The sequence below is a fragment of the Cervus canadensis genome, chromosome 3 (genome assembly GCF_019320065.1).
Source record: "Cervus canadensis isolate Bull #8, Minnesota chromosome 3, ASM1932006v1, whole genome shotgun sequence".
Classification (NCBI taxonomy): domain Eukaryota; kingdom Metazoa; phylum Chordata; class Mammalia; order Artiodactyla; family Cervidae; genus Cervus; species Cervus canadensis.
The window spans coordinates 111,524,778-111,596,866 of NC_057388.1; the positions used below are offsets into that span (position 1 = coordinate 111,524,778).

Genomic DNA, 72,089 nt, shown 5'->3' on the forward strand with positions numbered 1-72,089 from the left:
CGTGGCCTGAGCAGTGGGCGCTGCAGGCCAGCCCTCGGGGGCACTGCAGAGTGGGCAGCGAGCTCGCCTGCCTGCCTACATGTAGACTACGCCACCTCCTCAGATGGAGCAGCGTTGCACTCAGGTGCTGACGTCACCCATTCACCGTGACGTCCTCCTTGGTCAGAGCCTGCTCACTGCCACCTGCCTTTCCCTTTTAATCTCTTCAGAATGTGCAGACGTGGCGATCAGACACGACCTCCCGAGTGTTGACAGGAAACGGTGCCGCACACGGGCAGAACTGCCCGGGTGAGCATCCGCCATCAGACCCACCGATTGAGCTCCCTTTGTGCCGGGAATGGGTCGTCTCCACAATGCAGAGGAGAGTCTGTGTCACACAGACCGATGGTGAGAAGTTCACAGGAGTCTTGGCTCCTGGACGCTGCCTGGGTCTGGTTAGTCGAGGCTCCAGGAGTGAAGCGGCCGATCACAGGAGCGGCGGCAGCAAACTGCCGCACAGCTCGCTGCCGAGGGTTCCTGGAGGACGCAACGGTGACAGAGCTGGGTTTTCAGTGGCAACAATGGCATGAGCTGCCGACAGAAGTTTCTCCCATGTTCTCCTCGGATTCCTAATGTAGACGGCCTCACTTTTCCTTCTGTAGATGTCCTGCTCCACTGGGAAGTAAAGGTTGGTGCCACCTAAGTGGGCTCCTGCTGCAAGGAACGTGATGATGTCCCCCTTCATTTGCCGGACATCAAAGACCCAGAATAGTGTAAAAGATTCACTTCAAGGTATGACGAGAATCCAGACAGTGCCATATGGACCACTGTCTGGGTAGTGTGGAAAAAGCCTGAGAAGATGTTTTAGAGAAGCCAGGTAATCTTTCTGATAAAACAAACTTGACTTTCATTCAGTTGTTAGAAATAACACTGTGAGCTTTACTCTTTAGAGCTTTAACATTTTTTATAATGTTTTGACATTTATGAGAAATTTATAATACATGTACAAGGTTCAAGAACCTAAAAATATAAAATATTTTATATTACATTGTTCCTCCTACCCCCTCCCTTCTTGTGAAAGCTCTGCTGCTTTCACAGTCAGTCATGGTGTTTCATTCCCCAGGAATCTTTCCAGAGATTTGAATTTTTTACAAATTATTTATTTGGCTGTGCCAGGTCTTAGTTGTGGCCTGCAGGACCTTTTCCATGGGAACTGTTAGCTGTGGCATGTGGGGCCTAGTTTCCTGACAAGGGACTGAACTCAGGCCCCTACAATGAGAGTGCAGAGTCTTAGCCACTGGACCAGGAGAGATGTCCCAGAATGTCATTTATGCAGACACAAGCAACTATGAATATCATTTCTTCTTCATTCTACATGGTGGTGCTAGTGGTAAAGAACCCACCTGCCAATGCAGGAGACAGAAGAGACTCAGGTTCAATCCCTGGGTCTGGAAGATCCTCTGGTGAAGGAAATGGCAATCCACTCTAGTATTCTTGCCAGGAGAATCTCCACGGGGCAGAGAAGCCTGTGGGCCTACAGTCCACAGAGTCACAAACTGTCAGACATGACTGAGTGTCTTAGCACACAACCACATTTAAAGGCATAAATGGTAGTATACTGTGCACAATGTTTTATTATATCGTGCTTATATTCAGCTGACAATATCTTGGGGAAAACTCTCTCTTGAGACACTATTTCCTGCAATTCAGTCCACTGAATGAATGAGGTACTATAACATACTTTACTGGTCCACATTGGAATAAACATTAATATTCAATTACATCTTGACATCACAAAAAACAATGTAATGCATAACCTTAGCCTATGTTATTTCACTGCAGGAAAATGTATAAATTTCTAATGCATTGAATAATGTCCAATGTTCATGTGGGACTGAGAATCCTCACCAGCTAGAGTGAAGAAACCTCCTTGAATATGTGGGGCATTCAACCAAGGCACAAAAAATGCATGTATTAGAGCTGAAACTAAAAAAAAAAAAAAGAAAGAAAAGAAAGAGGGGGAGAGAGAGAGATATGAAACTAATCACAAGCCTTAAAATAAAGGGAACATAGACTTGTACTAGCAAACCTTAGCAATAATCCTGAAAAGTGTGTGTTATGCAAGTAACCATTGCCTACCAGGAAAAAAAATAAATTAACACTTTCAGAAAACATATAAATAAAAGAAAACAAAAGCATTTCTATCACCCAGGAAACTTTAAGACATTTAGGAGTTCTGTGTCAGACAGCAGGTCTGATGTATACTTCATATTCTCTTCTACCCACCTATAAAAAATGAATGTAAACCCCTTTATATACACTTCAAATATTTTAGAATATTCAAGAAATTGACTACTTTTCTGAAAAATATGAACTGTCAAGACCATTAATTAAAGCAACTAAAGCAAAAGAAAAATAAGCAAGGAAGGCTATCAAATAAGAATTTTCCAGAATTACTTCTGAAAATCATGTAAAAGCTATGCAAGCAAAGAACAACTGGCTACAAAAGTACCACATAGTTTTAGAGAATCAAGAATAGAAGAACAGAAGACATCTGTATTTTGTGAATATAATTTAACCCTGCTGTCAGAACTTGACGTAAGTGACCTAAAACAAAAGCACACACCAATTTCACCTACTATTCTTGGCCTCAAAATCCTAATCTATTAAATACTAATAAATGATATATGAACATTTGCAGAGAAATTCTCCATCTCTAAAAAACTTAGGTCTACTCACAGTTTTTGTTCTTTTAAAGTAAGTCAAGTTGTATATTCTAAGAAGTGCTTGCTCCAGAAGACGTGGAATATATGTACAGTGGAAAACTACTCAGCCATAAAAGTGAATGAAATAATGCCATTCGAAGCAACATGGATGAACATGGTGATTTCATATTAAGCGAAGTAAGTCAGATAGAAAAAGACAAACATCGTATGATATCACATATGTGGAATATTGAAAAATGATACAAATGAACTTATTTACAAGACAGAAGTAGAGTCACAGACATAGAAAACAAGCTTATGGATACCAAAGAGGATCACGGGGGATGTGGGGAGAGGTAAATTGGGAGTTTGGGATCAATATGCACACACTACTGTATATAAACTAGGTGGACAACAAAGACCTACTGTATAGTGCAGGGAGCTATACTCAATATCTTTCAATGATCTATAATGGGAAAGAACCTGAAAGAATATATAGTCTCTCAAAGAGTCATGTCCAACTCTTTGGGACCCCAGCGTCTGTAGCCTGCCAGGCTTCTCTCAAAGGAGGGGTCACAAAGAGCTGGACACAGCAGAGGGACTAACATTACATCCCTACTACTATGCTCGTTCTTAGCCAACTTGGAGAAAGACATGAACTCCTTATAAGTTTTGCTCTAAGATGCCTGCCATATAGGGAACAATTTGAATATATTCTGAATTTCAGTTGTGCTTGCAAGTAACTTTGTGAGGACAAACAGCTGGTGGATGAAAGCACAGCTGACCAAGAAGAACCTAACCAGGCAGGAAAACACAAAACACACTTAACACACAATCAAATAGTAAACTGACCGAGGACATGGCATCAAGTCATACTCCTTCGTTCTCCACCTGTCCACAAGTAATTGTCTACAGTCTGCTGTGATTCTTGGCTACTTTAAAATAGAGTGTATTAATAGGAAATTTGAGACATAATAAGGCAAACAGATCAGGAGACAACTGTCATTGAAAAGAGAGTTAATGGCTTACAGCTCCCAAGTAGATGGACAGGCCACGCCATTGGGCCACACGGGAAAGGACAGGACTTGTCCAGAGAGAGAGGGAGGGATATTCATACAGGGTCATTTACTGTGACTCCTCAGGAGGCAACAGTGAGCTGGGTGTTCAGGTTCAGGACTGACTAGTGCATGTGGTCCTAGACGCCATCATAGCTGCCTGGCTCTGATGACATGGGAAGGGTGAAAGATGTCCGGAGCCCAGCTTTAAATGTCAACTCTTCAGAGACAGGCCATAGTGCTGGAAGGCAAGCATAATGTCCAAGACGGGAGAGCAAACAAACTTACCTATCACACACCAAGAAGGAAACCAACAGACATCCTCCTCCAGGAGGGAAATCTGATTATATCTTAAGTTATAGTGCGTCTTGAGCCCCTAAATTGGAAAGTAGACTCTAGAAGTCAACTAGTGTAATTAAAGTAGCAAAAGAGAATGAAAACAACCAAAAACAAAAAAAAGAACAGAAAATACAAAAAAAAATTGAAATATGAACGAAATGCAAAAACAAAACAAAACAAAACAAAACAAAAAAAAACACCAGAAAAAGAAGAAGAAGAAGAAAGAAAGAAAAAGACATCTAAGATTGAAGAGGAGCTGAAGAAATGAATCCAAAGTTGCAGCAAGCCTATGGCTTTCTGAAGGAGTTTGCTTTGGACCATTACCAACGACCCTCGCTGTTCACCTGGAGCATGCTGAGCGGCCGAGCTCTCAAGTGCTCGATCTGCTGGGAAGTTACTGGAGAGGATGGGGTGCGTCACTGGGTCTGAGCACGGTCCGAGGTCCTCGCACTTCTGCGGGGGTGGGAGAGTCCTCTCTGGACGGGACTTTGGGTGTGGCTTTGCCTTTCTTCCCCCGTCTGCATTCTCTGGCCGCACCGCTGGCCTCTGGTGAGTGACGCTGAAGGGAGACGCCTCGCAGTACGCCCACAGCCAGCGGAGCAAGGAGACGATCTCCTGAGCCCTCCGGGGGGCAGGGAGGAGCGGGTGCAGGTCCGTGAATCTTCTCCTTCTGGCCGGTCAGGCTCTCGAAAACGCCCCACACGTCGAGCAGGGTCCGGGGAGAAGATGGGCGACCAGGCTCTATATGTGGAATGTCCTTGGGAGGCGTCGTGCTACTTGGGAAAGGGACCTCCGGCAGGAATGACGCAGGGATGTGTTCGTCACCGGCAGGACGCTCGTGCCAGAGTTGCCTGGGCTCCATTTCCAGTGCAAGGAGTCTGCTGCAGAACCTCCAAGTGCCAAACGGGATAAGTGATTCACCGTGCCACGAGCACCACCACCAGCACCACTGGCACCAACACGAAGGCCAAGGGGAGAAAGGCGACCCATGGAGTCCCAAAGAAACTTCTCCACCAGCATGGCACAGGGGCCTAAGTGGAGATGGGTCATGCAACCATTGCTTTCTGAAAGCAAAGGTCCTCCCCGCACTGAGGAAAGACCCAAGCCCGCCCTAGATTGTGAGAGCAAGACAACTGGACATCCGACTCTGCCCATCCTACCTGTCAGTCAGTTGTCTCGTCCAGCTTGGCCCCGGACAAAAGCGGGTGGACGCCATGAGACGCGGCCGGCCTCTGAAGTGTCTGGGGCGGTGGGGAAACTGTCCTGTCCTAGCTGCTTTCCCGCCTGCCTCGTGATCCCGTGACCTGGTGGAGGGGCGCCCGAGGACCCTTATCAATCCCCTCTTGCGGTTTCTTTCTTTCTCTTGGTTGCCGGCTTCAAACCCAAAACCGTCCATCAAACGGTGGACCTGGAACTAGCGATTTAGCATCTCGGACCTTGAGGGACAAGTGTGGCTCCTGACCGCGCTAGTCGGCTTGGCAAGGAACAGAGAATGTTCCGCTGGCTTTTTCCCCCCGCACGGTTACCTACAAAGCACCGTGCCCACCACACGCAGAGAGGAGAAAGAATGATGAGCATTATCTTCACCGAAGAACATGAACAAGCGTGCCCTGGACGAGGAAGTCGAGCCACCCACAGGCCGCCTTCAGTATCACCACCAGTCTTCCTCTGCCCCGTCGCCTCAAATGGACTTACTGCTTGCCCCATCTACACCCTCTGAAGAAGAAGAAGAAGACGAAGAAGAAGGAGCAGAAGAAGGAGAAGGAGAAGGAGGTGAAGAAGTTGAAGAAGGGGAAGGAGAAGAACGGTGATTGGAATGGCGTGGCAGTGGGAAGGGGAATGTCTCCTGATGCCGGGGGAAATCCGTGCAAAAGAGAGACAGATACTGGCTGATCTGGCTTCTCTGTGCCATAGGAAGGAGGCAAAAGGACAGCAAGTGTGTGAGCACGTGCGTCATAAAGCACAAAGCAGTAGGGTCCTGGGATGGGATGGGGCAGCGGGAGGTGGGAGGGGTGCAATAGGCTAAGGAAGAAAGCGGGGTCAGAACCGCCTTTTCCTAGTAAGGATCAACGGAATCACCACATCAGCTATGGGAAACTCATGGACTGTGGAACGCCCATAGTGTTGGAAGGCAAGCACAATATCCAGGTCGGCAGAGCAAACAAACATACATGTCACACACCAAGAAGGAAAGCAACAGTCATCCTCCTCCAGGAGGGAAATCTCTTTATACCTTAAGTTATAGTGCATTTTGAGCCCCTACTTTGGAAAGATGACGCTAGAAGTCAACTAGTGTAATCAAAGTAGAAACAGAGAATAATAACAAGCAAAAAAGAAAAAAAAAATGACCAGAAAATACAAAAGAAATAAAAAATAAAAAATGAACGAATACCCCCCCCCCAAAAAAAAGAAAAGAAATAATAAAGAAGACAACTAAGAATGAATAGGAGCTGAAGAAATGAATCCAAAGTTTCAGCGAGCCTGTGGCTTTCTGAAGGAGCTCGCTTTGGACCACGACCAACGGCCCTGAAGGGAGAAAAGCATATGTGCCACAGTCGCGGCATGTTTTGGTGGCAGGACCCTGATCGCTAGAAGAGTGGCTCATGAGAAAGCACAGAAATTGGAGTGGACCTCAGTCAAGAGCAAAGTTGAGGCAAGGGTTTCTTGTTATCCAGGGAGGGGTTGTCCTCAGGCAGGGGACTGGGGTGGGGAGAGCTCTCAAGGGGAGAGGGTAGGTGGGCAGACATGTGTTTCCACAAGTGTGTTAGGATCTGAAGGGCGAGCCCACGGAATTCCTCCCCAGCCCGCATGTGTGTGCTGAACTTGGAAGCCCTGCAGTGACTGTCTAGCAGGCAAGTCTGGAAGGCCAAAGGCCCCCGGAATCATTTGCATCCTGAGCCCTTTGGTCCAGGGCCAGATCGGAAGTGCGTGCGGGGCTTCGTCATGGGGAATTCCCGGAGAAAAGTGTCGGTGGTGGGATGTCGGGAGTGGGAGTGAGCACGCCCTGGGACGCCTCAGCCAATGAGGAGCTTGCGCGTGCGGGGGTGGGGCTGTGGGAAAGCCATGAAAGGCCCGAGGGGGCGGGGCCCAGGCCCTTTCTCAGAGAAGCACCCTCTGAGGGAAGGAGGCTTCGTTGTGCAGAGGCAGGTAGGAGATGAAAAGACTCGTGGGCCTTGAAGGAGTCTTTTGGGCCTAGAAAAGAGAACAACAGTCTCAAAGGCCCCTTGCTGAATCATCTAACTTTGGAGAAAACAAAGCATAACTTTAGTTCCATCCTGATGCTCCAGGCCAGCTGCATCTATCTGGGACTTATCACCCCCTGTCCGGAAACCTACCACCCCCTACACCCGCCCAGAAGACTTATCACCCCCTGCCCAACTACAAGTGTCATCTCAACAAAAGAATACTCAAAATATCCCACCTGATTGACGTTTCCCTTATCGCTTCCACAAACCTCCCTATAAGTATGAAGCCTCCCTGATCCCTTTCGGCGCTCAGCCTGGTCATTAGGCCGACTGTCGCCCCTCCTTGCCTGAATAAAGGTAACCTACTTCTGTTGAGGTCGTCTTTCCTTTTCTGCCTCGCCGGAACCATGCCTTACAGGCCTTGTTTGCAGAGACCCAGGGGCTGCTTCTGCGCACGGGGGAGCTGCATGTCCGTCTCCCTTCAACGTCTTCCCCGGAGGGCAAGGTTGTCGGCCCAGCGCCGCTAGTGCGGATGCCCTTTGGGGACCCTGTGTCCCTGAGGGGCCGTCGCCGGTGGTCGGGCGGCCCCAGCGGGGTGACTTGGCTCCTGGGTCAGCAGGGCTGGCGCCTGGCCACCAAGACACCCTGAATTGGAGGGGGCCCCTATTTTTTCTAGTGGTGAAAAAAGCCATCTTATTGTGTCTCCTGATATTTCATTTTACCATTTTCAGGAGCGAAACAAAGAATATGAAATAATAGTAACCTTCAAGCATATGTGTTAGGTGATTTTTAATTATTTTTTCAAAGGTATATTTTCTCTTAATGAAATATGATTTCTGCTTGTAAAATGCAAGAAGGTGTTTCTGGACTTCCTCACCTACTACTGGTCATAGAAAGCTGAACAAAGTGCATGAAATGACCCTTGAGTCAGATTGTTTGGCCAGAGACAACCTGGAAACTAACCCCATCACCATAAAACCCAGACTGCAAGTCACGTTGCAGAGACATCCCCTTGGGTTTCCTTACTCTGCTTCTGTCCTCCTGAGTACCTCTTCCCAACCAAGTCTCTTGCTTTGTCAGCATGTGTGAGCCCAGTGTAGGGCCCTGGAAAGGGTTCCCCTTCCTGCAACGCTGAGAGGAACACTGTCTAGACTTTCATCTACCATTGCGAATGAGAAAGCTGAACAAAATACATGAAACAACTTTTCTCAGACCCTGAACAGCAGGCAGATAGGGTTCCAGGGCTAGGTTCCTCGACTGAAAGTGAACACACATATCAACCTGATGACTCCACAGCCTCCTGCCTTCAGGCGGTTTTCACGCTGCAGCTGCAGGTAGTAGGCTCCATAAACAATCTGGCAACAATCTGAATTGAGAACACTGGTGAGTTGGGATGCCAGGGAGGCTATAATCTGTGTGGCAGCACAGCAGAAAAGAGAAAGCAACTCAGAAACTTCCACAGCTGCCTGATGATTCTTTTAGCCTTTATTGAATATCAGTCTAAGGACACACATGTGATTCCATAGTGAACAAAAACACAAAAACAAAACACTGGTCTCACAAGCAAGAAATAAACCAATTCCTTCTACATTAATTTTTTTTTCAAAATGTGGCAATTAAGGCTAATGAGCATGACACACATACATTGGGTACATTTCTAGAGAGCAATTTTTAAAAGATATCAATAACCCCATTCTTGTCATTATAATTCTACTAAGAAAGTGAGAAAAGTAATACTGAACTGTATCTTTGTGAAAAAAGTAATGTGAAAATATGTCTTTGCATACAAAAGGTATTCAAATAGCTTTAGTATTCTTTCTTAAACAATTTTTTTTTAAATTCGTGGCAAATTGTTTTACCATTGGTGGGAAATTGTTTTACCATTTTGTGTTGGTTTCTGCCCTACAACAGAGCAAATTAGCCATATTTATTTATGTGATATTTGTATATATCACTTTCTTCTTGAGCCTCTTCCCCCTCCTTGAATAGCTTCAGTTTTAGGATGGAAAAGTTATAAGGAGCCCTGTATTTATTGTCTAAATAGTAAGGAAATCCGTTAATAATGTCACATATTCCTGACTCAATATTATGCTTCTATTATCATGTCTAGGAAGATTTTAAAATACAGATCAGTAAGTGCATTTAGTAGCTACTCTTTGCATTGCAAGGGGTCAGCCAGCACCACTTGCATCAGGCTGAGACTAAGGGTACACATAGGAGTGATAGCAAAATAGGAAGGGCATGTCCTTCTCAGGGCTTGTGATGTAGGGAAGCTGGAGGCAGGCTGAGGGGAAGAGGGGGATCCATGGGATTGCTGAGAGGAACGTATTTCTCCCCCCGCCCCCGCCTCCGCCCACCTTCTAATTGGGAAGGATACAGGAGGAAACAGTCCCCCACCGACACCTGGCCTTGGGGCCTATTGCTGCAGAGTTTGGGGGTCTGGAGTTCCACAATGGTTGCTGCCGGGCATGGGGCAGGGCCTTGTGGGTTGTAGAGAGAGTTTTCTTTGCGTTTAAAAAATATTTAAACACACCAAAACTCCTCTTTCGTCATTTCAACAAATCAGCTCGCTATTCTGTGGGTAAACGTTATCATTAATTACAGACAATGGTAATAAGTAACGCTGAGTAATAATAGTAATGTTAATAATTATACTTTCAATATTTTTGAACAACTGCAATTCTTCATACAGCAAATTTCAAAGCCACAAGCTATCTGGTCGACCTTTCAGCGCTGATGGCCTGGTTACAGCCAAATAGCTTAAATGCCACCAGGATAAAGCCAATGCAAGGATGCAAAGGCACAGTACACCCGCTCCTCACTCATTTCCTCGGAGTCCCCTGCAGATTGCGTTGTTTCCCGCGTCCTCCCGTCAACGCGAGTTCAGAAGTTCTTCAAGCACTAAAGACTCCGCCAGGCTCGCGTCTCTTTGGTACCTCAGCGGACGGCACAGGTCCCTTTCTGGGCCTCAGATACTTGGCGCCTCTGACCACCGCGACCGGGCAGGACTGGAGCCGTGCTTTGGGCGATCGCCCTATTCACCCGTTGTTGACATTCCGTGTTGTCACCTGGAGTGAGAAAACCGTGTGTGTTCACACAACTTCCGGGCCGTCAAGGGGAACGGAAGGGGCCACAGGCTCCCCGGGAAAGCGCAGCCCGGCCTAGGACTATCACAGAGCTCGGTAACACGATAGTGGCCGACGTGGAGCAGCTTCCCCGCCGCCCGGCCCTGGGACGAACCTGGGACCCCAGGGGGCGAGGACGCGCAGCTTGGAGAAGCGAGCCCAGGGACCGCGGTGCTGGCCGAGCACACAGCCCAGCGCCGCTTTGTTCCGCGCATCTGGCTTTACCAAACTCCGGGATAGGACGCCCGGAATCCAGGAACGGGTGGCGGAACCCAGCCCCGTCCGCAAATAGAGACACATGGCTACTTCTAACCGAGACGGGAAAACTGGAAAATGTGACAAACTCCACACTAGGCACGATCACTCACTCCTGGCCACAAGCAGTAGCCCAGGCGGGCCCCGCGGGCGGAGGTAACACCCGGACCGCCTTCCCGCTGTGAGGGTCACGGCCCGTCCTCGCCATGCAAATCTGCGCGTTCAAAGCCAGCGGGAGTAGGACGCGTCCAGGCCGCGGAGACGAAGCCCCAGCGCACCCGCTAACGAGCTCTCCGAGCACGGACCCGGCCGTGCTTGCCCAGTGCCGGAGCCTGGAGCGGGGTGATCGCCGAGGCGAAATGAACGCGCCTAACAGCGACACAGGTGGCCGGCCACCCAGCCACAGGAGCTCCGGCGTGAAGACCCTCTCCCAGTCCTCTCCTGAGCCCCAACGGACGAAATAGCGCGGAGAAATACTGGTCGACCAGAGCAACTGCCATCCCACCCCCTAAGCCCGTAGCGTCAGGGCACCTCACACAGACCTGCAGAAGCAATCTTCAGCAGGAGCAGATCTACTCAGGCCTCTGCGTCACCGGGGTTACCGCCGCCAGTGCTGCCGGCATCTGGAGCTCTGCTCCATATCTGCCAGCTGAATAGCAGCCCTTGTGAAGGTCGCCGAAGGGAAGGGACAATCTGAAAGCCGCCACCAGGGGCGCCCGACAAACGGTTCGAGCGTCCACGAAACGAGTCGCGTCGCCGGCAGGCCGCAGCGGCATCGGCCGCCCGAACACCCGAGCTCACCCAGGGCCTCTGCCTCGGAGGGGGCGCCCGGCTCGAACAGCGCAATGCGGCGACGCGCAGCTGCCCCGGCAACAGACGAGGGCGGGCGAGAGCGGGAGACTGCGGTGGAGAGGCCCTCCCCGCGAGGTTGCAGGGCCGCAGGCCAACCTGAACAAGGGAGATTCTGCAGGGGATTGGGCTGTGGGAACTGTAAGCTGAAACAGTGAAAGTAAAACAGAAAGAAAGCAAGCGCCGAAGACATTTGACTGTAATTTCAGAGTTCAGATGTTACTGAAGTATAAAAAAAAGCAAGGCTCAAAAACCATAAGGTAAACCATTGAAAATCCGACCACGTAATTGGTCTTTACATAATTGGTCTTTACCAAGCAAAACCAGATGACAAGAAAGGTGCTTGCGGGAACATTTGTGCTACTACCTGTATAATAAGAATGTTGATATCAGCATTACTTTATAACAGATTATTTACTAAACATAGAAAAGAAGCAGTTAAATTTTCCTTGCACTTACATAGCACAAGACAATCAATTTGCTTTTTGGTTTATTGCTTTTTTTTTAAAAAAATATATATAATGAGTTACATCTATAGGTATTGACTTGAAAAGATGCAGATGGCAAACTGTTAAGTGAAAATAGAAAGTTTTAGCGCTTCCAGTGGTGCAGATATATGCACTTGTGTTTTTGAAAAATGAAGTGGAAAAGTAAAGAGAACAGCTAAAGCAATTTTAAAAAGCAAGAATCAAGGCTTCCGTATAGACTAGAGTCTAGACAGAAAGATAAGTGTGCTAGAAACAAAGATGGGCCACACTATGTGCTTTTCTGCTCCCTCTTACTATTGTCTTGGGACAGGCAGTTGGCATCTCAGCCCCTCCACCTCTCTGCTCCACTAACACCCAGAGCCACTGCCGGCAATCAGAACTCTGACTCTGCAGGCCTGGGATCCCTATGTCCACAGTCTCTTCCTTCATATCAGGAGCCTGTAGCAATTCACTTGGTTTGCCCATCATCCAGGCTCAGAGATGCTGGCTCTAACATACACCGTGTAGTCCTTCCCTCCATAAGCTTTGAGCTGATATCCGAAGGGAAAACCATTCCCCTCGCAAAACAGGTATGAACCATGGGGACAAATGGGAAGTTTGCACCTGGACTCATTATACTAACTGTGTGCACTCAACTCCCAAAGACACGAGAGCAACAGAGTCCACGGTGCTGCTTGCATGACACGGCCGTTGCTTACTTGAAGTATCCAGGCTCACTTCTGTGGCAGGAAGAATATGAAGTACACACACATACAAACATAGAGACGCACACATACCCAGGAGCTAATCTGTACTCCTGCTAGGGCTGGCAATGGTGGGAGCAGAAAAGAGATCACTGTTGCTACTTCTCGGGTCCTCTGCACTGACAGAGCCTGTTTTACCGATTTCACTGTGGAGAGTGCGGGCTTGGAGCTCCCTAGTCTGTGGTTTGCTGTCCAGCGCCCCTTGCTTTATTCATTCCACTCTACCCTTTCTCCTCAATACACAGTCACCATTAAGAAATAAGAATCTGCACACCTTGCATTCAATTTTCAAATCTGAACAAAGTTAAAGAACACAGAATGAAACTGAGTTATTGTGGAAAAGTTAGTGAGGAAAATTTATTTATCTTTTCCTGTAGCTACCGATATGTTCAAATATAGTATAAAAGCTTACTATTTTTAAAAATCAGGAAAACTAAATGATTCCTCATGACTCTTTTTTGCCTATCACCCACCTCTGCCCCAGCTTCTGTCACATGGGGCTCACCCGACGACATGCCTGTTCTCCTGGTTTGGAGACTTCTTTCACACTCATCACTGTCATCTATGCTCACTACACACCTGAGGCCATGGTAGCCCTTCACATGGTAAATCAGGGGATTTTTCTCCAGTGAGCCTGAGGGATGCATTTTTTTTTTCCTTTTAATAGAAACTTCTCCCATCTGTCCTCTAAAGTCACAGCCTTTACGGATGCTGTAGCAAGTGGGTGTGAATGATAGAAAGAGGCTGTTTCCATATCAGTCCCTGAGCTGCCATATGCCTAACAGAGTGGTGGATGGTACTGGCATTAATATTTCCTGGGTGGTGTTAGAAGATCCAGGCTGAAAGGAGAAGCTGAACAATTTGGCAAGACACAGATCAAACCAGGAATGACAGCAAGTGTCTCATTGTTTCAATGTCAAGACTCAGCCACCACCATCCTCCTCTGCATCCTCATGCAGGACGGTTGAAATACTGACCAGATAAAGTGAGAAGACAGGAAACAGTCATGAGAGCCAAGCCTCCAGAGCCCTGCTAGATACCCCAGGCATGAGTCCCCAACCACTCACCTGGGGGGGGGGTGGCCTCCTACCAAACCACAGGCATGCAGAGATATGCTGAACCCTCCTCTCTCTGGGGTCAAAGGTAAAACACTATGGACTACTCCCCACATAAACAGGGTAGTAATGTTTCCATTTCGAACAGAAAAAAATGAAAACCACGAGCTGTTATCCTCTGATTAGACCTATTTGTTCAGAGTTATTTAATTAATATTCAATTCCTGATACTTACACCAAATCCCAGGAAACCGTCATGGTGATCACTTGGGGAATCTTGACTCCACAGAACAAACACCAGTCTCAAACATTTCCATAACTAATTCTTGATCAAATGCATCAAACTTTGTTCTCCAATACCCACCGAAGTGGTTTAGAGTCCCCCGTCCTTCCTGCTGTGCCCTCCCCTGACCCTCTGGATGCAACTGCCTTCAGTCATCTTGACTCCTCCGATGTGGGAATCAGGCAACTTTGGAACCCTAACCTTAGGTCCATCATCCTTGGCCTCAGATATGTTGCCAAGCCACTCTCAACCTTTTCATTGGTGGGTGAAACAATCCAAGGGGTCATGTCTTGGTGGACGTTCAGGCACTCTGGTCACACAGATACACTCTCAAAGCCCCTTGCACAGGAAATAAGCAGGAGCATGTACACCATAAGGCCCCTGGTGGGTGTCATAGTCCCACAGGGCCGGCAGACTCATCAAATGCAGAAGAAGTTTAATTTGGGGTGAAATTTAGTTGACAGCTTCAGAGGCATTGGTGAAATACTACATGGATTTCTGCCCAACTAAATATTATTGGCAGAAACATTCTTCATTTCATAATTTTTGTATAGGAAAGTATTTGTCTCCAAGGAAGAAAAATTAAGCTAATTACTTTCTTCATTGAACAAATTTGTGTGCTCACTCAAAACGTATTCTGACATTTAGTTGACATTCTCCATCTTCTTAAAGATAACAAATATAATCATTTGTTTCATTTCACCCTGCTCATCTCCAGGTTTCCCATTGTCCCAGAAGGGTGTGTTTCCTCTGAGTGCAAGTCCCACCTACTCTCTTGTCTTCGTAAGAGAGCTCAGGCCTCAACCACAAGTTCAGCCCTTGAAATAAATACCTCAGATGATCTAGTGACCCCAGGAGAATGAGAAACTCTCCCCAATGTGGTGAGAAACCTTGGGTTCCCTCCCCAACTAATCTCCTGCCAAGCCTCCCTCCCCTCAGGGTTATTGTCCTAAATGATGTCTGTGGGCAGCAGCTGATGTGAAAGAGAAGAGGGTGTCCAGAGGCCCAGCACCGCCCCATCCTCTCCCCCAGCAGCTCTAATTCTGGGCCTGGCTTCTTTTTTTGTTTGTTTTACCATGAGTACTGTTTCCAGCCATCCTAGGACTTCCTTTAGAGTAGTTCTTGAAAGGTTCCCCAACCACCATTGGCCTCATTTGCCACTGCTATACTTCCCTTCTGAAACAAAATTCAGTTCTTTCAGAAAGATTGAGTCCAGGGACTTCCCTGGTGGTGCAGTGGTTAAGAATCCACCGGCCAATGCAGGGGACACAGGTTTCATCTCTGGTCTGGGAAGACCCCCACATGCCACAGAGCAACGAAGCCTGTGCACCCCAACTACTGAAGTGTGCACACCCTGGAGCAGGTGCTCCACACCGAGAGAAGCCACCACAGAGAGAAGCCCAGGCAGCGCAGTGAAGAGGCACCTCTGCAGGCATGAAGGCCACACTGCCGAAAGCTGGTGTGCAGCAGTGAAGTTCCGGAGCAGACAAAAGAAACTAGTTAACTTTTAAAAGACTGAGTCCAGAAAAAAAAAAAAAAAAAAGAATGACATTTCTCTTTATTTTCATTCTTCTTCTGACATTTTGTACCTGATTCTGTTAGATATTTAGAGTGCTTACAAAACTCCAGGTCACAGAAAAGGAGGAATTCCTAGTTAGTGTTCAGCGTCTCAGGGAACAGGTATGCATCACTTCTGCTGAACAGTCCAAGGAGATGTGAAGGTATCAATGAACCAAAACCATCAGCAAACCCCAAGAGGAGAGCAACCCATGGAGCCTGGAGCAGCTGTCTGTGGGCTCACCCTGGGGGCAGCAGAGGGCCCGCAGGCTGGCTGGGCTTCCTGAGCCCCAGACTGTGGGGAAGGCTGTGGTCTTTCAGTGATGGTTCAGACTCCCCATCAGAAAAACCAGGCCTGACCTTGGCATCTCTGACTCAGTACATACCTTCAGGACCCACCCCAAGTCTGCCCTCTCCTCCTCTCAGGCAGAAAGAATCGACTGTATGCAGTGTGGGGTAGGTCACTGATCATCCTGGAGTGCTAAGGCCAGGGATGGGCACATAGCTCACCACTTGTGATTCTCAGGATCATAAGAACTTATCTACTTCCTCATTCAGGGTGAGGAACAGAAGTGGCAGTGACAGGCAGGACTTCCCAGTAAGGCAGAGGGACAGGCTGAGTCAAGGAGAAACGACAGGAGGCTGTCTGTGCGGGAATCTGACCAGGGCGGCGTGGCCAGCCCCTCTATTCAGGGGCAGGCAGACGCCCTTGTCACCAGAAGCAAACATGAATCAGCTGGGGTCCCAGGGCTCTGACTCACAGCAGATAATGACTCCAGGTTCTTGGTCCTTGTACCAGGCGGGCACTTGTGAATCTGGGATGGCCAGGGACAGCCAAGCCAGGTGGACAGGTCAGCCCATGGAGCCTGCAGACCTTGACACCCACTGGGGGGAACACAGAGAGAAGGGCTGACCGGTGACCAACTCTCACTGAGGGGAGGTGGCAGGAAGCTTTGGCCTGAGTCTCACTCCTAGGACCTACCTACAAGGTTAAAGACTGACCTGACCATTACTAGATTATTCTTAACAGAAGCCCAGGGTTCCTACTATACCCAGTTTCTCATGGGCCAAGGTGAAGATGGAAGAAGATGTTAGCATCATTCCTTCTTGGATTCATTTGTAAATTCATCCAATATTTATTGGACATTTTTATCATTAGTGATAAAAAACAAAATCTCTCTTAGAGAAACTCATTCTTTGCTGGTAATACAGAAAGTAACCCTCACCACAGGGCAGTGGAGAGTCCACTTGCTCTGCCCAGGAGTCTGGAAGCCCTGACAGTCTCATAGGGGAGGGGAGGTTCAGGCGAGTCTTTAAAAGTGAGACTTTTTTTTCCTGGAGGCGGAGGCAGCTAGTGTGAAGAGCAAGAACATTTGTAAAAATGAACCTCATTTCCCCCTTTCTCCTCTCAGGTGCTCAGATAACATGGCACCCTGGGCTATTCTTTGAAATCTCCATGCACTCTCCAGGCACAGAGCATTTCCCTTTTCTCTGTGATTCCCCTGAAACATGCTTCTCTTCCAGCGATAAATAGCTCATTCCTTCACTGGCTTAGGCCTTTACTTAAAAGCTCCCTCCTTGGGGAGAGTTTCCACACCACACATGGAAAGCATCAGCTCCATCTTTCTCTGTCCACTTGTCCGCTCTCTCATTTTCTCTTTAATTTTTTGTATCTCTGACAGCCTCTAGGGATGGGGCTGTGGGTGAAGGGAGATGTGGGGAGAGGGTAGGGTGCTATCTTCTCCCCCCAGGCTTTGCTGGAAAAGAAGCTGTTTTTCTTCAGAGACAAGGCACGAATATATACTGCAGGTAAATTGAAACTTAATTTGAACGTATTGATAAATTAAACATTAAGTGTGAAAGACAACAAAAAACATGAAACCTTCTGAAGCATACATAACAGAATGCTATTATGATCTCTAGAGGATTAAGGACTTCTTTAAAAAGCCGAACAAATGGGTGAACAAAAGATGGATAAATATGACCATGTTACAAGTAACAACAGCTGCTCATCAAAAGACATCATAAAATGAGTAAACAAAAGCCAGGGAGTGGGAAGTGACATGTGCAACAAGTGTAAAGATCTTTGACCAATAAATATTTTTAAAAAGTAGATGTCAAAAACACATTAACAGGCATTGCATGGAAGGTGAAACATGGAATTCCAATGAACATTTAAAATGTGATCAATTTCATTTGTGATAAATTAAATACTAATTAAAATTGCAACAAAACACCATCTCATACCTCACAGTTGAGTGAACATTTATGAGTGACTATGAAAAGGTTGGCTCAGATGTGGAACAGGAGAAGCTGTCATTCCTTGTTAATCAGAATGTCAACTGTTGTAACATAGCTCAGCTGGACAAGTTCACACCCTCAGTTTCATTAATTCCCATCCAGCTCATAAAGTAGATGCATGTGAATGATATTCCTAACAGCAAAGAGCTGTAAACAGTTCCAACATCCAGCAACAATAGAATGGATAGATTTTGGTACATTTAAAGTATGGACTACTATATAGCAGCAAAAGTAATTCAATGGCATGCATACGAACAAATGAACCTCAGAAACCAATACCACACACAAAATAAATATTATTTCACAAAAGGATAATCACTGTGATTCTACTTACATAAAGGGACAAAAGAGGAAAATCCTGTGTACTGTTTAGGAACTCATATGCATGTGCAAATCTCAAATAAAAGGCAGGGAATGATATAGAATTGAGATATACAGAAAAATTAGAATCTTTTTAAGTGAGAGTGGGTGTTGAGAACATGAGAATTTGCTTTACTATTATTCTGCAAATTATGAACTTATGTTACCTACAAGCTTTTCTTTGTATACTTTATTTCTGAGTAAGATTTGTGCCACACATCAAAATAAATTCCAAGTGGTATTTAATATAAAATTTGATATCATAAACCTTAAGAATAAAGTATAAATATGTATGCAATCTTGAGATGGGGAAGACCTTGATAATAAAATATAAATATATATGCAAGCTTGAGATGGGGAAGACCTTGATAAACTCTGATGGACTGGGTTTGTCCACCCGGGTAGATGTGTTGAAGTTCTAACCTGCAGAGACTCAGAATGTGGCTGTATCTACAGACAGAGTTTTTAAAGAGGTAAATAAATTGAGGCCTTTAAGTTGTGTGCTAATCGAATATGACTCTTGTCCCTGTAAGAAAAGGAAATTGAACACAGAAAGAAACCCCAGGGATGGGTGTACACAGAGGAAGGGGCAAGTGAGGACCCAGAGAAAGTGATCATCTGCAAGTCAAGGAGCCAGTCCTCGAGAGACTCAAGCCCAACCACACTATGATGATCTTGGATGTCCAGCCTCTGGAGCTGTAAGAAAACAAATGTCTGTTGTTCAAGCTTCTGGGGATATGCTATTTTGTTATGGCAGCCCCAGAAAACTAATACATAAGCATTACATTGAATGCCAAACTACATAGAAAAGTCTTCATGGGTTTTACTACAACATTGCTAAACACTTACACATCAAAACATAAAAGGAAAATTACAAACTCAGAAAACTAGAACACATTTGACAAAAGTCTGACTTTACCAATAAATAACTCCTACAAGTGTGTAATAAAACAAGTAATCTAGTAAAAAGTTTGGCAAGATACATAAGCTGAAATGTTCATATAAAGAAATACAAATGCTTGTTAGAAAATAGAATAAAAAAGTAACTTCCATCAACAAATTAAGGCTGACATATTATTTTGTCTTCTATTAAGAGACAAAAGCCTCATAAAATTACAGCCCACAAATTTAACAAAGATTGTAGCTATCATCCTTAGCAGATCTAAGTATTCAGCATTCCTTCTTGTTTGGTCCTTTGACTGTACATACAGATCAAAAAGCTGTAAAAATGATTTCTATTTGGCATGGAAACTGTAAGTCTCACCTCTGGGAATTTATACCAAGTAATTAGGTAAATATTTTGACTATTTGGTCATAATAGGATTTGGTTAAACAAAGTATAGCAACTTTCACACCATGGAAATGTTTAAATTGGAAATATTTACTCTCAACATAAGGATTTGGTTAAACAAAGTATAGCAACTTTCACACCATGGAAATGTTTAAATTGGAAATATTTACTCTCAACATAAGGATTTGGTTAAACAAAGTATAACAACTTTCACACCATGGAAATGTTTAAATTGGAAATAACATAAACCAAAATATGGAGGGAGATCATCTCTGATAGTAGATTTTCTGAGCTGTATGCAGGTAAATTTAAATGTCATCTTTCATAGTTACCAATATTTTTCAAAGTTTGCTACAATAAAATATAGATTGCTTTGATAATAATGTGGTGGTGGTTTAGTCGCTGAGTCGTGTCTGACTCTTTGTGAACCCATGGACTGTAGCCCTCCAGGCTCCTCTGTCCATAGATTTCCCAGGCAAGAACACTGGAGTGGGTTGCCATCTCCTTCTCCAGGGGATCTTCCTGACTCGGGGATGGAACCCATATCTCCTGCACTGCAGGCAGATTTATTACAGCTGAGCCTCCAGGGAAGCCCAAGAAGTCTATAAAGTCACTTCAAAAGCAACACGAAAGCAACTGCTGAGGGGTCTGAGTAGACTGGGAAGTGGACCTCCAGGGGGTCTGAGGCCCAGGACAGGGCCATCTGCATCTGAACCGTGGGCACTCTCATTTGCTCTGCAACCTTGGCTGGGTTTCTGAAAATACTGAAGTCTGAGTTCTGTCAGCTGCCTCAGAACCTTGTTTCTGGAATTCAAAGGGCGCAGAGTGGGCACAGAGAAAGGCTGCTTCTCACCAACTCCTCCAACCTTGTACAGTGAGAAAGATGTAGATTTTTAAAGTTGAGAGTAATAAGGTCTTTTTGAATCAGGGGGGATGCAGAAGTAGAAACAGGCCAGAGAGCTGGAAAGAATCCAAAGCAGGACCAGAATCCAAAGGAGGCTAAGCATGATCACCCTGTGCTCAGTATCACGAGTCATTCCCTGGGATTTGGGGGGTTGCTAGCTACCCTCACTATGCGAGGAAACCCTCACTCTGCTAGCTACCCTCACAGATGTGACGAACAGACTCATTGGAAAAGACCCCAATGCTGGGAAAGACTGAAGGCAGGAGAAGGGGATGACAGCCAATGAGGTGGTTCAATGGCATCACCGACTTGATGGACAAGAGTTTGAGTAAGCTCCAGGAGCTGGTGATAAACAGGGAGGCCTGGTGTCCATGGGGTCACAGAGAGTTGGACATGACTGAGTGACTGAACGAAACTGAGCTACCCTCATATAAGTGCCAATATATGTCTTACCTCATGCAATTTCCCACACAGCTCTATGATGCAATAGGATTGTCAATTCTGCTCTAGAAGTAAAGAAACAGGTGATTAAAGACAGTAGGTGTCCTGTCCAAAATCACAGAAGTAGACAGGGTAGCGATAGGATGTGGAAGTTTGTTAACTCAGAGCCAGCTTGTGTCCATCCACCCAGCATCCTTGTTTCTAAATGCATTTGCCCCGACTCACACAAGCACAGTTTACTTCAGGCTTGGGGGCTGAAAATGACTGGCTTCTTACCTCAGCATTTGACAACGTTTTGCTGTCACTTTCAACTAGGTATCAGAAGGAAGAGAAAGATGGAAAACTAAGTTTACATGGGACACGTTGCGATATCAGGTCATTTTTCCCCTGGTTAATGTTGTCTTCTTCCAGTGGTGATCCCCCTGGTTCTGCATGCTCATCTTTGCGGGACAGTGCTCAGCTGGCAGTCAAGATGCAGGTGCAAGGCCCCAGGAGCCCCCTTGGGCCTCACCCTCTCAGCTCAGCTGTCTCCAGAGCATCTCCAGATCTAAGTGAGATAGTCAGCACACAGCCCTCCCACTGTTTCCCTGAGGTGCCTCTGCCTGCAGTCCCTTCCTGCCCACCGGGAGGGCCTTTCGTATCTACCCACATCTTCCCTTCCCTCTCTCTCAGGAGAGTGGCTTGTGAATTGCTTTTCAGAGGATACATATTATCGAATTACCTTTCCTCATTCTAACTCCCTGATACAAAGAAATTCTTCCTACCACTAGGGGGGCCATGTATCTTTTAAAAAGATACATTTTTTAAAGAAAAGATGTTAAATTTTGAAGAAATTCTTCCTACCAGTAGGGGCCCATGTATCTTCAAAAAGATACATTTCCCTGCCTGCTCATTTCTTATTGCTGGTATAACAAACCAGCACAAGCTCATTTTCTCATCCCTATGAAGAGGTCCAATATGGATCTCGCTGTGTGCGCATCGAGGTGTCGGCGGGGTTGCGTTCCTTCTGGAGGATCGGAGTCTGTTCTTTTTAGGGGTCACCGCACTGCTCACTTGTGGGCCCAGCAACCACTTCAGGCCCGCTGTGGCTCGTGTCCGCACGTCTCCTTGACCAGCTGTGACCCTCCTGACTCCCGCTCTGACTTCTGAGGACCCTTGGGGCCACACTGCACCCACACCAGTAACCCAGAAGGGCCTCCCCAGGTGTAGGTCCTTTCTGTAACCACACCCACACACGTCCCTTTTGCCATGTGAGCTAACACAGTCACAGGTTCTGGGGATTAGGACCCGGACATCTTTTGGGGGGAGGGGAGCTGTTGATCACACTACTCATTCTGCACAACTTGAAAGAAAATTGCTTTAAATAATTACAAAGTAACTTCACAACAGCTCAGAGTATAATCAACTACTAAAATATGATATACAGATAATAAAACAATTGGGTCATAATGCGGGTCAGAATAAACAGACCTAGAAGAATGCTTTCCTAATTTTTCACCAGCAAGAAACAATGATCAGACTGTATTTGGATGACACCTGTCAGGGCCGTGTCCTGAAACATGAGGTCGGGGAGGGTGTGTGGGGTGCGCACAGACAGGGCTGAGCCCCGAGGGTCCCAGTGACCGCAGGCCCAGAATCCACTGGACAGCGAGGCCTTCTGAGGGTTCAGGCAGGAGGACCCCAGACACTAGGGCGGGAGCTGGGTGGGCAGGATGTGGCTGCGGGTGTGGGGGTCCCTGAGATGCTGAAGCTTCTCACCACCTATTTGTGCAAGTGTCCCATCGTCTTTAACTCTCAGTTACCGCGGGATATCCTGATCTGTAGCGTCCATTCAACACAAAAGCACAACGTTTTAACAGCAGCCTGGCAGGGACTGCAGAGGGCGGTCCGGGCCGCTGAGATCAAGAAGCTCCTGAGAAAAGGAGCACCGGCGCTGAGCCCGGAGCCCGGGGGACTCCTCCCGCCCCGCCCCTCGGTGATCCCCAGCCCCGGAGCTTCCCGCTGGGGTCCTCTGCGGGGGAGGCCCGGGCGCCCGCACGTCTGAGCCCTGGGCCCCGCGACCGAGCTCGGGGACAGGCCGCGCACCGGTTCTCCCGGTCCTCCTCCCGCACGTTCCCGCGGAGGCGGCCGAGGCCCCAGGTCGGGCCCAGGGAGGCGAGCGGGCCGGGGACGCGCGGCCCCGTCGGTGGCCGCGTGCGGGGAGCGGGTGCAGTTTCTCTCCGCGGTGCCCAGCCCGTTTGATCGTAAGTCCTTAGCCCGGCAGAGGAGCCGCTGTGCCGCCGGCGGGGCCGCCGGGTCATCCTCCTTCCCGGTCCGCGGGGAATTGGGACCCGTCTCCGCGGCCCGGAGGCCGCCCGGCTCTCTCCTCGCCTCCTCCCGGCTTCTCGGGGCGCAGCCGGCTGCCGGGTTCCCGCGCCCGCCGAGGCGGCCAGGGGCCCAGAGTTCCTGCGGGGACAAGACTCCGGATCCCGCCCGGCCCCGTGCTCTCAGTGCGAGTCGCCTGGCTCGCGGGCGCGGCTTCCCGGAGCGGCCGGCCGAGCGGCAGCCCCAGTCGGGGAGACGCGGCCGCCGGATGCGCCGTCGGGCGGGGACACGGGGCCGCCTCCGCTCCTGGCCTCGCCGGCCGCCCCGTCTGCAGCCCGAGAGCCGGGGTACACCGCGCGAGGCCGCTTCACCGTCTGCCCGCAGAGCGCAGGGGCGGCCCCGAAACTACGACTTGGGGTCAATTGCAGGCCCCACCTGCAATTCTTTGATCTGGATGCTTTGATCCATGTCTCTGATGTGAAAGGGCCCAGATCTCCCACCCTGGGCCGAAGAAATGTTCTTTATAAATGTTTTGTAGAAGGCGTTCTTTCCGCTGCCAAAATAAGATGGTGGGTGATTTGAAACACCACCGTCACCCACACTGTTGGCGATGAGCCTGAAGGGCAGGTCTCAGTCCCGACTCCCTTTGGGTGCGCGGCGCACAGAACACTGCCGACAGGGCTGGTCATCAGCCGTCAGAGAGTCAGCTCCAGGGCTGGGGCTGGAAAGGCGGCTTCTGTCCCTCTAGGAGCCTCACTAGGTACTGCTGACTTGATGGATGAGGAACTGTGCCCAGAGAATAACTGCTGCTCAGAACTCGATGGGCGCCCAGGAAAGGGGGTACCAGCCAGGGCAGCTTCACCCCCTGCTGGAGGCTGGGGAGGCACAGATGAGGTTGTTGCAGCAAAAATAGAAATGAAGCTTTTCCTCTCCTGAGAACAAGGAAAGTAAACAGCGAAGAGACTAGAGAAGAAACATGACTGGTCGTCAAAGAGTTAATCACTCCTAGTTTTAAGTGTTACTAATCTGTAGTGTCTGTAACCAGAAGTCCCCTAATTCTATGTAATTTTCATCCTGTCCCACATTTTTGCTCTCCCTGCACCCTCTTGTAGCAAGTCACCCCTTAGAGCTGTTTGTATTTTGGAAGGAAAGTGGCAGGCTGACGGACCCAGGAGACCCAGATTGTATACAGTCTCTCAGTTACCCCAGGTGGGGACAGAGCCCTGTTCCTGGGGTGCTAGCCCACTGTGTCCCCCTTGGCCAGCTGAGAAGTAAAGCCATCTACTTCCTCCAAAATTCCGTCTCCATATTTTTTAATGTGGTGGGTAGAAAAAGGCGAGATTTTGGCAGTGACAAGGTGGCCACGCATGAGCAGGGGAGGGGGCGGTGGACGGAGCATCCCTGGGGAAGGACTTTGCCCGCTCACACCTCAGGCAGCTTTTGGTAGTATGGTGTTTGATTTTTGATAATAAGTTTCATAGTTTCAGCACATGGCTAGCACAATCACTCTGTTTTGGAATGATGATCTCTCTGGGTGGGAGATTCCACTATAACTGGATAGAATAGGCCATGCATCTTACATCGCATGGACCAAATTCTGCTCCCAGATTGTGCTGGTAGGACCTGGAAGCTAAAACTGGTTTTTATATCTTTAAATGGTTGAAAATAATTCTTAAAAGTAATATTTGCAGCATGAAAATTATTTTCATTCAGGTTTCCTTGTCTATAAGGAATGCTTTATTGAGACAGGCTCTTTTATGTACCTTTTATCTGTGGTGCTTCTTGGATACAATGACTGAACTGAGAAGATGGAACAGATGTCATATGGCAAAGCTAAAATATTTACTTTCTGGATCTTTACAGAAGTTTGCCAACCTCCGCTCTAAAAATATGGTAGTTTTTTTTTTTTTTTTTTTTTTAAACACATATGTTGAGAGCTATACTTTAGAAACAGTTACACTGTGAATTTTGTCCTTTGAGACAAATCTCCTCTAGGTAGATGTAAAACTGGTTACGTCACTCTCAGTAATCTCAGTTAGAACAAACACGGAGCCTGTGCACTCAGTTGCTACTCAGTTGCTAAGTTGTGTCTCTTTGTGACTCTATGGACTGTATCCCTCCAGGCACCTCTGTCCATGGAATTTTCCAGGCAAGAATACTGGAGTGGGTTATCACTTCCTCCTCCAGGAGATCTTCCCAACCCAGGGATCAAACCCAGGTCTCCCTCATTCTTTACCATCTAAGCCACCAGGAAAACCTCTCAGGAGAATGGTCAAGTTGAATCAAGTTCTCAGAATGATGTTTACTCTACTTTCTGTCTCAACTGTCACTCCTTAATTGAATCTCCCATCCTTTTCTAGCTTGATTTGTCAAATTTTCCACCTCTGCCTGTCGCCTGCCCCCAAAGGGTCTTTCTGCATTCCTTCTAATCTATCCTTCCTACAGCAGAATATGTTACTTTAAAAAAAGAAAAGAAAAGAAAGAAAACACCACATTCTCCTTAAAACATTTCAATAATTTCTTACTACCACCAGGCCCAAGATTCCAGGAACTTCCATAACGGTCCCCTATGTTTCTCCTCACCGTAATCTTCCAGCCATTCTGGACTTTTAGTGCCTGACACTATACATTTCCCCCCGATTCAAGACTTTATCTATGCTGTTCCTCCTGCCTGGGGAGCTCTTCTCCCTACCCCTTGTTCCACCAGCTCCCCATCATTTCACATTCATGTCTAATACCCCTTGTTTAGGGGAGTCTTCCCTAAACCATCAGCTCCCAGAGCACCTGCATTCACCCTCTGCAACATTTATCAGATTGTCGGTTCTTATGTGATTTCCTGCTGGACCAAAAACTTCATGAAAGCAGGGCTGTGTCTTGCTCATGGTCCTTTCTTGGCCCCTGACATGAGTTGATTCTCAGTCACTATTGAATGGATGATTGAAGGATGGCTGCCAAGGGTGTGCTAGAAAGGGCCTGGCTCTGCGATGATCTGGAGGTGCCACACATCTTCAGAGGATTTGGAGATTGACCTAGGTAATCTCTAACATTCATCAGCTCTGACATGTATTAATCTTTGGGCTTACCCCCAAGCCTGTTCCATTTGCTCCTGGATATTTGGTTGAACATTGGTTGTACTCAGTGACTTGAGATTCAAGATTAGGCTGTGGAAAAAAAGTTAAAAGGGACAGCAGTTTGGTTGCAGATAAGTACACACATAAAATAATCTACATAATTTCTGTGATCTTCTTTAAGTTACACAATTCAGAGAATAGCCACCAAAATCACATAGTCATGCACTTGGCCAGATAGTTTCCTGGGTACTAAATTACTATAGCCAAAGAACCAAGTGTTATCTCTGAAGGTCTGGGAACTAGCCACATTTGGCCAATGGAGAACTTAACTTATGGCAGTTTTTATCTTTTGCTAAGTATAGACACTGGAAAGGGATAGATGACCCTCCAAGGGGACTAATCAAGCAGGTTAAAACTTGTACTCTAGAAACACAAGGGATCCTCTCCATGGGAATGTCACTTTATTCAAAGCTTTCAACATCCTCTGAAATGGGGAATATACAGGGCAAAACTCTGCCAGCTATACTTGCAATTAAAATTTGCTTGTGGCTTTTTATATGAGTGGATTCTCATTCATATCTCTCCGTAGATTTTAAGATCACAATTAATGTTTCCTGAATTACAGAAGTCAGTTCTGCATCACCTAGGATTAGGGCAGATTCAAACCCACTCTTGTGGTTTAATGTGAAAACAACCTTCTGTAAAGTGCTATAGAACACATGGTCAGCTGAGTCTGTGGCTAAAATCTGGGGAAAGTCTCTTAGGGAGTTGTTTTCCTGCCAGATGTTTGATACTACAAGGGGAGAGGTTCAAGTCTGGATTTGTGTTTCCAAACAGTTGCTCTAATTAATGCAGTACTTATCAAAGGTAATGTCCATTATCACCATTGTTGGAAACAGAGTCATTACTGAATGACCACACCCTTTTCTGATGTGGAGTGGAAATGCCCCAGAGCCACACACTAGGGCTGGGAGAATCTGCCCCATGACAGGTGGTGGGAGGAGATCACATTCCTATCTCAGCGAGTTTACCATCCACTGAATGATCATTCTCACAGGCAGCCCCAAGACTCCACATGGAATGTTGGGAGGGTAACTGATCCAGGACCTCCTAAGACCTGCACTAGTCCTGCAGGCCGACAGAAAAAGGGTGATCTAACTTACACGTGGCATCTTAAAATAAATAAATAAGTAAAAAACAGAGCACCAAGGTCATCAATGCAGGACACAGATTGGTGGTTTCAAAGGGTGGGCTGTGGGGGTGTGAGGAGTGGGCAGAGGTGGTCAGAGGAACAGACTCACAATTATAGAAAAGTAACTCATGGGATCATCATGTGTAGCATGGCAACTATAGCTAATAATACTATTTATTTTGTGCACTTAAAAGTTCCTAAAAGAGTGGATCTAAAATGTCTTCATCACACACACGAAGGTTGTAGGTATGTAAGATGATGGACATGAGATGGACTTATCATGAATATATATAGATAAGGAATCATTATGTTGCACACAGAAAGCTAATATAAAGTAAAAGTCAACTATGCGTCAATTAATAAAAACTCGAAAATGGTGGAAGGATGATATGCGCTCTCACAATTGCTGAGAAAGATAAAGCATTGAGCTTTGCATCAGAGTCTGCAGTCTTCCTTCCTCTCATCAATGGAAAGGGTACGTACAGCCTTGGATACAGCAGATGGGATAGGCCTGGGGTTCTGCATTTCTCATAAGCTCCCAGGAAATGCCAATTCCTGCAGATTCCTGGCTGCACTTTGACTAGCAAGGTGTTAAAGCTCCTGAGGGTGGAGATTAACTGGGCTGGTTTCTAAGGGATCCCGTTACAATTATGATGAGTACAGCACAGGGGCTTTTTTGGCCTTCATTCCTGGCAGTGTGAACAGTTGCGGGGTGAGCTGAGGTGGCGATTCCTTGTGCAGAGAAGAGGAAGATGGCAAGTTTCATCAGACTAGAAATGATGTGGTTTCATGTTCATATACTGACCTCTGCAGACACATGGAGCCCACCAGAAAGAGCTTCAGAAATAAAGGCTAAAATAACACTATGATTCTTTAATTATTATTTTGGAATGCTATCCACAATAAATAAACTAGATTAAAACAAAATGATTTTATGCCACAGCTCAAGTGGTTCAATTACCTGGGAGTTTTTTTTTCAAGTTTTATCCTTTTTTTTTTTTTAATTGGATTGAGTCTAATCTTTTATTTAATTATTTTCAAGTTTTATCTTGAATTAATCTTGGAGGGCTCAGCAGGAACCCTTCTTAGAAGTGTCTGCAATTACATGAGGGCTTGACTGAGTGTGTCACTGCTTGTCCAAAACTCTGGTGGCAAATAAAACATAAATGACATAGGAAGGACCCTTTACTACACTTGTTAAAATATGGCAGGGACTTCCCTGGAAAGCTCTAAGTTCTTGGTCCCCGTGAGGAGTAGAAAGTGAGTCTGCAGAAGATGCAGATGGGCCACAGGAGAGGAGCCAGCCGAGTTCCTCGCCCTCTCAGCTCCTCTGATAAAGGCTCTGTCTGACCCCCAAGACCCTCAGACACGCCTCCCGAGGGAAGCGGGTCCTGAGAGGCCTGGTGTGGGCCCCGGTGCTCTTCTCTGACCTGGGGGAGGAAGCGGTGGGCTCAGGAGAGACCCTGGGCGTGGAGTGAGGGCCCCGGGCTTGGGCTGGGCCACGCGCCGAGGGACAGCATCCCCGCGCTCCGCTGGGGTCAGCGTCCACGGGGGTAAGATGAGCAGCCCGGCCGCTCTGGGGTGTTTCTCACGGTCCCTTGATGCTTCAACAGTCCTTGGGCCCAACAAAGCTGGCAGATGTCGGAAGTGTGTGCTCTCGGGCAGGACTCAGCGGTAAAGAATCTGCCTGCCAACGCAGGAGACAGGTCCGACCCAGGAAGCCCCCACACGCCGGAGCAGCTGAGGCCGCGCACCGCGACTGTCGCCGGTAGAGCGCGGAGCCGCGACTCCTGCGGCCCGTGCCTCCCGGAGCCTGTCTCTGCAGCAGGAGAAGCCGCGCGAAGAGAAGCCCGAGCCCCACCGCTGGAGAAAAGCCCCCACGGTAGTGAAGGCTCGGCACAGCCAAAATAAATGAACAAAAAAAACTATTTAAAGAGAAGAGGTGTGTGGCCTCTGGGCCCTGAGCAGCCCCCTGGAGCCCGTGGGGAGGTTCTGGCCGAGGCCGTCTCCACAGACGAAGGTGCCGTGGGGCTCGGGGCGCAGCTGGCCAGTGACACCCCGAGAGGACTGCCCTCTTCCTGCCCACCTTCTCCGCCAGCAGGCTGGCAGGGGGGCAAGTCCTGGAGCCTGTCCTCACTCCGAAGTCTGGGCGGCCTGTACACGGGGTCTGTGTGAAGCGGCACAGGGCATTTCCGTCTGTCGGTCCCTTCTCTGTCCCTCCCTGGCTTGGAAGCCCCTGGAAGGCAAGGCTGGTGAGCTCTGCACACGGTGATCCTGGGCCCCCGAAGCCCCAGCTGCAGCAGACCCTGGGGAGTGACCGGGAGAGGGAGCCGGGGTGGGTGCACCGGAGAGCGAGGGGCTCTGCTGGGAGATGGAGAGACGGGGAGGGGGGCTTCCTAGAGTGAAAGCTGCTCCCCCACCGCATGGACAGGGCCTGAGATGAGACCCAGATGGCCCTGCAAGCCTGATGGGGGAGCCGCAGGCCTCAGTCTCTGAGCAGGTGAGCAGTGAGCACCTCTGGGCCTGAGCGAGTCGTGGAGACTGGATTCCGGCCCTCAGGAAGCCCTGGGCCTCAGAGGGGCGTCAGGCAAGACATAAGTGCCCCAGCTTGTGCCAGGTGCTCGCCGAGAAAAGCCACACAGGACCAGAGGAAAGGCAAGGAGTGACAGCACAGCCTGAGGGAGTCACAGGGAATCAGCATAAAGGGAACCTTGTCCCAGGCTACAGCGTGGATGAACTTTGAGGACATCATGCTAAATGAAATAAGCCAGACACAAAAGGGTAAACACATGAACTTATATAAGGTACCCAGGGAGTGAAATTCTCTCAGTCATGTCCGACTCTTTGAGACCCCATGGCCTGAATTCTCCAGGCCAGAATACTGGAGTGGGTAGCCTTTCGTTTCTCCAGGGGAGCTTCCTAACCCAGGGTCGAACCCACGTCGGCCACATTGCAGGGGGATTCTTTACTAGCTGAGCCACATGGGAAGCCCATGAGGTACCCAGAGTACTTAATGTCTCAAAGTAGTCAAATTCATAGACACAGAAAGTGGAATAGTGGTGGGCAGAGGCTGGGAATAGGGAAATGGGGACTGGTTCAGTGGGTGCAGAGTTTGAGTTTTGCATTAAGAGTTCTGGAGCTGGGTTACACATTAATGTGAATGTATATGTCACAGCTGAAGTGACCACTTAAAGTGGCTAACAGGCTAAATTTTAGGTTATGTGTATTTTATCTCAATCTTAATATATAAATAATTACTCATCTTTCAGTTATTCAAAAGCCCGGGATTTTGCATGATGCATTCACCAAAAAAAAAAAAAAAAGTATATTTACAAAGAAATAATTATTTACTCATCTTTAAGTTATGCAAAAGCCCTGCACTTTGCATGATGTACTCTGCATATAAGTTACATAAGCATGGTGACAATATACAGACTTGATGTACTCCTTTCCCAATTTGGAGCCAGTCTGTTGTTCCATGTCCAGTTCTAATGGTTGCTTCCTGACCTGCATACAGATTTCTCGGGAGGAAGTAATGTGATCTGATATTCCCATCTCTTGAAGAATTTTCCAGTTTTTTGTGATCCACACAGTCAAAGGCTTCAGCATAGCCAATAAGGCAGAAACAGGTGTTTTTCTGGAACTCTCTTGCTTTTTTGATAATCCAACAGATGTCGGCAAGTTGATCTCTGGTTCCTCTGCCTTTTCTAAATCCAGCTTGACTGTCTGGAAGTTCATGGTTCATGTACTATTGAAACCTGGCTTGGAGAATTTTGAGCATTACTTTGCTAGTGAGTGACATGGGTGCAATTGTGTGGCAGTTTGAGCATTCTTTGGCATTGCCCTTTTTTGGGATTGGAATGAAAATGGACCTTTTCCAGTCCTGTGGTCACTGCTGAGTTTTCCAAATTTGCTGGCATGTTGAGTGCAGCACTTTCACAGCATCATCTTTTAGGATTTGAAATGGCTCAACTGGAATTCCATCACCTTCACTAGCTTTTTTCATAGTGATGCTTCCTAAGGCCCACTTGACTTCACATTTCAGAATATCTGGCTCTAGGTGAGTGATCACACCATTGTGATTATCTGGGTCATGAAGGTCTTTTTGTGCAATTCTTCTTTGTACTCTTGCCACCTCTTCTTAATATCTTCTGCTTCTGTTAGGTCCATACCATTTCTGTCCTTTATTGAGCCCATCTTTGCATGAAATGTTCCCTTGGTATCTCTAATTTTCTTGAAGAGATCTCTAGTCTTTCCCATTCTATTGCACCAACGGCAGCTCATATTTAAATATTTCTAAACACCATTCATCATACCTTTAAAAATCTTTTGGATAGCTTTAATCTTGGACATTTTCCAGCTTTACTCTTGGGAATCAGTGTGACTTTTCCTTTCAGAGAGCATTGTTTGATATGCTTGGTCTTTTCCCACAGATCTTTTCCCCAGGGTTAATTAGTAGAATCAGATAGTGAGTCACCTTTTTCATCAGATGAAATGTGGATAAGAAAGAAATTTGTTTTACAATTAATATTTGTACACAGTGTAGAGTCCTAGTCACCAAGCTTCTCACTTCTCTCCAACTCAACATGCAATAGACTCTTGTTGTAGCCACCCAGCTCCCAGGGACAGCCATGCCCATGAGTTCTGGCCAAGCTAAATTGAGTAGAAGTTCCATTGGCTCTGAACAGGCCTGGCCTCTGAAAATGTCCCACAAGGCATCCTTTCCCATTTCTAGCTGAGCGGAATAGATCCAGTGCCAGGGCCAGATTTGAAACCACCGGTTGTTGATGACAAACCTATAACTCAAAGGTACCATGGCCCCTGAATCCTTTTGTTGAAAGGAAATCAACAAGCAGAGTCACTTGACATTTGAAAGCCTATGTTCAAGTAAAGGTAAGATTTTATGATGTTCATGCAGCTGATATTTTCTTGTTTATATGCTACAGTGAGTAACTTTAACTTACAGGATTATGGATTAAAAAATCAACTAAAAATTCTTTCAAATTCTGAAATAGAAAATAGTTTTTTGAATATTTGAAAAGATAAAAAATACATTTATTTAAGAAACATTCAGCATGCTCTCTCAAGCATTGTTTTAGAATTTCAAGATGTACATTTGTGCCCGCATGCTAAGTCACTTCAGTCATGTCCGATTATGTGTGACCCTATGGACTGTAGCCTGCCAGGTTCCTCTGTCCATGGGATTCTCCAGGCAAGAATACTGGAATGGGTTACTGTGCCCTCTTCCAGAGGATCTTCCTGACCTAGGAATCAAACCCGTATATCTTACAACTCCTGCATTGGCAGGTGGGTTCTTTTACCACTAGAGTCACCAAGATGTACATACACCAAGATGTATATACATTAAATATAATCCCATAATTTTGCTTTCAGACATTTTATAGTCAGTATAAAAATACAAAAGTGGCCACCACGCCTGCTTTGGATAATTGAAGCTGACGTGTGGTGGATATGGGTGGAGAGGCAGCAGGTGTGGATCATCTTTGTTTCTGGGAACACTCTTAGTTCTGGCTTTTGACAACAGTTTCAATATAGAGAATTTTCTCAATCCACCTGGAGCCAAGGAACTTCTCAGCCCAATCTGTGAAGCCTTAATCCATAATCTGTAGCAAGCAACCCAGAAAGCCCAGTCATAACCCCTGCAGTATTAAACCTCAATTCTTCTTCTTCTTCTTGAAGTTGCTCAATAGTGTCTGACTCTTTGCGATGCCATGGACTGTAGCCTACCAGGCTCCTCTGTCCATGGGATTCTCCAGGCAAGAATGCTGGAGTGAGTTGCCATTTCCTTCTCCAGGGGATCTTCCAGACCCAGGGATAGTCAGACTTTAATACTGACAGCTTCCTTATTTTTAATCATCCTTCCTATTAGAAGCAAAAGGGAGAAACCAAATATGTCCCTCAAACACACATAGAGGAGGCGCGTCTTCTATCCAGTCCTCCCCCAGCTTTCCTGCATCACAATCTCTGATCACAATATGCTTCCTTTTTTCTACCAGAAAACTTTCCCATGCCTATGCCTGACTCTGGGAGATAGCAAAAAATAGAAAGGTTTGGTGACCTGCAGTCCATGGGATCACAAAGAGCTGGACCCAACTTAGTGACTGAACAACAGCAGCCACAATGCCCAAGTCTCTGCCGAACAAAAGGGGTGGTAACTGAGTCCTTCACATTATGGAGCAAGAGTGCAATAAACAGTGCTCATTCTCTTTAGGTAATTTTTGTTTGCCTACAGATGTCAGAAGAGTGAGAACCAAATAAAAGTCAGGACAATATGTGCTGCTTCTGTTAAATCTTAAAAAAAAAAATCCTTTATCACAATATTTAAGTTGAAATCTAATTCACATAAAGTTTATTCTGTAAAATGTACAACTGAATGATCTATCATCTGTTTACAAAGTTGTGCAACTATCATCACTACCTAAATCAGAGCATTTCATCTCCTCACAAAGAAAGCCACTATCCATTCAACAGTCACTTCCCCTCCCACCTTCCCCCAACTTCCGACAATCTGTGTGCTTTTTGTCCCTAATGATTTGCCTATTCTGCATATTTAAAGTGCATGGATTTGTACAACAGTGGCCATGTATGCTGGTTTCTTACACGTGGTGCTATGTCTTTGAGACTCATCTATGATTTAGCACATGATTCATTCCTCTGTTTGACTTGAGAATTTTCCTTTCTAGGCAATTATAATACACACACACACACACACACACAACCAAGTTCTTTTCTTTTTAATTGTGAAAAACTCACAGGATATAAAATTTCCATTATGGCAATGTTACGTGCTCAGTCCACGTCACTAAGAACTGTCTTTGTGCAGGGACCCTCTTTGCTGCACCGGCCCTGAGCCACCAGCTAGCACAGCACACCAGCCCAGCCATGACACCCCGTCTCGGGACCCTCCGTACCACCCACCTGAGTAGGACTCCACACAGGCCTCCCCACGGCGGCCTAAAGAGAGAACTCCATGGGGGGGTGGGCAGTGGTGGTGAGGGGGGAGAGACAGGACAGGAGAGGCGGGTGGAAGAGCCTCCCATGCTGAGCTCGAAGTCTCAGTCGCATGCTCGCCAGACCAGCCCTGCTTAACTATTGGGATCAGAAATGGTCAGACGGGTGGGGGAAGTGTGACCGTGGACAGCAGCAGCTTCAGCCAGACACCCGACAGTCTACACTGCAAACCTGCCAGGCCAGCTTCAGTCCCCGGGCCAGTTGCAGAGCCCCAGAGCCCCAGCCTCATGTGGGGGCTATGCCAGCCACACCCTCCAGAGCTCCACATCCCCAGCTCACAGGAGAATGCTCTGAGCTCCCAGGAGGTCGTGTCCACTCAGGGTGTATGACAAGCGGCGTTAGGCTGGGGCCAGTTGGACGTGGTCGCAGTGAGACCAAGTTTCTCTGTATCTCTTCTGCTCCTGAAGCGCCCACTTTCTGTTACTCGCTCAAGCCTTGCTTTGTCCAGGCATCCCCCCAAATACAGCCAGGCTGCAGGGAGGGGTTTCAGGGCAGAGCAAGAGCTGCAGTGTCTCATGGTGAGCAGGGCTGGCCACAACTCACCCTCGACTCTGAGAGAGCATCACTGTGGGTCAGAAACTGACCCTCTGAAGGCACAGGTGACTGCTCCTGGATCACACAGGGGCCTTAGAACTTAGGTTTGTCTTGTGACCTCTACAGCTGTCTCTAAAGGATGGACCATGTAGCGAGGAGACAAACTGATCCCTGGTAATCACAGTCAGATTGGTTAAGGACCAAGTGGGTGTGGTGGGGCTGTGGGAATGGGGATGGGACCTGCCTGCTTCCGTTGGTTTCCCACCCCCCACTCCCCTGACCTTCTCCTCCTCAATATCATAACTTGTATTGGGCTTTCTTGGCCCAGACACAACAGAAGTGATCATTCAGTTACTCAATATTCAGTGGAATAGTCATGAAGTGACATCAAGTGTAAAAAGAAATAAAACTGAAAATAAAATTCATCCAGACAGGTAATGTTTTAGATGAGGTTAGTGTCAGAGAAGATCCTTGGGCTCTGTGTAAAGGTCCCCCTGAAACTCTGGCCCTGGAAGGAGGGAGAAGATGACACCTTTGGTGAATGTGACCTAAACCTGGTTTGTGTTTAACCAGCTCATTGATTTGGTCATTCATCATCGTCACATTTTCTGAGCCCCATTCTGCATCTTCGAGGTCGTCACAGGGCTTACAAGCTGGAGAGTTCATTGAAGTGTAAAGACTTGAGGGGTCCTTAGTGAGGCAGAAAATTGTGCAGGCAGAGCAGGTGATGGAGAAAGGCATTGTGGACCAGGTGAGATCTGAGCTGGGTCTCCAAGGGTGAGTGATCAGTTAGCTAGGGCCTGGCTCTGAGCAGGACTCAAATACATGATGAATGACTAAATGAATGAAAATGGAATCTTCCTGAGAGAGCAAGAGTGCCAGCTCTTCTGTAACTGAGTCCAAGCTTGTACTGCTCACCTCACGACAGGCCAATTAATTGAGAGATGAGTTGTTGGTGCAAGGACAGCGGCTTTATTCAGAAACCCGGGACTCTTGCACCAAGGACCCATCTTACCTGAGTTAGAATTCAGGCTTCTTTTCTATTTATACAAAAAGGTGAGGGGGTGGGGGGGAGGAAAGTCAAATATTTCTTCATTCCAATCATCCTCCAGAGGGGATGTGTTCATTTCTGCCTCCCTGCTGTGACTCACAGGAGAGTCTGGTCAGGAGGTTTCCTGTGAACTGAACAAAGCTATTTTAGCTTGGTGCTCATTACCTGGGATGCAGGGTTCCCAGAGATGGAACTTTATGTATAAGCATATAGGCAACATTCCTTTAGCTGTTACCTCATAATAGGTAGACTACGAAGGGTCCTTGTCTATGACGAATTCAGGCCAAAGCTCGGAACTGCAGTCACACAGGGGCGATGTGGAGAGGCCCCGCGGGGTGCCCACTCCACCCCCTCAAAGTCTTCCTGACTAAGCAGCCTGTGTCTTGACTCCCCAGGGCACCTGTCTGGGCTGTTCTCTCAGACCGGGCTGTCAGAAGCAACAGTCAGCTGGGCTCCTCCCTGATCAGGCCTGAGGACACCAGCTGCCTCACCTGAAATGGGTCAGTCTCTCAGTCATGTTTGAAGCTTTGTGACCCCATGGACTATAGCCCGCCAGGCTCCTCTGTCCATGGGATTCTCCAGGCAAGGATATTGGAGTGGGTTTTCATTTCCTTCTCCAGGGGATCTTCTCCACTCAGAGATCAAACCCAGGTCTCCTACATTACAGGCATATTCTTTACCATCTGAGTTACCAGAGACATGCATAAGAAACTGCTACTTGCAAAACTGGGCTCAGAAGCCTGGGTGTGTGGTTCAGGCTCTATGAGGCATTTCACATCCTCCTAGTATCTCCTCTCTTCTCCCTAAGAAACTCTCATGTCTCAGGACACCTCTAACCAAAACTCTGCTTTTGGTGGGATCTAGTGCTCAGAGGTTAATATTTTCAGCCCAGAGAGACACAGCCTGTGCTTTAGACATGAGAAACCCTCCCATCTAGCCCCAATCCATCCAAATCTCTCCCGTTCCCCAGATTCGACAGCCAGCAGACAGTCCCTGAGACTGTTCAGCAGACAAGCTCCCACAGTGTCTGGCGCTGAGGCTCCTCCCGCCCCCGTGTCCCATCAGCCCTGCACGATGAGCCCCAGTCCTGGGAATGGAGGGGCCCCTCTGCGCTTCTTCTGGGGCTGCTGTTGGGCCTTCTTCCTCCTTCAACCAGAGCAGGGAGCTGGGCTCATCCAAGCCCGGGAGTGGGGGGGTAGGAGGGGACGAGCAGTCAGTCTCTCTGTCTCCCGCGGCCCTGGGGGAGGAGGCGCTGGGGGGATGGCGGACGGGGCTTGGCCTGCTCAGCGGTCAGGACTCAGGACGCATTCGGGGGAGGCTGAACCTACTGGGGAATGTTGATGGTGACAAGCTCTTTCCATCTCTGTAGGAGCTGGTCCAGCTCACCAAGCTCTCTCAAAACTAGCACCCTTCATCTGGCAACAGGGGGTGGGCTGAGTATTTTCCAGGAAACTCCTCTCTAACCTCTGGGAAACATTCTGACAGGGTCTCTGATGATGCAACAGAGGTCCACTTTGGTTAAGAATCAACGAGGACTCACTGTTTGGCCCATGGATCCCCATGCTATGTAGCAGCCTTGATGGGAGGGGAGTTTGAGGGAGAAAGGACACATGGATGTGAATGGCTGAATTGTTCCCTTTGCTGTTCACTTGAAACTATCACAGCACTGTTTGCTAAAGGGCTATACCTCAAATAAAAAACAAATGTTAAAAGTTAAAAGGCAACAACACATGACCAAACACTCAGGAAAAGAAGACACTGGATGATTTGGACATTGGCTTCAAAAGTACATTTTGGTAACACAGAAAACTACAGTGCTTTAAAATCCTAGTTTATGATTTAGAATCTATGATATGTAGATGAGTGCTCAATTGTTTAATACAGGCACCAATAAAAATACAAGCTGAAGACTAACTGGTTTTAATATCATTTTCTGTTTTCATAAATTTTGCACTATAGACTAAAGTCAGGGCACATGATAATCTGTTTATGTGTCTCCCTCCCTCCATCTCCCTCCTGCTGTTGTTTTAAATTTATGTCACTAGTGAGTGCACTCCAGCTCTCCTGCAACACACACCTTCATTCTGTAGGAGAAGTGATAACACTCGCTTGCACTCGTGTAAGTGAGGAGGTGATGTACGGTGATGGAAGGAAGGAGACTGGCGGGAGACCCGGCCTGGCCTCAGCCAGGGGCTTTGCCCTGACACTCGCTACCCGGTTCCCTGTTGACCTGTAACAGGGCCTGGAAAATCCTGTGAGGAGCCCTGGCTAAGAACCTTCATGCACGTCTCGCCATTTACATCGTGGGAATGGAGTTCCCAAAGATCTTCAGATTTCTGATTTCTTTTGTCTTCATTAGTCTTCTCACCAGGGGTGTTGTTAATTAAATCAGCCTATATATTATTAATATTAACATATATTGTTGATTTATAGATATTATTATAATATAATAAATTTATATTTATTATATTAAAATAATTATGATAAATATAATTATATTATAATAATATTATAATAAAATAATAATAAATAATAATATTATTATAATAAAATAATAATAATACATCACATTTAACATTTACTTGCATTATATATACATATGTTTATATAGCATTATGTTAAAATAAATTAAATTAATAAATATAAATATATATTATATATATTTATTTATAAATTTATTATATATATATTTATTAATAAATATAAATATTTATTAATTTAATTTATATAAATATATATTTATTATATATAATATATAAATTTATTATATTTATTTATATATTTATTAATAAATATAAATATTTATTAATTTAATTTATATAAATATATAAAATTATATAAATATAAATTTATAAAAATAGTATGTATTTATATATATTTACAATATATAATTATATATATTATATATAGAATTATATATAATTTATAAATATATATATTATATATAAATAAATAAATTTTATAAATATAATATATATAAATTATATAAATATATATAAATAAATATATATATAAATATATAAATGTAAAAATATATACATTAATATATTTATATATAGAAATTTATATATATAAATTTATATAAATAGAAATAATAATAAATAATAAATAAAATAATAATAATACATCACATTTAATATTTACTTGCATTATATATACATATGTTTATATAGCATTATGATAAAATAAATTAAATTAATAAATATAAATAAACTAGCATAACAATATGAGTATATATGACTCCTCAGAGGCAGGCCTTTGCCTTTTGTATGGTCAGCTCTTCCTACTGACCATATTTTGTTTGCCAGAAAACAATGAAGACTGAGGCCAGAGTGAAAGTGAGGGGAAGGCAGGCAGAGAAGACCCAGCCTGAAATTACAGGGGAGACACAATGAGTCACTCAAGTGAGAGAAGTGTGCTCCCAAGACCAACCTGAACTGCAGTCTTAGTGAGGGGAGCGGTTGTGACCCCTCACCCGGCCCATCGGCCCCTTCTGGGGAGGCTGAGCAGGAGGAAGCCTCCTCCAGGTGTCTCCTCCGGCTCCTCCCGGGGACCCTCTCATCCTCCCCAGTCTCTGCTGCGACCTTTGTCCTTTGCTGCCAGCAGGCCGTTCACTGCCCTCCGCTGTTCTCCTACCGGCTCTCTTTCCTTCCCTTCCTGATTCTCTGGGCTGCTACCGGCCAGGCTGGAGACACAGGCATCACAAGACCTCCCTCCAGCCAGTGAGCTGTCCTCGCCCCGCCCTCCTCCTTGAGAGCTGGGTTAATGGGGTGCCTGGGGTTTATTACTGAGGCTTTCCTTGCTCTCAGATTCTTCCCTTCCAGATGCTGAGATGTGCAGGGCAACTAAAGACATTTCTGCATTTCCCTGAATGTGGATGCTAGATGAACCTAGTTTCCTTAGAGCAGAATCATATTGTTTGAAACAAAGATTTTTGTATTCCCCCAAACAGGAAATGGTGACACCTCAGAGTCATACTGTTACTTGACAAAAGCAAGTTGTAAAACAACACACATTATTTGTCTAACTGAACTAAAAAATGATACTATATTATCTGTGTAAATATATATATATATATATTTGAAAATGTTTTTTAAAAAGCTGGAGAAATATATACAAATGAACCACAGGCACCTTGATAGGGATGAAAGAGAAATTTTACTTTTACTCTAAATTATCCAGTTTTTTTGTGTGTACTTTTAATTCAGGATGAACTTGAACAAGAGTGTATACTGTTTGTATTAAATAAACACTTTACATATGATTGTACAGAACTAGCTTATCATAAAAACTGAACCAATGTATTTCAGAGTCAAACAAATGATAAGCTGTGTAGAAGAGACTGAATATTTGCTGAAGGGTTAAAGATAGAATGAGCACACGAGCAGCCCAATCAATGAAATGCGGGCTGCACACTGCTGTCTCCTCCAGTCACTAGAACATCCCTTGAACACTTGCTGGATTTAAGTCAGCCTGGAAATCAGTTACCTGTCCAAGGCAAGTCAGAATTTATGCCAGGCCCATAGGAAAGACATGTCTTAACTAATTTGGCTGCCAATATCTCTGAGGGGAAGAATATGTACACTTTATTCTCAAAACTTATTTTGGCCTGTCCTACAATGGATTATTTCATTAAAAACAAAACACTCAAACTAACATTGAAAACCACCGTTTTGGTGTACCTTAAACCTTTTGCCATTTTACAGCTTTCTCCTTTTCTGTCATCTCTTAAACACATGCAAAATAAATACAGTGGAGTCCCCAGCAGGAGCTGCTACTCAAGGAGCTCTGGGCCTCAGTCCTTACTAGGAGTTAAAGTGGCAAAGAGAATTTTTGCTCCAGAATTCTAAAGGCATTTTGGTGTTGGATAATCTGGACCTGTGGAAAGCATATGATAGCCTGATGCTGTTTCTTACAACTGCCGCAGTTCAAAGATTTTCAATATCTTACTTTCTGTAAGCAAATATTGAGAATGCTCAGGAGAGAGCATAAATATAATAACATAACTCGTTATAAATAGCATGTAAGTAGAAAGTGTAGTTAGATGTGAGTCTAACTTACCTTAAATTCCTAGTTCCTGTGACTCTCAGTCCATAAGGCTCAGACTACATTCTTTGGGCATTTCTACGGAGTGGACAGTAGGTGGCACTTTCAGCCTGTTTAAAAAACAGTTCACCGGCTTTGGCTTGTTTGCTTGCTTTTTAACTGTTTTACCACCATTGCACAGAAAACAGTCATTTTGTACATAAGTGTATGAAGTCCAGATCAATGTCTTGGGAGCAATTTCAGAACACAAAGCCATTTAACTGAATCTGTAGGAAGCATTTACAAATAACCACAGAAAAGACTTTACCTTTTTGTAGATCCAAACTGCAAAAAGAAAGTGAAAGTCACTCAGTCATGTCCGACTCTTTGTGACCCCTTGGACTGTAATCCCGCCAGGCTCCTCTGCCCATGGAATTCTCCAGGCAAGAATGCTGGAGTGAGTTGCCATTCCCTTCTCTAGGTGTCGGGAGCCACCGGGGTGTGCCCAAACCGTGACAAGGTCACGGGATGAGAGAGGAACCTGCAAGGCAGCTCTTTCTCACACGGGGCTGCCCCGGGGGCCCAATATGTCCCCTCAGGAGCCGCCAGGATGAGAACGGAATCTGCAAGCAGCTCTTCCCCTTGAGATTGTCCCGGGGGCCCGGTACATCCCTTTCTTCCTTCTGTCTTACTGTTGTTGGGCTTTCTATTAATTTTTGGAAATATAATATATAGTAATAAGGCCTCCCTGGAAAAGTCCAAGCCTTTTTTGGAAATGCTCATGATTGCTCTGACTCAGGACATGACCATAAACATCAAGTCAGCAAAGAAAAGGTCACAGGTATAGTCTGGCTGCTTGCTTAAAAGATTATAATGTTCTAGAATAGAAAACAGTAGAGGCATTTAGATTTAGAAGTAGATGCACTGCATCAGTTTACTTGCTCCTTGGTTGACAGGGTTTTCTTTATTGCTATTTCCTTGCTGCTATTTGTTCATTGTTTCCCTTTCTTTAAACAACATGATATTATGGGCATTTTTGTAGAGTTAGCAAATGGGGTACATAGATTTCAAGAGATTTATACTAACCAGCTTCACTGCCATTATCTCACTATTAATAGAGGTGTTTTGCTGCTTTAGAGGTGTTTTTGCTGTTTGATAGTTAATCATTGTACATTGAAACTTTGTGGTTTCAGGTAAAGAAAAATATCAGGTTTTTCTCATGGTACTATTCTCAGAAATGTCAAACATGTTACTGTGACCCTTTCCATGTATTGTTTTGTTGTCCAAAGAATTTACACTGTACCTGAGATTTGTAGGACATTGTTTTTGTTAGAGTGAAAATGTTAGGCCATTGAGGCAAGAAGACTATGTACGGGATTTTTAAAAATAAACCCTGTAATCAGAAACGTTCTAGATGAATGCATATGGGAAAAACATGGGAAAGAAAAATATTGACAGATGCATGAAACTATATCGGATGTAATATGTGGTGATTTAGGGGGGAGGAAATGTTCATTCTGTACAAACTGAGCTATCCTAAAAATAAAAAAAAGCTACCTCTTCTACTCAACCTTCTGTGTGTGTCTGTCTTCTTCCTAGCCGACGCCACTCATCCCTTGGGTATTCCTGGTTCTGCCAGGGCTGGACCTCGGCATCTAGGGAATCTTCCCAATCCAAATTATCCAGTAATAAAATGCTTTTGGTGTTTGTGTTGCAAATACTCGTTGCTACTTTAATTTCTGATAATGACAGAATCTCAGGTCGACCTAGGCCCTGTTCTAAACTAGTTTGTGCCCTGTAACCCTGGTCAGATACATAGACTTTATAAAGTTTGGTTTTTCTTGTTTGGAAACAATTTGACCCAGCTCAAAAGTGAAAAGCAAACTACTAGACCTTAAAATGTTCCAGTAGAGTACAACCAAATGCTGTTGATTCTAGGTACTTCATAGGATGTTTTTAAGCCTTGTCAGCCACCAGATTCTCTTGATTCTGAAAGCTGGGTTTACTAGGGCCTGGTAGCAATGGAAGTGTGATGAAATCACTGCAGCAGTGTTCTGCTCCAATGCACAGGATCTGGACAGACTGGGAACAATGATAAAATATTTTGAAGGGGTGAATCCAGGGCATGTAATCTTATCTGAACAAAAGCTTGTGCACCGACGCATTTTATGCATCACTTCAGGGCGCCCACAGGCTCCCTGGGCTCTCCAAATCCCTCAGCTTAAGAGCTCCTGGCCCGGGAGTGAAAGAAAACAAAGGCAGCCCTTCCATCTTGCCCATTCCGACCTCTGGTCCCATCACAGCCTCACCCCTGAGAGGGACGGTGGACGCTCAGCTCGCTGTCCCAGCCGCACGGCTGCCAGCCGAGTTACAGGCGCAGCCCTGCCCAACGGCCTGCTGCTTCCTGCCTGCTGCCGGGCGTTGTGAGAAGGCCCCAAAGAGATCTAGGAAAAGCAAAGGGGAGTCCAACTCAGCAGAGCGGCCCCGAAGCTCGAGGGAGCTAAAGAGACAGGAAGCACGAGTCAGGTCAAGGAAGGACCCACTTCCGGCTGTGCGGATAACGGACGTGGCCGAAGCGTCCTGCTCCCTGCGCGCGCGTCTCTGCGTCTGCAGGCACTTCCGGTTTGCCCCACCGTGAGAGGCGACTGCTTGTCAGAAGGCAGATCTTTTCTGTCATCAATAAACTGTCTTTTCCTTGCTGTCAGCCCTGTAATCTGGCACTATATGCTCCTTGTTCTATTGGCTGCTAACATTTCTGTAAAAGGAGATCTGTCAAGAGTTCAAGATTCCAGTGGTCTGTGAAGTCCCACCACCAATACACTCTCCAGAGTTGTGTTTGAATCAGGTAAAAATGCTCATTACAGACTTAGGATTGAACATACTAATGTGAGAACATGAATGAATTTAGAACTTTTAGAAAGTCTAATTTTAAAGGTATTTGTTTATCTTTAAAGCCCAATGAGAAAATTTTACTCTTGCTTATCTTGTCTGAGGAATAACCATGGACAGATACTGAAAAAAAGCTACAAAATTTGAGGCTTTGAAGAATGGAATTAAAAGAGAATGGGTCTCATGTAGAGTAACTCCTTTGGGATGGAGAAGCTGAGAGGGGAAACAAATTGATTCAAGAAAAGATCTTATTATTAGAGCTGAGGTCATCTGCCATTTAGTCAAATTTACTTTTCTGCATGCCAGATCACCTTATACAGACTTGTACAGACACACAATACAACTACCATCTCCACTGATACACAGAGGGGTGCCCTGGCCACCACTTCAGACCACCTTGTGGGGCACTCAAGATGCTCAGGACTCCATCCCATGTGTCCTGGGGAAGTGATTCCCATGAGGTCCAACCACTGAGCCTAGTTTTACTCTGTTTTCAAACAGCCCTTTAAATCCCCGAGGACAGCGCTCCACTCTCTCACCGCATAAAATGTCCCCCCATGTGTCACTGCTCCTCATCAACATGGCTGCTGGTTTGATAATCAGTCTTAAGATATGGTCACCTGATCTAATATTCTTTATTGTGCTGAAGTCAGTCAAGTGTTTTATATCTTACTAGCATATTAATACGTCAGATTCAGAGAAATGATTCAAGTATGAAGTCAAATGATTATCCTATCCATATGAAGTATATAAATATAGTCTCTGAGAGATGGTGAAGGACAGGGAAGCCTGGTGTGCTGCAGTCCATGGGGTCAGGAAGAGTTGGTCATGACTGAGTGACTGAGCAATGGTAAAATATTATCTCAGTTCATAATGAATGTACAGTGCATAGGGGAAAGTGGGAGAAAAGTATTTTAAAAATTGGATCGAGCTTAGCTAGTAAAATTAGCAGTGGTAAATGTTGTTTGAGGGAAGAACATAATGAATTATGAATTAGGAAATTTTCCTCTTTTGTGAAAAGAAAAAATCAACGGTCACAGAACATTCTCAAGAGTAGACATATTTATTTATTTATAAACTGTATATTTTCTGTCATCCTACTTCCATTTTACGAGTTTGTGGGGTTTCCATGATGGCTCATGGTAAAGATTCCTGTCAATGCAGGAGACATGAGTTCAATTCCTGGTCCAGGAGAATCCCACATGCGTCAGAGGAACTAAGCCCTTGCACCACAATCATTGAGCCTATGCTCTAGAGCCTGGGGTCCTCAGATGCTGAGCCCACGCTCTGCCACTACTGCAGCCCATGACAGGAGAAGCCGCTGTGAGGAGAAGGCCGTGCCGCAACTAGAGAGTGCGCCCCGCTCACCGCAACCAGAGCAAAGCCCGTGCAGCAGCAAGGACCCAGCACAGCCCCACCCAAGGAAAGAGCCTGTGCAAGACCAGCCGAAGCCCACTCCGTCTTGTCCCTCCCCACCCCGTGGCCTGAGCAGTGGGCGCTGCAGGCCAGCCCTCGGGGGCACTGCGGAGTGGGCATCGAGCTCGCCTGCCCGCCTGTGGACTAGGCCACCACCTCAGATGGAGCAGCGTTGCACTCAGGTGCTGACGTCACCCATTCACCGTGACGTCCTCCTTGGTCAGAGCCTGCTCACTGCCACCTGCCTTTCCCTTTTAATCTCTTCAGAATGTGCAGACGTGGCGATCAGACACGACCTCCCGAGTGTTCACAGGAAACGGTGCCGCGCACGGGCAGAACTGCCCGGGTGAGCACCCGCCATCAGACCCACCGACTGAGCTCCCTTTGTGCCGGGAATGGGTCGTCTCCACAATGCAGAGGAGAGTCTGTGTCACGCAGACCGATGGTGAGAAGTTCACAGGAGTCTTGGCTCCTGGACGCTGCCTGGGTCTGGTTAGTGGAGGCTCCAGGAGTGAAGCGGCCGACCACAGGAGCGGCGGCAGCAAACTGCCGCACAGCTCGCTGCCGAGGGTTCGTGGAGGACGCAACGGTGACAGAGCTGGGTTTTCAATGGCAACAATGGCATGAGCTGCCGACAGAAGTTTCTCCCAGGTTCTCTTCGGATTCCTAATGTAGACGGCCTCACTTTTCCTTCTGTAGATGTCCTGCTCCACTGGGAAGTAAAGGCTGGTGCCACCTAAGTGGGCTCCTGCTGCAAGGAACGTGATGATGTCCCCCTGCATTTGCCGGACATCAAGGACCCAGAATAGTGTAAAAGATTCACTTCAAGGTATGACAAGAGTCCAGACAGTGCCATGTGGACCACTGTCTGGGTAGTGTGGGAAAAGCCTGAGAAGATGTTTTAGAGAAGCCAGGTAATCTTTCTGATAAAACAAACTTGACTTTCATTCAGTTGGTAGAAATAACACTGTGAGCTTTATTCTTTAGAGGTTTAACATTTTTTTATAATGTTTTGACATTTATGAGAAATTTATAATACATGTACAAGGTTCAAGAACCTAAAAATATAAAATATTTTATATTACGTTTTTCCTCCTACCCCCTCCCTTCTTGTGAAAGCTCTGCTGCTTTCACAGTCAGTCATGGTGTTTCATTTCCCAGGAATCTTTCCAGAGATTTGAATTTTTAAGAAATTATTTATTTGGCTGTGCCAGGTGTTAGTTGTGGCCTGTGGGACATTTTCCATGGGAACTCTTAGCTGTGGCATGTGGGGTCTAGTTTCCTGACAAGAGATTGAGCTCAGGCCCCTACAATGAGAGTGCAGAGTCTTAGCCACTGGACCAGGAGAGATGTCCCAGAATGTCATTTATGCAGACACAAGCAACTATGAATATCTGTTTCTTCTTCATTCTATATGGTGGTGCTAGTGGTAAAGAACCCACCTGCCAATGCAGGAGACAGAAGAGACTCGGGTTCAATCCCTGGGTCTGGAAGATCCTCTGGTGAAGGAAATGGCAATCCACTCTAGTATTCTTGCCTGGAGAATCTCCATGGGGCAGAGAAGCCTGTGGGCCTACAGTCCACAGAGTCACAAAGTGTCAGATATGACTGAATGACTTAGCACACAACCACATTTAAAGACATAAATGGTAGTATACTGTGCACAATGTTTTATTATATCGTGCTTATATTCAGCTGACAATATCTTGGGGAAAACTCTCTCTTGGGACACTATTTTCTGCAATTCAGTCCACTGAATGGATGAGGTACTATAACACACTTTACTGGTCCACATTGGAATAAACACTAATATTCAGTTACATCTTGACATCACAAAAAACAATGTAATGCATAACCTTAGCCTATGTTATTCCACTGCAGGAAAATGTATAAATTTCTAATGCATTGAATAATGTCTAACGTTCATGTGGGACTGAGAATCCCCACCAGCTAGAGTGAAGAAACCTCCTTGAATATGTGGGGCATTCAACCAAGGCACAAAAAATGCATATATTAGAGCTGAAACTAAAAAAAAAAAAAAAGAAAGAGGGAGAGAGAGAGAGATATGAAACTAATCAGAAGCCTTAAAATAAAGGGAACACAGACTTGTACTAACAAACCTTAGCAATAATCCTGAAAAGTGTGTGTTATGCAAGTAACCATTGCCTACCAGGAAAAAAATAAATTAACACTTTCAGACAACATATAAATAAAAGAAAACAAAAGCATTTCTATCACCCAGGAAACTTTAAGACATTTAGGAGTTCTGTGTCAGACAGCAGGTCTGATGTATATTTCATTTTATCTTATACCCACTCATAAAAAATGAATGTAAACCCCTTTATATACACTTCAAATATTTTAGAATATTCAAGAAATTGACTACTTTTTGGAGAAATATGACTTGTCAAGACCATTAATTAAAGCAACTAAAGCAAAAGAAAAATGAGCAAGGAAGGCTATAAAGTAAAAATTTTCCAGAATTACTTCTGAAAATCATGTAAAAGCTATGCAAGCAAAGAACAACTGGCTACAAAAGTACCACATAGTTTCAGAGAATCAAGAATAGAAGAACAGAAGACATCTGTATTTTGTGAATATAATTTAACCCTGCTGTCAGAACTTGATGTAAGTGACCTAAAACAAAAGCACACACCAATTTCACCTACTATTCTTGGCCTCAAAATCCTAATCTATTAAATACTAATAAATGCTATATGAACATTTACAGAGAAATTCTCCATCTCTAAAAAAATTAGGTTTACTCACAAGTTTTGTTCTTTTAAAGTAAGTCAAGTTGTATATTCTAAGAAGTGCTTGCTCCAGAAGACGTGGAATATATGTGCAATGGAAAACTACTCAGCCATGAAAGTGAATGAAATAATGCCATTCGAAGCAACATGGATGAACATGGTGATTTCATATTAAGCGAAGTAAGTCAGATAGAAAAAGACAAACATCGTGTGATATCACATTTGTGGAATATTGAAAAATGATGCAAATGAACTTATTTACAAGACAGAAGTAGAGTCACAGACATAGAAAACAAGCTTATGGTTATCAAAGAGGATCACGGGGGATGTGGGGAGAGGTAAATTAGGAGTTTGGGATCAATATGCACACACTACTGTATATAAACTAGGTGGACAACAAAGACCTACTGTATAGTGCAGGGAGCTATACTCAATATCTTGCAATGATCTATAATGGGAAAGAACCTGAAAGAATATATAGTCTCTCAAAGAGTCATGTCCAACTCTTTGGGACCCCAGGGTCTGTAGCCTGCCAGGCTTCTCTCAAAGGAGGGGTCACAAAGAGCTGCACACAGCAGAGGGACTAACATTACATCCCTACTACTATGCTCGTTCTTAGCCAACTTGGAGAAAGACATGAACTCCTTATCAGTGCCGCATTAAGTTTTGCTCTAAGATGCCTGCCATATAGGGAACAATTTGAACATATTCTGAATTTCAGTTGTGCTTGCAAGTAACTTTGTGAGGACAAACAGCTGGTGGATGAAAGCACAGCTGATCCAGAGGATCCTAACCAGGCAGGAAAACGCAAAACACACTTAACACACAATCAAATAGTAAACTGACCGAGGACATTGCAGCAAGTCATACTCCTTTTTTCTCCACTTGTCCACACGTAATTGTCTACAGTCTGCTGTGATTCTTGGCTACTTTAAAATAGAGTGTATTAATAGGAAATTTGAGACATAATAAGGCAAACAGATCAGGAGACATCTGTCATTGAAAAGAGAGTCGATGGATTACAGCTCCCAAGAGGAGGGACAGGCCACGCCATTGGGTCACACAGGAAAGGACCGGAATTGTCCGGAGAGGGAGGGAGAGGAATTCAGTACAGGGGCCTTTACTGTGACTCCTCAGGAGGCAACAGTGAGCTGGGTGTGCAGGTTCATGACTGACTAGTGTGTGTGGTTCTAGCAGCCATCCTTGGTGTCTGGCTCTGGTGACAAGGGAAGGGGGACTGAGGCCCGGAGCACAGCTAAAATGTCACCTCCTCAGAGATACGCCCATAGTGCTGGAAGACAAGCATAATGATCAAGACAGGAGAGCAAACAAACATACCTGTCACACACCAAGAAGGAAAAAACAGTCATCCTCCTCCAGGAGGGAAATCTCTTTATACCTTAAGTTATAGTGAATTTTGAGACTTAAATTAGAAAGATGACTCTAGAAGTCAACTAGTGTAATCAAATGGAAAAATAGAATGAAAACAAGCAAATAAAATAAAATAAAATAAAATGAACAGAAAATACAAAAAAAATTAAAAATAAGTGAAATAGCAAAAGAAAAAAAAAAGAAAGAGAAGAAGAAGAAAGAAAGATAAAGACAACTAAGATTGAAAAGGAGTTGAAGAAATGAATCCAAAGTTGGAGCGAGCCTATGGCTTTCTGAAGGAGCTCGCTTTGGACCATGACTAATGACCTGGAATGGAGAAAAGCTCATAAGCCACACTCCCAGCATCTATTGGTGCTAGGACCCTGAACGCCAGCAGAATGGCTAGTGAGAAACCATAGAAATTGGAGTGGACCTCGGTCGAGAGCAAAGTTGAGGCAAGGGTTTCTTGTTGTCCGGGGAGGGGTTGTCCTCAGGCAGGGGTCTGGGGTGGGGAGACCCCTCAAGGGGAGAGGGTAGGTGGGCAGACATGTGTTTCCACAAGTGTGTTAGGATCTGAAGGGTGAGCCCACGGAATTCCTCCCCAGCCCGCATGTGTGTGCTGAACTTGGAAGCCCTGCAGTGACTGTCTAGCAGGCAAGTCTGGAAGGCCAAAGGCCCCCGGAATCATTTGCATCCTGAGCCCTTTGGTCCAGGGCCAGATCGGAAGTGCGTGCGGGGCTTCGTCATGGGGAATTCCCCGAGAAAAGTGTCGGTGGTGGGATGTCGGGAGTGGGAGTGAGCACCCTCTCGGATGCCTCAGACAATGGGGAGCTTGCACGTCCAGGGGTGGGGCTGTGGGAAAGCCATGAAAGGCCCGAGGGGGCGGGGCCCAGGCCCTTTTTCAGAAAAGCACCCTCTGAGGGAAGGAGGCGTCGTCATGCAGAGGCAGGTAGGAGATGGAAAGACTCGTGGGCCTTGTTTGCAGAGACCCGGGGGCTGCTTCGCGCACGGGGGAGAGGTGCATGTCCGTCTCCCTTCAACGTCTTCCCCAGAGGGCAAGGTTGTCGGCCCAGCGCCACTGGTGCGGATGCCCTTTGGGGACCCTCTGTCCGTGAGGGGCCGTCGCCGGTGGTCGGGCGGCCCCAGCGGGGTGACTTGGCTCCTGGGTCAGCAGGGCTGGCGCCTGGCCACCAAGTCGCCCTGAGTTGGAGGGGGCCGTGGGGGGTCGGGGCTGGGCTTCAGAATCTGGGGAACACCTGCTAGGTGAATGCAGCGCTGCAGTGTCTGAGCCACACGCCGCCCCTGGCCAGCTGGATGGTGTCCCAGCAGCACGCCACCCTCTGTCCGGCCAGCACCTCCTGCACGCTCTGTGCCGTGCGAGCTCACTTGACCCGAGCCCTCCTTCACCCGGGAGAGGTGATCCGGCCCCGCAAGGACCTGCTGGCGGGCTTCCACAGACACCAGCAGGAAGATGCCCACGAGTTTCTGATGTTCACTCTGAATGCCATGCAGCAAGGCTGCTTGAGCGCACCCCAGCCGTCGGGCCTTCCCTCCGAGGACACCACCCACATCCCTCAGATCTTCGGCAGAACTAGGTGGTCTCAGATCCAGTGCATCCACTGCCTTGGTGTCTCGGGCACCTTCGACCCTTATCTGGACATCAGCCTGGATATCACGGCGGCTCAGAGTGTGGAGCAAGCTCTGAGAGAGCTGGTAAAGCCCGAGAAGCTGGACGCTGAAAACGCCTATGACAGTGGCGTTTGTCTCCGGAAGATTCCTGCCACCAAGAGGTTGATTTGCACAGCACGTCCCAGGTCCTGGTGCTGGTGCTGAAGCGGTTGACACAGGTGAGCGGGGCCAAAAGGGCTCAGGAAGTGCGCTATCCCCAGTGCCTCGGCCTGCAGCCCTACACGTCTGAGCGGAAGGCAGGGCCACTGGGCTACGTGCTCTATGCCGTGCTGGTGCACTCCGGGTGGAGCTGTGAGCGAGGACACTACTTTTCTTAGGTGCGAGCGGGCAACGGCCAGTGGTATAAGATGGACGATGCCGAGGTGAGCGCCTGTGACGAGAGTGCTGCCCTGAGCCAGAGCGCCTACGTGCTCTTCTACTCCCGGGAGGGTGCGTGGCAAGGGGGTGCTGGGGGAGGGGCAGCGGCCCCCCTCACGGCTGACCCCACACACCCCGGGGAGCCTGACCCCTCCGGCCCCGGGGAGCCTGCGGGAGACGCCAGCGGCAGAGCTCCTGGGTCGCAGGTGTCCCCGGGGGACACAGAGGTCGAAGGAATCAGCTTAGAGCAGTGGAGACGCCTCCAAGAGCACAAGCGGCCGAAGCCGGCCTTCCACCTCCGGAAGATCCAGTCAGCCCTGCCTGCCGGCGCAGTCGTGATTCACCAGTCCACCACGGAGGAGGGAGAAACGGCAAGCTGCCTGAACAGGAGCTCGGCCGGCTCGGCCGTCCCAGCTCGGACAGCCCGCCTCCGGGCCTCAGGAGCGTTGGCAACGGCCCTTGTGCCAGCGGGATGGCCCGAGCGACCAAGAGGAAGAACAAGAAGCCGCGGCCATCTCTGGGGCTGTGGCGGTAGGTAGGCTCTGAGGCACATGCGTGCAGACGCCCAGGCACACTCTGCGTGCGGCACGCCCTGTGTAACCCACCAAGTGTTCCGGCGAGGAGCGAGTTCCTCTCGGCTGTGTGGCTGGTGCAGCCTCCTGGAAAAAGGCGGGGCCTGCAGTGTGCCCGGGGCCACGGTGTTCACCTGGATCGCGATGAGCGGCTGAGCTCTTGAGGGCTGGCTCTGGTGGGAAGTTCCTGGAGAGGATGGGGTGCGTGACCGGGTCTGAGTACGTTCCGAGGGCCTCACACTTCTGCGGGGGTGGGAGAGTCCTCTCTGGACGGGACTTTGGGTGTGGCTTTGCCTTTCTTTCCCCGTCTGCATTCTCTGGCCGCACCGCTGGGCTCTGTTGAGTGATGCGGCAGGGAGACGCCTCCCAGTACACCCACAGCCAACGCAGCAAGGAAACGATCTCCTGAGCCCTCCGGGGGGCAGGGAGGAGCGGGTGCAGGTCCGTGAATCATCTCCTTCTGGCCGGTCAGGCTCTCGAAAACGCCCCACACGTCGAGCAGGGTCCGGGGAGAAGATGGACGACCAGGCTCTATATGTGGAATGTCCTTGGGAGGCGTAGTGCTACTTGGGAAAGGGACCTCTGGCAGGAATGGCGCAGGGATGTGTTCGTCACCAGCTCGTGCGCAGAGTTGCCTGGGCCCATTTCCGGTGCAAGGAGTCTGCTGCAGAACCTCCAAGTGCCAAACGGGACAAGTGATTCACCGTGCCACGAGCACCACCACCAGCACCACCGGCACCAACACGAAGGCCAAGGGGAGAAAGGCGACCCATGGAGTCCCAAAGAAACTTCTCCACCAGCATGGCACAGGGGCCTGAGTGGAGATGGGTCATGCAACCATTGCTTTCTGAAAGCAAAGGTCCTCCCCGCACTGAGGAAAGACCCAAGCCCGCCCTAGATTGTGAGAGCAAGACAACTAGACATCCGACTCTGCCCATCCTATCTGTCAGTCAGTTGTCTCGTCCAGCGTGGCCCCAGACAAATGCCACTGGACGCGATGAGATGTGGCCGGCCTCTGAAGGGTCTGGGGCGGTGGGGAAACTGTCCTCTCCTAGCTGCTTTCCCGCCTGCCTCGTGATCCCGTGACCTGGTGGAGGGGCGCCCGAGGACCCTTATCGATCCCATCTTGCAGTTTTTTCTTTGTCTTGGTTGCCAGCTTCAAACCCAAAACCCTCCATCAACCGGTGGACCTGCAATTTGCGATTGAGCTTCTCAGACCTAGAGGGCCAGTTTTGGCTCCCAACCCCGATTGTCTGCTTGGTAGAGCAGAGAAAATTATGCTGGCTTTTCACCCCCACACGGTTACCTACAATGCACCATGCCCTCCACACACAGACAGGAAAAAGTGTGATGAGCAGTATCTTCCCCCAAGAACACGATCAAGGGTGCCCTGGATGAGGAAGTCGAGCCACCCACAGGCCGCACTCATTATCACCACCAATCTTACTCCACCCCATGGCATCAAATGGACTTACTGCTTGCCCCATCCACACCCTCTAAGAAGAAGAAGAAGAAGGAGACAGAGGAGAAGGAGAAGGAGGTGAAGGTGGTGAAGAAGGTGAAGAAGGAGAAGAATGGTGATTGGAATGGCGTGGCAGAGGGAATGGGAATGTCGCCTGATGCTGGGGGAAATCCATGCAAAAGAGAGACAAATACTGGCTGATATCGCTTCTCTGTGCCATGGGAAGGAGGCAAAAGGACAGGAAAATTGTGAGCACGTGCGTCATAAAGTACAAAGCAGTAGGGTCCTGGGAAACGTTGGGGCCGCAGAAGGTGGGAGGGGTGCAATAGGCTAAGGAAGAAAGCAGGTCAGGGCTGTCTTTTCCTAGTAAGGATCTACAAAATCAACACTTTAGCTATGGGAAACCGTGGACTGTGGAACACGCGTAGTGCTGGAAGGCAAGCATAATGTCCAGGTCGGGAGAGCAAGCAAACATACATGTCACACACCAAGAAGGAAACCAACAGTCATTCTCCTCCAGGAGGGAAGTCTGTTTATACCTCAAGTTATAGTGCGTTTTGAGCCCCTGAATGGGAAAGATGACTCTGGAAGTCAACTAGTGTACATAAAATAGAAAAAGAGAATGAAAGCAAGCAAAAAAAATAAATAAATAAAATTAACATAAAAAATATTAAAAATGAACGAAGCAGAAAACAAAAAAAAAAAAAAGAAAAGAGAAAGAAAAATACAACTAAGATTGAAAAGGAGCTGGATTAAATTAATCCAAAGTTGCAGCGAGCTTATGCCTTTCTGAAGGAGCTCGCTTTGGACCGTGAACAACGGCCCTGAAGGGAGAAAAGCATATGTGCCACACTCGCGGCATCTTTTGGTGCTAGGACCCTGAACGCTAGAAACGTGGCTGGTGAGAAACCATAGAAATTGTAGTGGAACTCAGTCGCAGAGCTACATTGACTGAAGTGTTTATGTATGATGTAATAAAATCACTTGTTTTTATACAGTGGAGGAAACAAGGAAGTTCAATGCATTTAGGTCTGATAAAGTGTGTGAAGTACTATAGATGGATATTCTTAAAATTTTACAGGAGACAGTGACCAAAACTCTCCCCCCAAGAAAGTATTGATTGTCAGAGGAGGTCCTACAAAGAACTGAGAAAAGACCAGAAGTGAAAGGCAATGGAGAAAAGGAAAGATATACCCATCTGAATGCAGAGTTCCAAAGAATAGAAGGAGATATGAGAATCTTAACTGAACAGTGCAAAGAAATAGAGGAAAGCAATAAAATGGGAAAGAGTAGTGATCTTGATGAACAAATTGGAGATATGCACAGTGTGATACTTGCCAAGCTGAATTTTATTTGGGGCAAAGTGAGGACTGCAGCCCAGGAGACAGTACCTCAGATACCTCTGAGAGATTGCTCCAAAGAGGCAGTGGGGGAAGGTCACTATATAAGCCTTTGGTGAAGGGGAGTTCAGTGCAATCAAGCACTTATTTTACAAAAGGTTTTCTGCTGGTCACGAGGAGTTGATGTCACCATGAAGGGATTTAGTGATTTTCTAGATATGAAGAAATGTAAGAATTAGGATCAAGAAATCAGTTCCTGAAAATATCTGACTCTCTAAAAGACCAGTTCCACCAGTTTCCCCGGAACTCAGAGTGCTTTGTTCTCTACCCCGAATTTCCCTCAGCGGATGTTGAAGGCCGTCCACTTCAGCAGCACAGTGTTCAATCTCCGCCGAAGCAGCTGGCAAATTCCCTGTTGTAGTCCTGCTGCTGCTGCTAAGTCGCTTCAGTCGTGTCCAACTCTGTGTAAGCCCATAGACGGCAGCCCACCAGGCTCCTCTGTCCCTGTGATTCTCCAGACATGAACACTGGAGTTGCTTGCCATTTCTTTCCCCAATGCATGCAGGCATGCTGAGTCGCTTCAGTCGTGTTCACCTCTGTGCGACCCCATAGACGGCAGCCCACCAGGCTGCTCTGTCCAAGGATTTCTCTAGGCAAGAATACTGGAGTGGGTTGCCACTTCCTTCTCCCCTGTTGTAGTTCAGCCTCTGGCAAATGCTCTTCACAAGTGCCAATTTGTAGTTGACATAGATATCACGTGGAAGTAGTAGAGAAAATATTGAAAAAATAAAACAGAGATGCATTAAAACGCACTGTTAGGTTTGTCAACCACAAATTGGCACTTGCAATGGTTACTTGCCATCTACCTCTACAAGGATTAAATAATGTGCTGCTGTAGCTGCTGATTTTCAATACCCCCTGAAAGGAGCTCCGGGTGGAGAGCAGAAATGAAGCCCTCTGTGCTGTGGGAAAAACTGGTGGAACAAGTCTTCATAGAGATATTTTCAGGAATCCAGTTTATAAGGCCAACTCTAGTGTCTCCTCATCTCTACAAAAGTGCTAAAATCCTTCATGGTGGTTCATTTCCTAGAAGGGGAAATAAGATCCTACTTCAAGACTAAGACTGTGCCCCCAGTGCAGGGGGCCCAGGTTCCATCCCTGGTTAGGGAATTAGATCCCACTTGCCACAACTAAAATATCCCATGTGCCACAGATATGTCCTGGCACAACCAAGTCAATAAATAAATAAAAAGACTGCTATTCCTTCCAGAACATAAACACAGAATCCTGGCCCCAAGCAGCTGAGATGCATATCAAAGGAATGATTTCAGTGAGCCCAGATTCTTGTATCTTCCCATACATAGAAAAATGCTAAATTAATTCACCTGAGATATCTGGTTTTCTTTTAATTAACAAGAATCTTTGATGTTCTGACTACTTGCCCTTTGTTGCAAAACTTCTATATAACCTGGCTCCTCTCACCTCACAGCAGTTCCCTTAGGTTTTCTTGAGGTGCTGCCTCCCTGTCTTGCAGTCCTAAAAATTCCTGCTATATAAAACGTAACTCTAAACTTTTAGGTTGTGCATAATTTTTAAGCAAGGACTTCACTGTCTTTAAAGGAATAAAATTATTTGTAATCTATGTAATATATACTTCTTAGGGGGCTTCTGTGGTGGCTCAGATAGTAAAAAATCCACCTGCCAATGCAAGAGATTCAGGTTTGATCCCTGGGTCTGTTTGGGGAAGCACACTGACTGAAACCACCCACCCTGGCCAGGCACCATAGTAACCATTTGCATGAGTTGTTTTATGACAGGAGGTCCTCGTAAGGAACACTGAACTAATAAGCCACCACCAACCGGAAGAGTTCAGGAAAGGTCAAAAGGAGACCCCACGTGTCCGACCACCTCCCAGAATCCCCCTCTCTGACATCCATCTTGGCTGAGCAATGTGTGCACCACCAGGAAGGACTCTGAGTCAGATGATTGGCTAAAGACAACCTGGAAACTAATCCCGTCACCATAAAACCGAGACTGAGAGCCACGCAGCAGATCAGTTCTCCTGGGTTCTCTTACCACCTGCTCTCCACCTGGGCGCCCTTTCCCAGTAAAATCTCTTCCTTCGTCAGCACATGTGTCTCCTCGGACAATTCACTTCTGAGTGTTAGACAAGAGCCCACTTTCGGGCCCTGGAAGGGGTCCCCCTTCTTGCAACAGGTCAGGAAGATCCCCTGGAGAAGGAAATGACAACCCACTACAGGATTCTTGCCTGGGAAAACTCATAGACAGAGAATTCTGGTGGGCTACAGTCCACGGGGTCGCAAAGAGTCAGACACAACTAAGTGGCTTAAAACAACAACATCTGCAACAACGACATCTGCTTAGACTTGCTTATGTCTTGTCTATCACATCTATCCATGGAGGATGTTTTATGTAGACCTGAGAAAATGTGTATTCTGGTTTCGTTGGATGGAATGTTCTATATATGTCTCTTAATTCAATTTGGTCTAAAGTTTGGTTTAATTCCAACATGTCATTCTTGATTTTCTGTTTGGATGATTGCTAAGAGTGAGATGTTGAAAACCCTTACATTTTTGTAATTTGTCTATTTTTTTTCACATAGATCTGTTATTATTTGCTTAAAATACTTAGGTGATCCAATGTTGTTTTATATATTTGCATATGTATATGTGTGTGTGCACGTGTGCATGTATGTATACTTTTTGGTGTATTAACTCCTTTGTCATATAATGGCCTCCTTTGATGTTTGTTATTCTTTTTTCTTAAAGTCTATTTTGTCTGATATAAGAATTACTATGCCCCCTTTCTTTCTGTTTTTATTCCTGTGAAATACCTTTATCTATTCCCTCCCTTTGAACCTTTGTATCCCTAAATCTGAAGTGAGTTTCTTGTAGATAGCATATAGTTTTTTTTTTTTTTTTAATCATCTATGTCTTTTTATTGGTGAACCCACTCTATTTGCTTTTAGACTGGATATTGATATGTAAGAACTGACTCCTGCCATCTGAATGATTGTTTTCTGGTTGCTTTTTGTCTCCATTGATTCCTTTTCCCTTTGTTTCTGCCTACTTTTGTAAATGGTGGCTTTTCATCATGGTATTGTTTCCCCTTTCTATATTTCTTGCATCTACTCTAGACTTTTACTCTGGTTACCATGAAGCTTATGTTAAAATTTTATACCTAAAACAGTTTGTCTTGTGCTGATTGCAGCCTCTCTCCATTAGCCAATAAAGTTGCTCCACCATTTAACGCTTCCTCTGAATGTTCTGATGTCACAGTTCTCTCTTTTATGCTGTGTGTTTGTTAATAAGGTATATTAGATGTAGTTACTTTTAATCATCTTTTCCTTGAAACTTTATACTTGAAGTTGTTAATATACCGTTGTTCTAAGTAATTGGAATTAACTAAATCTGACTATGTATTTTTACCTTACCTAGTGTGTTATATACTCTTGTGTGTGTTCATGTGTTACTTTGCGTCTTTTTCATTCTGCTTGAACTTCTCTAGTATTCTTTGCAAGGCAGGTCTTGTGGTAATGGACTCCCTCAGCTTTTCTTTAAGAACACCTTTACTTTCCCATCATATTTGAAGGATAAGTTTGGTGAATAGAGTTTTCCTGGTTGGCAATTTTTATTGCTCTGCCTTCTGAGTATTTCATTTTACTGTCTCCTGGCATGTAGTTTTCTTCTGAGAAATCTACTAATATCTTTGTGGGGTTTCCTGTGTCAGTTACAGTCATCCCTTTAAGTAAATCAGACATTCCTATTTTAGATAGGAAAATTTAATCAGTATTTTGTAACAACAGTAAGGAAAATTTTCATGGTGTGGGTGCCAGTTGGAAAAGAATTTCCTGACATGAGACAGAGTGAGAGGGAAATGAAGTTTATTAGAGTGGGTGACACCATTAGAGCTGTGGGCCAGCTCAAGAGAGAACCATCGTTGAACAGGGGTCTTTAGTCCAATTTTATACCCAGGGTAGAGGGAGCAGGATAGGGGTCTTGCCGGTCATTTGCTGATTGGAAGAGGCACATCTCCTGGGGGGAAGGGGGAGGGCGGAGAGTAAGGCAAAGACCTTCTCCCTATGGGGTAGGTGGGGAGACAGGTTATATTGCTCAGGAGGACCTGAAATCTGTTAATAGTTACAACATGCGGGAGGGAAGGATGAGAAGGGTCTGGTTTTCCATTCCTGCATTCCGTTCCCCCTTGGTTTTATCTGCTCTTTGGTCCTTGGGTCACTACTTTCGTCCCTCTCTTTATTTTTAGGGCCAATTCTTTGGCCCCTTTTGATACCCTGCTCACGTCTAACTATCTAACTATTTCCCTTCTCAGGCATTTGGGAAGCCAGTCTCAGGGGAAAAGGGGCGATGACCACTCTGACTTCTTCAGGCTGTACAGGGGTGTTGTGCCTTTATGGAGGGAGATGCGAGTCCATGGAATGATAAGGCGGCTTGTTTCAGCATTGTCTGGGTGTTGGCCAGGAATATTCTTGTCAAACTATCACTTGGAGATTTGTTGTATTCTAGAATAAACACATTTAACAAAAAGTTAAAAATACATGGCCCAAAGATTAAGAGAAGTAGAAAATCTCCCGAGGAGCTAGCCAGGAGAACCAGGACTAGACATTGGTTCGTGACATTAGTGTTTCTCTAGGTATAAGAAGATGCAAGAATTTGGGCTCATAAAAATTTTTACCTGAAAGCATCTGACTCTCCGAAGGCCAGTTCTTCTGGGTTTTTCCCAGAGCACAGAGTGCCTTATTTCTTATCTCCATCCTGAACTCCTTTCAAGGGGGGTTGAAGGTCAGCAGCTTGCAGTGGTCATGATGAAATCTTTGTAGAGACAGCAGGTAAGTGCCAACTTCCAGTCAACATGGTCTCTTCACAGCCACATATTTGACCATGCTTTGGGGGCATTTCATGGCCTTTGTGTGCCAGGTCTAATGAAGATTCCATTGACAGGCCACTCTGTGCTGTTACTAGACCAGACCTTGCAAGTAGCAAGTCTCTGGACCATACCTGTCTCACTAGACTCTTGGCCCAGGAGAATATTCCCTCTTGTTGCTTCTTCCCACATCTAGAATTACATTATTACAGTCATTGATCTCATATGGAACTGCATGTCAGCATTTTATCACAGGTCATTCACACATTTAGTAATATAAGAAACAATCTTCTGAAACAAGCAACATGGAAAATAATACAGCTAGCCATATTAGTAAGGTCACAAGCCAGAATTTAAGTCAAGAAATTTCATTAGGTAGAGCCCAGTATACCCCAGGTCATCTGACATTGTTAAATGATTATAGTCAGGTGTCAATCTTCTGGTTGTACATCGTGGAGGATCTGACCTTTATCCAAAGATTAGTTACTGAGATAAGCTTTCAAAACAAACTTAGAGTGTCCTTTTTAATAACTTAATTAATTAAATCTTTTAGCAATATAACATAACAACAAAGAACTATCTCAGAAGTGAGTCGTAGTAAACACAGACCTTAACTAACAAAACTAGAACTTAATATTAAGTGAAACATAATTTTTTTTTTTTTTTGTCATTGTGAGGGCATTAACCCTGTAGCCAGGGAAGGCGTTAACCCATTAAATAAAAATGAGGTTTGTCAGGGAGCCAGGAAAAACCAAGCGGCTGCCTTGGATTTCCCATAGCCCTGACTCTTTGATTTACAGCTACTGTTCCCGCATTTTTAATTCCCCATTTTAGGAGTAGATTGTTGTCATGTTTTAAGGACATCAGAATAGCAAAAGTCTAACAGTGAGGGGTTATTTTTATGTGGAAGCAGAATGAGCTTTTACATGCTCCATAATCTTAAATAATGCTTATTTACTTTACCAAAGTAACAAAAGATTTTTAAAAAATATATAAATCACTTATAGGCAAAGAAATTCATAATCTGTTTTTGAAAACCTCATTCTAAGAAAACTTATCATGTGGGTATGAGAGGTCAAGTAGGGGTCGTCTAGGAAACCTGATGGAGAGAGAGGGGGCCAAGAGACAGGGAGGCAACAGGAAGACATGCGGCATGAGTCCCTGAAATCCAGATTCCGACTGAGGGCCATGGAGGGCTGGACATAAGGAAATTGGGAGTTCTCTCACTGCTTTTGGCCACAGCTAGTGTGCCTTTCAGAGGCCATTTTTGGGGGTCCCCCATGGCGCAGGAGCACCGCAGCGGCGACAGCACAGGAGTTTGGCCGAGAGGACCTACCCCACATCCAAGGTAAGGAGCAGCGGCTGTGCTTTGCTGGAGCAGCCATGAAGAGATACCCCAAGTCCAAGGTAAGAGAAACCCAAGTAAGACAGTAGGCTCTGAGAGAGGGCATCAGAGGGCAGACAGACTGAAACCACAATCACAGACAACTAGCCAATCTGGTCACATGGACCACAGCCTCATCTAACTCAATGAAACTAAGCCATGCCGTGTGGGGCCACCCAAGACGGACGGGTCATGGTGGAGAGGTCGGACAGAATGTGGTCCACTGGAGAAGGAATGGCAAACCACTTTAGTATTCTTGCCTTGAGAACCCCATAAACAGTATGAAAAGGCAAAAAGAAGACGTTAAAGATGAGCTCCCCACGTTGGTAGGTGCCCGATATGCTACTGGAGATCAGTGGAGAAATAACTCCAGAAAGAATGAAGGGATGGAGCCAAAGCAAAAACAACACCCAGTTGTGGATGGGGCCAGTCATAGAAGCAAGGTTTGATGCTGTAAAGAGCAATATTGCATAGGAACCTGGAATGTTAGGTCCATAAATCAAGGCAAATTGGAAGTGGTCAAAGAGGAGACGGTAAGAGTGAACATAGAGTTGGACTATAAAGAAAGCTGAGCACTGAAGAATTGATGCTTTTGAACTGTGGTGTTGGAGAAGACTCTTGAGAGTCCTTTGAACTGCAAGGAGATCCAACCAGTCCATCCTAAAGGAGATCAGGCCTGGGTGTTCATTGGAAGGACTGATGTTGAAGCTGAAACGCCAATACTTTGGCACCTGATGGGAAGAGCTGACTCATTTGAAAAGACCCTGATGCTGGGAAAGGTTGAAGGCAGGAGGAGAAGGGGACAACAGAAGATGAGATGGTTGGATGGCATCACCAACTCGATGGGCATGAGTGTGAGCAAGCTCCAGGAATTGGTGATGGACACGGAGACCTGGTGTGCTGCGGTTCATGGGGTCATAAAGAGTTGGATACGACTGAGTGACTGAACTGAACTGAGTTTGTATTGGGGCCAGGCCTTTTGCAGGGCTAAATTTTCCAGGTTCTGAGAATGTAGCCAAGGGGTGAGTCTGAGAGAGGCTCCCAGGATGTACCAGAGCCCACTCTTAGCCTCCCTGCCATGGGGTATTGAGAGTCACCGGCTGACAGAATGGTGTCCCTTTTGTCCCAGTGATCTCCCCGTGCGATTAATGCACGAAAATGGCCGACCGACCCAACAGTCGCACCCGACAGTGAGAGGTGACCCCTGAGAACCGTGCAGCTAGGGCACCGTGTGACCCGGGCAGAGACAGACAGATTCCATACTTTGCACAAGTGCACGGGGAACATTCTCCAAAATTGACCATATGTTAGGCCAGAAAATAAGTCTACCATAAATAGACTCAAATCATACACAGGAACTTTTTTCCTGTCACAATGCAATGAAACTAAAAATTAGTAGTAGAAGGAAAAGTGGGAAAATCCACAAGTATGTGAAGATTAAATACACTCTTAAATAACCAGTAGGCAAATAATAATAATAAAAAAGAACTTAGAAAATACCTGGAGACAAATGAAAATATAAACAGAACATACCAAAATGTATGGGTTCTGCAAAAACATCACCAACAATGAAATGTAAAGCAGTTAATGCATACATTAAAAAGAAAGTTCAAATAAGCAACCTATCTTTACACCCAGGTAGAAAAGGGAGATCAAACCAAACTCAAAGCTAGAAGGAGGAATGAAAATACTAAAGATTAGCTCTCAGATAAATATACAGAAGAGGAAAACCAAGGAAATCAATTTTAAACAAAAGTTACCTCAAACAGGTTAACAAAAGCAACAGATCTTTAGCTATATTGACTAAAAAAAAAAGACAACTAAAATCAGTAACAAATGAGGAAACATAACTGCTGGTATGACAAAATAGAACAAGAAGGGAGTACTGTAACCTAGATGAAATTCTGTTATTTAAGCCTCAGTCTGTGGTATTTTATTCTGGCAACCCTAGCAAACTACCACAGCCTTATCCTCTTTCTTGCAAATAGAAGTTATGAAAATGGTGCCAAAACCCACATAGTTTATAAAGTATCTGAAAGGAGGAAAAGAGAAAAGGACAAGTTACCTAGGGTGTTGAGAAAAATTTTTTTCTTTGGTTCTTACCAAAGTTAAAATAAAAACATCAAAACCACCAGAAAAGACTAATGAATAGACATTTTAGAGTAGGCAAACAACAGCCGTGGTAAAACAAACTGGAAATTCATTCAGTTGGTAAAAATAGTAAAATAATATTGTAAAATAAAAACAGTAAAATGCATTTTATCCTTGGGAGGTTTTAAAAAATTCAATGTATTGAAAATTCCAAAGAGGTTATAATACAGGTACATGATTCAAGATACTGAAAATATACTTTGCTTTAATTTGTGCCTCCTATCGTTTAGCCTGTTTGTCCAGGGCCATCTGCCCTTCACAGGTAGTATTTTGTTTCTTATGGATCCTCCTAGAGTTCCTTATAAGCAAACACGAAAATATATTTCTCCTTCATTCCATGATTAAAAACACAAATAGTGGTATATTAAGCATGGTGTTTTGTTACATGCTGCTTTTATTTATTTGACAACACCTTGGAAACTGTCCTCTCTCAGGACATAATCTCCTGAATGGAAGTGCACTGAATGGATGATGTACTATTATAACACACTTGGCCCATCCACATTGGGATGAACACGGATATGCAATAATCTGTTTACATTACAAACAATGCTGCAATGTATAATTTTACCTGTGTTACTCTGCTGCTAGCAAAAGTGTAGGATATATTTCTAAAGGATTTGTAACCTGGAGTATTTGCAACTGAGAGAGCATTTGATAAGATGCTACCAGTAAGATCCTTCTGAGCCAGCAATGAGCCTTGCTCTTTAAACTGCAACTTCTCTATCACAGCACTCCTGCACCTGTGTTTAAAACTGCTTTCCAACGTGTTCTAACCTTCAGAAACCCCCTGCAGTCTTCCCTTTCATCAGCACTGCCCTTTATTCTCAGTGTGGTTACAACCTCACTGGGTACATGCCTGTTGTCTCCACTCTTCTCTGGGTCCATCACTGCTCAACTCACTCCATTAGAGCTGGAGCCAGTGTGGCCAGATAACTCGAGTGTAGAGAAATGGGTCATGGATTTGAACCAGGGAGCCTGGTGCCCAGGAGAGAGGGAGGGCCCGTAAGGGATGTAACTGGGGAGAAGGAACGGTGTATTAGGTTTTTATTCAGGTGAAGATTCTACAGAGCCCAGACATGGGAGCAGGAGTCTTGGTTGGAGATAAATCCTTGGGAATTTGTATCCAAATATCACAGCTGAAATGGGAGCGGGGGGCTCCAAAGGGAAGAGCATGTGAGTGAGTCTGCTGTGAACCTGCTGTGAGTGCCGGGGAGAGACACATGGGGAAGGACACAGCAGAGAACCAGGAAGGCAGCAGCAAGCGTTCCGAAAGGAAGGAGAGCGTCCTGGCCATAGGACGTGTCACAGAAGCACATGCCGCAGAAGTGTGGGGGTAAATGGAAAGGGGGGTTAGAAGTCATTAATCAATCCTGGCAACTTGCTTCATGACCAGCTAAGGGCAGAATCAGACCATAGGATACAGAAAGAGAGATAAAAATTGGTAGGTAAAACCCATTCATGTTCAAGTTGAGATTTTGTTAAGATGCTCTTTTAAGGAACATAGAAATACAATCTCAGATGGGAATCCCAGGATCACAGGCTGCCAGCACTGAGCTAGGCCCTGACTCTTCCCCGCCCCCCGCCCTCCGCCCTCCTCCCTCCTCCCCTTCACCATGTATGCCTCACTCGTGTCAACTGAGCCAACATGTGTTTCTACCCTCCAAGTTGGTGCCCATCTCAGGGCCTTTGTATTTGCTCTTCCCTCTGCCTAGAATGCCGTTGTCCTAGAGCTTAAAGTGGTTGCTGTTTTCTGCTCATCTGGTTGGCAGCTCAGATATTCACCTCTCAGATGAGCATTCTTGGACCACCCCATCTAATGCTGGTGCTTCCCCTTTACCATCCCATGTGATCCTGATTTTTTCCATCATTGTTGTTTAGTCACTAAGTCATGTCTGACTCTTGCGACCCCATGGACTGCAGCCTGCCAGGCTCCTCTATCCATGGGAGTTCCCAGGCAGGAATAGTGGAGTGGGTTGCCATTTCCTTCTCCAGGGGATCTTCCTGACTCAGAGATTGAACCCATGTCTCCTGCTTGGCAGGTGGATTCTTTACCACTGAGTCACCTGGAAAGCTCAGTTTTTTTCTTTATAATGCTAATCAAAACTTTCCCCCCAATTAAAATTTTTATTTATAAGAGTCTGTGTACTCCAGAAAGTCACATGAGGTCAGGGTCCCTATCTATTCATTCATTAATGTGCCTCCAGTGATTACAATTCTCAGTTGATAAGTATTTATTGAGTAATGAATGCAAGAGCCTTAAAGTCCCTTTAATTCAAATCCATGGATTAGAAATGAGAAGTGAGCTGCCAAGTGTCACACAGGTGGCCACCTCAAGCCAATCCAGAGATAGTGAACTGCACACTTACAGCAGAATGAACTGCTAGTGGCTGAAAAAGAAGATGGACACGGGGATTCAGGAAAAAAAAATTATCCACAATATAACCTGTAGAAAATTTAGTGTGACTTATTAGACCAGCAGATCTTATTATGAAAAACAGGGGCAAAAACTGCCTCAGTGACTTGATAGTACCTGAAGGATTGAAATTCAGAGACTCCTAAGACCTACCCAGGATTTATTGGCATAATGTTCTTCTAGGGGGGAAAAAGCCATCTAAGTGTGTCTCCTGATATTTCCTTTTATTTTAACATGTTCATGAGCAAAACAAAGAATATGAAACAAAAGACAACTTGAAGCACGTGTGACTAGGCGATTTTAAACTATTGATTCAAAAGTATAATTTTCTCTTAAAATGTGATTTCTGCTTCTAAATACACAGTGTCTGGACTTCCTCACCTACTACTGGTAATTAGAAAGCTGAACAAAATACATGAAGTGAGCCTTGAGTCAGAATGCTTGGCCAGAGACAACCTGGAAACCAACCCATCACCGTAAAACCTGAGACTGCAAGTCAGGTGGCAGAGTCCCCTTGGGTTTCCTTTCAGTTTCAGTTCAGTTCAGTTGCACAGTCGTGTCCGACTCTTTGCGACCCCATGAACCGCAGCACGCCAGGCCTCCCTGTCCATCACCAACTTACCCTGCTGCTATCCTCCTGGTTACCTCTTCCCAATCAAGTCTCTGGCTTTGTCAGCATTGTGAGCCCACTCTAGGGCCCTGGAAAGGGTTCCCTTCCTGCAACAATAAGAGGAACAGTGTCTAGACTTCCTCACCTACAATTGGGAATTAGAAAGTTGAACAAAATACATTAAACAACTGTTCTCACACCCTGAACAGCAGGCAGTGTTAGGGTTCCAGGGCTAGGTTCCTGGAGTGAAGCTGAACACACATGTCAACCTGACGACTCCGCAGCTCTCTGCCTTCAGGCAGTTTTCACGCTGCAACTACAGGGCAAGGGGCCCATAAACATTCCTGCTAAACTCTGAATTGAGAACACTGGTGAGTTGGGAGGCCTATCATCTGTGTGGCAGGGTATTAAAAAGGAGGGAGATACTCAGAAAGTTTCGCAGTTGCCTGATGATCCCTTTAAGTCTTTATAGAATATCAATCTGAGGACACACAGGTCATTCCATAATGAATAAAAACACAAAAACATAAAACATTGGTCTCACAAGCAAAAAATATAACAATTCCTTCTACATTAATTTTTTTTTCAAAATATGGCAATTAAATGAAGGTGAGCAGTACACACATAAATAAATGGATATGTTTCTAGAAAGCAATTTTTTCAAGATGTCAATAAACCTCTTGTCATTCCAATTATAGAATTCTACTAAAAAAGTGAAAAAGTAGTGTGGAAATATGTCTTTGCATACAAAAGGCATTCGAATAGCTGTAGTATCTTTCTTAAAATTTTTTTTTAATTGGTGGGAAATTGTTTTACCATTTTGTGTTGCTTTCCCTACAACAATGCAAATTAGCCATAATTATTTATATATATGTATATATTTGTGTATCACTTGCTTCTTGAGCCACTCTCCCCTCCTTGAATAGCTTTAGTTTTAGGATGGAAAAGTTATAAGGAGCGCCCTATATTTAATGTCTAAATAGTAAGGAAATCGTTAACAATGTCACACATGTTCCTGACTCAATATTATGCCTCCATTATCATGTTTATGAAGATTTAAAAATACAGATCAGTAAGTGCATTTAGCAGCTACTCTTTGCATTGCAAGGGATCAGCCACAACACTTGCATTAGGCTGCGACTAGGGGTCCGCGTAGGAGTGGTAGCAAAACAGGAAGGCACAGCCTGCTCAGAGCTTGTGAGGTAGGGAAGCTGGAGGCAGCCTGGACAGGAAGAGGGGTGCCCATGGGATTGCTTAGAGGAACGTATTCCCCGCGATTTGTTTCTAATTGGGAAGGATACAGGAGAAAAGAGGCACTGGCCAAGACCAGACCTTGAGGACTCATGCTGCAGAGTTTAGGGGTCTGGACTTCCAGAATGGTTGCTCCAGGGCATGGAGCAGGCCCCGTGGGTTGTAGAGAGTTTCCTCTGCTTTTAAACCAATATTTAGACATAGTGAAACTCCTCTTTGGTCATCTTCAACTGAGCAGCTATTCTGTGGATAAACTTTATAATTACAGACAACGGTAATAATTACAGTAATGTAACAATAATAGTCATTTTCATTATTATATATTTCAGTACTCCAACAATTAAACCCACACATAACCAATGTACAAAAACCTAAGTTGTCTGGCCATCTGGTCGACCTGTCTGTGGTGACCATCCAGCTACAACCAAACAGCATAAACGCCAGTAGTATAAACGCTGATCTGAGGGCAGAAATGGCACAGCACCCCCGCTCTTCACTCATTTCCTCCTAGTCCACCGCAGGCTGCATTCCTCTCCCCAAGCGTCCTCCCATCCACTCGTTTTCAGAGGCTTTTCCAGGACTAAAGTTAGCGCCAGGATCGCGTCTCCCCTCGACTCTCACCGGACGGCCCCCTCCCGCTTCCTGCGTCTGAAACATTTGGAGCTTCCACCACCGCACCCGTATAAGATTGAAGGCGCGCACTGGGGGCCTCCTTGCTTGCCCACCACGTTCCCTGTTGTCAGCCGCCGTGAGGAACCCGTGTGTAGGGTCTGCATAACCGCCCAGCCCATAAGGGGAACAGAAGGGACCACAGGCGTTTCCCACAAAGACGCAGTCTACCCCGCCCCTAGGCCCTGGTGAGTATATGGGCCCCACGGGGCGGGGAGACCCGAGAACAGGCAACGCGGTGACGCCCCAACCCGCAGCCCAGCGTGTCCTTGTTCAGCCGTCCGGCCCGTCTTTACTCCAGGGGAGGACGCCCGGGATCTAAGGACAACCGGCGGGAACTCAGCGCCGTCCGCCAACGTAGACACACGGCCACTCCCAGGCGAAGCAAACAGAAAATGTGGACTCAGAACAACGCGCGGGTGGGCACGTTCACTCTCTTCTGGCCGCGAGACATAACCCAGGCGGCCCCCGCGGGCAGAGAAAACGTCCGAAACGCTCTCCAGCTTCTAGACACACCGACCGGCCTCGCCACGTAAATCTTCCCTTCAGATCCACCAGGAGCAAGACGCGTATTAGCCCTGAAACGGGGTTCCGGCTCACACGCTAACGAGCCCCCCGAGCACGGACTCGGGCGCTGGTTAAGCCACGGAGTTTGGAGCAGGAGGACTGAGGAGGGGAGACGAACGCCCCTAACGGTGACCCAGGAGCCTGGCCGGCTAGCAACAAGCACTCCAGCACGGAAGACCATCTCCCTGCCCGCCTCGAGGCTCCGCGGATGGAGGGACTCGGGGAGATGCTGGTCGACCCGAGTGATCGGCAGTAAACCCCCTTCGCCGCAGCGCCGGGCCACGTTACGAGGCCCTGCAGATCCAATCTTCAGCAAGAGCAGGCGTGCCGAGACCTCCGCAGTACCGGGGTTATCACTACCAGTGCTGCCGGCATCTGGAGCTCTGTGCTGCGTTCGCCGGCTGAATCGCAGCCCTAATGAAGGCAGCCGAAGGAAAGAAACAAAGCGGCCGCCGGGGGCGCCCGACAACCAGTTCGAGCGTCCCCGGGACGAGTTGCCGTCGCCGGCAGGCCGCAGCGGCACAGGCCGCCCGAACGCCCGAGCTCGCCCGGGGCCTCTGCCTCGGAGGGGGCTCCCCGCTCGGGACAGCGCGACACAGAGCGCCCCAGGCGGCAGACAAGGGCGGACGGAGAGCGGGAGGCCGCGGCGGAGAAGCCCTCCCCGCGAGATTGCAGGGCCCAGGCCACCCTGGGCAAGGGAGATTCTGCCCGTGGCTGGGCTGTGTGAGCTGTAAGCTCAGTGAAAGTAAAACAGAAAAAAAGAAACCACGAAAGACATTTTATTCTGTAACTTCAGAGTTGAGATGTTACTAAAGTATAAAAAGACAAGGCTCAGAAACCATAAAGGAAACGACTGAAAAATTGACTACCTAATCGGTCTTTCAGTCTTTACCAAGCAAAGTCAGATGACAAGAAACGGGTGTGCGGAAACATTAATGCGACTACATGTATATTAAGTATGTTGATATCAGCATTAGTTAATAACAGAATATTTAGAAAACATGGCAAGAGACCAGTTAAGTAAATTGTCAGAGCATTCACATAACACAAGACTATCAATTTGCTTTTCGGTTTATTGTTGTTATTTAAATAAGTTAGATCTATAGGTATTGACTTGGAAAGACGTCGAGGGCAAACTGTTAAATGAAAACGATTTTAGCACTTTTAGTGGTATATATATGCATTTACCTTTTTAAAAAATGAAGTAGAAAAGTAAAGAGTTAGAATATTTAAAGAATAGCTTCTTTAAAAAGCACGAATCAAGTTTTTCCTATATCCTGGTGTCTGGACAGAAAGACGTGCCAGAAACAAAGATGGACCACACTACGTGCTTTTCTGCTCCCTCCTACTATAGTCTTGGGACAGGCAGCTGACATCTCAGCCCCTGCACTCCTCTGCTCCACTAACACCCAGAGCCCCTGCAGGCAATCAGAACTCTGACTCTGCAGGCCTGGGATCCCTATGTCCACAGCTCTTCCTTCACATCAGGAACCTGTAGCAATTCACTTGGTTTGCCCAATCATCCATGCCCAGAGCTGCTGGCTCTAACATACGCCTGTGTAGTCCTTCTCTCCATAAGCTTTGAGCTGAAATCCCAAGGGAAGACCATTTCCCTCACAAAGCAGGGATGAACCATGGGAACAACTGGAACTTTGCACCTGGACCCATTATACAAATTCTGTGTGCACACTCAACTCCCAAAGACACTACCCTTTTCACTGTGCTCTTTGCATGGCATGGCCATTGCTGACTTGAAGCATCCAGGCTCACTTATGTGGCAGGAAGAAATACAAAGTACACGCACATACGCACGCGCGCACACACACGTACAAACATACCCCAGGAGCTAATCTGTACTCCTGCTAGGGCTGGCAATGGTGGGAACAGAAAAGAGATCATTGTTGCTACTACTTGGGTCTTCTGAGTTGACAGACCCTGGTTGTTTTACTGATTTCACCCTGGGGGAGTGCGGGCTTGGAGCTCCCTAGTCTGTAGTTTGCTGTCCAGCGCCCTGCACTCTATTTGGTCCACTCTACCCTTTCTCCCCAATACACAGTCACCATTAAGAAGTAAGAATCTCCACATATTGCACTGAATTTTCAAATTTGAACAAAGTTTAAGAACACAGAGAGAAATTGAGTTATTGTGAAGAAGGTAGTGAGAAAATTTTGTTTATCTTTTTTGTAGCTTCCAAAATGTTCAAGTATAGTCTATAAAAGCTTATTTTTTTTTAATTAGGAAAATTAAATAATCCCTCATTACTCCTTCTTGCCCATGAACACCTCTGCCCCAGCTTCTGTCACACTGGGCTCACCCAACGACTTGCCTGTTCTCCTGGTTTGGAGACTTCTTTCACACTCATCACTGTCATCTATGCTCACTACACACCTGAGGCTACGGTAGCCCTTCACACGGTAAATCAGGGGATTTTTCTCCAGTGAGCCTGAGGGATGCATTTTTCTTTTCTTTTAATAGAAACTTCTCCCATCTGTCCTTTAAAGTCACAGCTTTTACGGATGCTGTAACAAGTGGGTGTGAATGATAGAAAGAGGCTGTTTCCATATCAGTCCCTGAGCTGCCATATGGCTAACAGAGTGGTTGGTGGTACAGGCATTAATATTTCCTGGGTGGTTAGAGGATCCAGGCTGGAAGGAGAAACCAGACATTTTGGCAAGACACAGATCAAACCAGGAATGAGAGCAAGTCCCTCTCATTGTTTCAATGTCAAGACTCAGCCACCACCGTCCTCCTCAGCATCCTCATGCAGGACAGTTGAAACTGACCAGATAAAGCTGAGGAGATGGAAAGCAGTCATGAGAGCCAAGCCTCCAGAGCCCTGCTAGATACCCCAGGCATGAGTCCCCAACCACTCACCTGGTGGGGGGGGAGGGCCTCCTACCAAACCACAGGCCTGCAGAAATATGGTGAACCCTCCTCTCTCTGGGGTCAAAGCACTATGGGCTACTCTCCACATAAACAAGGTAGTAATATTTCCATTTTACACAGAAAAAAATGAACGTCATGAGCTGTTATATTCTGATTAGACCTATTTGTTCAGAGTTATTTAATTAATATTCAATTTCTAGGATTTACATCAAATCCCAGGAAACCCTCAGAATGATCACTTGGGGAATCTTGACTCCACAGAACAAAGACCAGTCTCAAA

General features: G+C 46.2%; 3 long non-coding RNA genes and 1 pseudogene across 3 annotated transcripts; 1 reads left to right on the plus strand and 3 right to left on the minus strand.

Annotated features, from left to right (window-relative positions):
- Window positions 1-8,726: 8,726 nt before the first annotated feature.
- LOC122438825 lies at window positions 8,727-11,770 on the minus strand. The gene is made up of 2 exons (XR_006268656.1): window positions 11,186-11,770; window positions 8,727-10,331 (listed from the first exon to the last, which is right to left on the minus strand). It is a non-coding gene; the product is annotated as an uncharacterized LOC122438825 (long non-coding RNA).
- Window positions 11,771-31,704: 19,934 nt separating this feature from the next.
- Window positions 31,705-42,341, minus strand: LOC122438827. Its single transcript, XR_006268658.1, has 3 exons — window positions 41,453-42,341; window positions 41,161-41,255; window positions 31,705-31,917 (listed from the first exon to the last, which is right to left on the minus strand). It is a non-coding gene; the product is annotated as an uncharacterized LOC122438827 (long non-coding RNA).
- Window positions 42,342-49,273: 6,932 nt separating this feature from the next.
- LOC122438824 lies at window positions 49,274-52,392 on the plus strand (annotated as a pseudogene).
- A 6,365-nt stretch (window positions 52,393-58,757) lies between these two features.
- LOC122438826 lies at window positions 58,758-61,281 on the minus strand. Its single transcript, XR_006268657.1, has 2 exons — window positions 59,687-61,281; window positions 58,758-59,513 (listed from the first exon to the last, which is right to left on the minus strand). It is a non-coding gene; the product is annotated as an uncharacterized LOC122438826 (long non-coding RNA).
- Between the last annotated feature and the right edge of the window lie 10,808 nt (window positions 61,282-72,089).